At 40.9% G+C, this 57,647-nt stretch overlaps 5 protein-coding genes across 12 annotated transcripts; 3 read left to right on the top strand and 2 right to left on the bottom strand.

Annotated features, from left to right (window-relative positions):
- Window positions 1–3,656: 3,656 nt before the first annotated feature.
- Window positions 3,657–16,049, bottom strand: c1qtnf12 (C1q and TNF related 12). Of its 4 annotated transcripts, none has more exons than XM_085924082.1 (9): window positions 15,500–16,049; window positions 15,102–15,365; window positions 8,086–8,190; window positions 7,717–7,828; window positions 7,461–7,648; window positions 6,270–6,378; window positions 5,923–6,016; window positions 4,651–4,729; window positions 3,657–4,576 (listed from the first exon to the last, which is right to left on the bottom strand). In XM_085924082.1, the coding sequence occupies exons 2-9, from the start codon at window positions 15,276–15,278 to the stop codon at window positions 4,478–4,480; spliced, it is 963 nt and encodes a 320-aa protein (XP_085780208.1). In that variant the 5' UTR covers window positions 15,279–15,365; window positions 15,500–16,049; the 3' UTR covers window positions 3,657–4,477. The 4 variants fall into 4 exon arrangements, with proteins under 4 accessions (XP_085780208.1, XP_085780217.1, XP_085780224.1 ...); XM_085924091.1 differs by having other exon boundaries at window positions 15,940–16,041; XM_085924098.1 differs by lacking the exon at window positions 8,086–8,190.
- A 1,148-nt stretch (window positions 16,050–17,197) lies between these two features.
- On the top strand, window positions 17,198–20,822 carry sdf4 (stromal cell derived factor 4). 2 transcript variants are annotated; one of them, XM_085924174.1, is made up of 7 exons: window positions 17,198–17,494; window positions 17,959–18,266; window positions 18,452–18,588; window positions 18,809–18,922; window positions 19,239–19,397; window positions 19,599–19,774; window positions 20,045–20,822. In XM_085924174.1, the coding sequence occupies exons 2-7, from the start codon at window positions 17,965–17,967 to the stop codon at window positions 20,219–20,221; spliced, it is 1,065 nt and encodes a 354-aa protein (XP_085780300.1). In that variant the 5' UTR covers window positions 17,198–17,494; window positions 17,959–17,964; the 3' UTR covers window positions 20,222–20,822. The 2 variants fall into 2 exon arrangements, with proteins under 2 accessions (XP_085780300.1, XP_085780290.1); XM_085924164.1 differs by having other exon boundaries at window positions 17,199–17,569.
- Window positions 20,823–23,068: 2,246 nt separating this feature from the next.
- On the top strand, window positions 23,069–25,748 carry LOC147061744 (uncharacterized). Its single transcript, XM_085915905.1, has 2 exons — window positions 23,069–23,938; window positions 24,011–25,748. The coding sequence occupies exons 1-2, from the start codon at window positions 23,111–23,113 to the stop codon at window positions 25,055–25,057; spliced, it is 1,875 nt and encodes a 624-aa protein (XP_085772031.1). The 5' UTR covers window positions 23,069–23,110; the 3' UTR covers window positions 25,058–25,748.
- A 5,661-nt stretch (window positions 25,749–31,409) lies between these two features.
- Window positions 31,410–45,083, bottom strand: LOC147061743 (cryptochrome-1-like). Its single transcript, XM_085906086.1, has 15 exons — window positions 44,869–45,083; window positions 42,494–42,657; window positions 39,450–39,558; window positions 39,224–39,366; window positions 38,917–39,101; window positions 36,569–36,657; window positions 35,617–35,757; window positions 35,160–35,471; window positions 34,495–34,646; window positions 34,018–34,220; window positions 33,561–33,674; window positions 33,369–33,482; window positions 33,134–33,214; window positions 32,834–32,955; window positions 31,410–31,628 (listed from the first exon to the last, which is right to left on the bottom strand). Exons 2-15 carry the CDS (start codon window positions 42,649–42,651, stop codon window positions 31,620–31,622), a joined length of 1,932 nt encoding a protein of 643 aa, XP_085762212.1. The 5' UTR covers window positions 42,652–42,657; window positions 44,869–45,083; the 3' UTR covers window positions 31,410–31,619.
- Window positions 45,084–47,861: 2,778 nt separating this feature from the next.
- tmem81 (transmembrane protein 81) lies at window positions 47,862–50,740 on the top strand. Of its 4 annotated transcripts, none has more exons than XM_085928342.1 (8): window positions 47,862–47,948; window positions 48,076–48,143; window positions 48,490–48,827; window positions 49,017–49,254; window positions 49,325–49,470; window positions 49,754–49,869; window positions 49,945–50,138; window positions 50,535–50,740. In XM_085928342.1, the coding sequence occupies exons 4-8, from the start codon at window positions 49,033–49,035 to the stop codon at window positions 50,661–50,663; spliced, it is 807 nt and encodes a 268-aa protein (XP_085784468.1). In that variant the 5' UTR covers window positions 47,862–47,948; window positions 48,076–48,143; window positions 48,490–48,827; window positions 49,017–49,032; the 3' UTR covers window positions 50,664–50,740. The 4 variants fall into 4 exon arrangements, with proteins under 4 accessions (XP_085784468.1, XP_085784479.1, XP_085784458.1 ...); XM_085928353.1 differs by lacking the exon at window positions 47,862–47,948 and having other exon boundaries at window positions 47,968–48,143; window positions 48,490–48,614; window positions 48,752–48,827; XM_085928332.1 differs by lacking the exon at window positions 47,862–47,948 and having other exon boundaries at window positions 47,968–48,143; window positions 48,490–48,614; window positions 48,687–48,827.
- Window positions 50,741–57,647: the final 6,907 nt, after the last annotated feature.

The following is a 57,647-nucleotide window of genomic DNA, read 5'->3' as shown; positions in this document are numbered from 1 at the left end:
TATATATATATATATATATATATATATATATATATATATATATATACACACACCTTTTCAACACAAGTGTGTGTGTTTATTTCGAGGAGGCCCAGTTTGCTACCGCCCCCACTCCAATACTAGTTGATCACTTGGAGAAAAGATAATTGGGGATAGTTGCCCTTATTATTGTTAATAGTGCAATTTAAATTGTTATCATGGAGAGGACTGACCTGTCCCACACTTGATGTCAGACATCGTTTCAGACATCTTTTTTTTCTGATGCACTCAGTCTCCTGAGAATATTATTCAATGTAATATTTTGTGTCAACAGAATTCCTTGGGAGGTGAACAATCCCAGACACATTCATCGCCTTTAACGATGCACTTTTAAAAGTGGAATGTTAATGCTAAATAAAACATTTGACTTCTGCTTGCCGCATTCTACTTTTGGCAGGAGCCTTTTAGCCACCTAATGGGAACAATGTCACAACCGACATGTGTCTCTACTACATTACACTGACGGCTGAATGTCAATATTATACTGTATCATATTAATTGGTGAGAAATTATGATTGTGATGTCACACTTAGTAGTATTAGCATTTTCTAATTCGGTTAGCGTTCCAAACCCTAACCCTCGAATTTAATCTCACCCTCTAATCTAACCATTCACAATGAAGTAACATCTTCTCTTAACTGATCATAGGCACTAGTGGGCATTTTTACTTAGTACGTCCAGAGATATTGCTCAAATATGCTGGACATGTTCTTTTTGGAAGGAATTGCAATTTCTAGAATTTAGATGTTCTTGTTTCCATGAGAAAAATACGACAGCTGATAAAATAAATGGCTCTGAGTGTGCAATTGTCTTTAATTATGACAACAATTTAAGGGAGCTCTACATTCCAGGGCCTCTTATGATTTTGCTGTTATGTGTCTTGGAGCCTGCGGAGTCATTAACACGATACCAATCTCGACCAGTGGCTCCAGTCCGGGCCCCCCGCGGGCTCCTGAATGCAACCATCGGGACAAACAATCAATACCAGTGACAGATCCCCGTCAGAGAGAATGTAATTGCAGCGTTGTGAAGGATAGTGTGTCATTCTGTTAGAGATGCGCGTGGTAAAGGATCCAAAAACAGGGATGCAGCGAGACAAAGCAGGATTCCACTCAAAAACAAAACTACAATCAAACAAGGCACAAGGAATAAATACATAAATAAATAAATAAATAAATAAATAAATAAATAAATAAATAAATAAATCCAGATTCCCAAAACTTGGAATAGACTCAAAAACAGTAACATCAAACGATCAATGTGACAAAGATTTAAATGCTTGAATCTTAATATTTAATTACTTTAAATCTTGAATTGACCAATCCACAACAGATTGAAGTCCCCCCCCCTTGACATTGGACTTCCGAGGTTTGACTGAGTTAATCTTGTTGCTCTCTCTTTTTGTCTCCATCTCCTCGACCTGGAGGAAGAAAATGGTCTCCTAGCAACTGCTTTGTTTAGTCCCAGGTCTGTATCAGCAGGACTTGGACCGCCAAGGCTGTGTTTGGAGTAACTAACAGCAGCGGCGAAAAAATCCAAGGCATGCTAAAGACATAATATACAGGAGCCTGGCATCCTTTGCGCGCAGTCTGAGTGTCTGATCCTCTCTGCAGGTCGCCATGTTTGGAAGTGCTGACAAGCACAGAAGGAAGACAGAATGCCCAGTGGCTGGCTCGCTCTCATCCTCTTCACAGTCGGGCTCCTACTACGGTCTCTCATCCAAAGTGTGTTCTTGTGGTTTTGTGTTTGGAGTAAAGTGAAACAGTGAGTAATAATCCAAAGAGATATGGATTGATTTGATCATCTTGGTTTATTTGGATTCTGCTGGAATCAAGAACGGGAAAAATCGAGCACACTTTATTGGAGGGGAACTACTTTGTCCTGAGGGTTAATCAGAAGCTCAAATGTAAACTAATATTTGTTTCATGGTCGTATCTGTAAATTTACAAAGCGGGCAAAATACCTATTGCGCAATCTTTTTTCGGTAAAACTTAAAATTTCTTTTTTTTTAATAAGCGTCAAAAATATAATTAAGTAGTAAAATGTGGCGCACCCAACAGAAAAGAACGTAATGTTATAAAACTTTAAGATGTTCCGTTCTCATGCATCTCTTTCAAGTTGGTGTCACATGTTATCATGTTTTTTACACAATGCTAGATTATGGTAACCATTTCTTGGACTGGAGTGCTGAATGTTTGTGCGTCTTTGAGCCTCTGGGTTTGGCTGGGCCCATCATAAAATGATTTTAAACTGGACCAGCAAATTGATGTTATTAAATCCAACTTTTGATTATTTTTTTTGCCACTTGCTAAATAAAATAGCACTTAGAAATACATCTTGATTGGATGACTGTAATGCACTTCATTTTGGAGCCAGCCAGTCCTCATTTGACTTGCTCCAAAATGTTTCTACTCACCTCCAGTATCTCACAGGAAAGAGCGGGTAATTTCAAATTGTAATTCAATCTAAAATATTTAGGCCAACATGTAGACAGGTCTGGCACTGATTTGATTGACTAATTTGAGTACCTTCAGCAATCTTCTGTGACATGGGTGGAAACCAATCCTGGAACATTTAATGATCAATACTGTTGACACCCTCATATGTTTATCATTTCTGTCATAAACAATTTTGCATGCATGTTGTCTCCATGACAATCCTTTAATTTCGTAGTTGTGGCGTGGATTCTTCCCGAGGTGCGAGACGTACGCTCGACGCCGTCAGCCGGCAGGTCATCGAAGTAGAGGAATGTGCTAATCAAAGCTTTGTTAAGTCACAAACACACACACACACACACACACACACACTCGCAAACACACACACCCATTCGCAAACACACACACACACACACACACACACACACCTCACAGATTGACAATGGGGCCCATTCATGCAGAGAGACTTGACTCTGGAGGGAAGCACAAGCAAGAGTGTCTCTCAGCATTTGGACACATGTAATTGCCATCACTCAGTCTGTCTGATGCTGATAATGGCGCGATGGGAAATTCCTGTCAGAGCACTTTCGCAAGGATTTTTTTTTTCTTTTTTGGCAGGCTCCGTGTTCCACTGCGGGGCAGTCAAATGCGTTATGGCATGCACGCATAGCTGTCATTAAACACAATTTGGAAAAACACACACACACAGTATCAAGACAATTAAAACTTACAAGGCTGTGTGTGTGTGTGTGTGTGTGTGTGTGTGTGTGTGTGTGTGTGTGTGTGTGTGTGTGTGTGTGTGTGTGTGTGTGTGTGTGTCTATATGTTGTTCCCTGGCGTCTGAGCGGGGGCTTGTCTGTCAGTTGGACATGTTGACGGACAGTCTCCACCCTCGTCTTTATTTTTAGTGCACTTTGAAACGACATGAAACTGAAGAGGAGTAAAAACATGCAAAGTGGGTCTCGCCTGAGTTGGCGCGACCTTCATGCGGTTGGTGCTCAGGTCCAGAAAGTGTGCGCTTGGCGGACTGCTAGCATGCACTTTTTACTGCATTGATGCCAGGAAGGCTACAAATTCATTTTTAGAGGGGATAAAACACTCATATTAACCATCACTTTTGTATATTTGGAAGGAAGCAATGGGAAAAGAAGATTTGGAGTTTTAGTTGATGTATTCTATTTTTTTTTTTATTTTTTTATTTGACTGAGGCGCCCTGGGCTTGATGCTGCCAGCCCAAAAATATGCCAAACGTTCCTCCAACAACAAGGAACACCTAAATAATCTAATTGAATGCAATATAACAGTGAAATCAAATATCTCTGCCTTGCCATGCAGGGAAGTATCACCAAGGCCAGTTTAGTTCAATCCAAACATAATGGTGTTGTACAATAGAATAAAAAGATATCAATTTATTGTTGCAGGAATCAAACAGTCAAATAGCACAAGGATGATACAGTTTCTCAAACATAAATATTATAAAGTACAAACCTAAAGAATTTTACGCAGTTATGATAAATTACAAATATATGGCAGGAATATAATAGAACAATCGAGAATATACAGCATACCATCAAATCAATATTACTGGGACGTAAGATTTACTATGACAACCACACCCTTAATACACAATTAAATGTCGTGTTGTCGCCATTTCATCATCAATGATGGGACTAAATCGTTGAGAAATGAATTTAAGACTCAGTATGACTCATACATACACTACTTGACGTTTGTTGTATGTTCTATGTGGGGTTTAAAAAAAACCTTACAAGTATGACAATGACATGTTGCACGTTCAGGTCTTTTTACTGGTGAAGCAGCACGAGTTTATCCAAGACAGGAGGCAGTGAAATAGAAAACACTTAAGCTCCGCCCCTTCCACCCACATGGCGTCAGGTCAAAAGTCAACTTGGACTTGCTCGGGACATCGCCGTTCTCTGATGCAATGGCGCTCGTGAGCGGTTCATTTGAGGAGAGCGTTAGCAAATTGCTGCTACGTGACGCTACACGCCAAGGAGCACGCCCATGAAGTCGGAGCCATTCTGTATCGTAACCGAGGCCCCGGCGGCGTTGTCCACAAAGATGGAGGTGTACTGGCCGGCCTGAAAGAAGCCAACACATTTTGTATTCATTGAAGTAGAGGTCAGTTTAAAAGAGACCACAGGTTACTACTCACCTGGAGCTCCAGGAGGCCCTGAACGCTCACAGTGAAGATCCGACTGTTACTTTCCAAGCCGACAATCATCTCCAATGAGCTTGCAAGACAAAAAAATAGATATATTTTGAGAACCATAATTGCAATTGTAGAGACACAGTATCCTTCCTGCGCCTCAAAGAGAAAAAAAAAACACCTTTGTGAAGATAAACATACATATTTGGGCGTGAGAAGACAGAAGGCTTGAAAGAGGAATTAGGGAGGCCATCTATGTCAAGGTTGAGAAACTATCTCGAAACACAGGAGACTGTCTCCCACACATATTGCTTTTCTTTCATTCGTTCCCTGGAGATTCTATAATTTAGCCACTGACAAATAACAACAAACAAACACAGCCACTTCTGGCTATTATTACAACTGAATGGAATATTAACAAGGAGGATTTTACCCAAAGGCGGAGGCCTTACTTTTTTTCTGCCTGTAGACCTGCAGCCATGTAAAGGGGCACTATAGAAGTACACTGGAAATTAAGGGGCAATAATTTGTGATATATCCTACTTTTTATGTTTGTTAGTATTTTGTTTAGGTCAGTTTTCTACCTTCCCTTATGCTTGCTTTGCTTATAGGCTACAATTTATAATTCGGTTTTAACAAACATGAGATATAATTTTAAGATGATAAGATTGTGCATTGCAACAAGACTGATACGAGGTCAGTTATTAAGGCTACTTATTTCCCTTGGGTTAACGTTAGACCGTAGTTAGCTGACGGAATGTTCATATCTGAAGCTAGTTTCAGAGAGGATCACTTGCCATTTGCTAGTACAACTATATTTCATGACAACTGTATTTTGTGTCATAACCAAAAATGTACCAAGCATAGGATTCGAGCATGTTACCAAGGAGCTAATTGTTCATCCTTCCTTGAAAGACAGCTTCATGTCATTTATGACATTGATTACATTATTATTAGTTATTTATCATAGTTATTTGGAACATTATTATGATATTTACATTAATGACATTTAACATGTAAAGGCATGTCTCTTTAAATTTATAATTCATGGAGGGATGTTTTGTAAAAGAGTTGAATTACAATTGCAGGATCTCTTCTGAAATTTTGGCGCATATGTTATTAAAAAAAAATGTCTGTACAAAATAAAATGTGTTTTTGTTTTTTTTCAGGCTCAGAAATAGTCTCACCCAGGGAGTAATTAAGTGTAGCACCGCCACTGCATGCTGTTCCGACAAAAGAATATCATTATCATCGTTGATCCCCGAGTGGCCTACTTACGTGTATCTGTGGCAAAGTGACTCGATGCAGATTAATACACGGATATTGTCTCTGGCCTTCAGCTGAGTCTTGCTTCTCTTTACCTCACTGTGATCTGAAAAATAAAGTTGACATTTGCTGTAATATCGAGACATTGTAGCACTTAATAAGTCATTTGTGTTTTGGCATCTTTGTCATTAAGTTGGAGTTATTTAAGTGTCCTAAAAATTCAATACCATTACTACATAAAGCTCAGCAATTAGCAATAATTACAGTATATATAACACATGCATTTTGAATATTGTAGTTACGAGGCATCATGGGTGGCTACTAACTAGATCTAAAGTGATCTGTGCGTTTTGATTTACCTATGTGGACATTAGCGGAGAACTGGTAGATTCCTGCAATGGGGGCGGTGAATCTACCAGTAGTCTGGTCCATTCCTGAACCTCTCAAGAAGGCTCCCTTGGCTGGCGGCTGAAAACAGTAAGACCAGAGGCAGCCTTTCAGAAATAAACATTGCTTTGAAATAACATAACAGAGATTTTAAGAATAAGGACACACTCACAGTAGGCAATCGTATCATTCTTGGGCAAGTTTTACACCTAAAGTTTGGTTTGTTTGACGAGCGGGACTTTCAAAGCCCACGTTACCCTTGCTCATGCACAGGGACAGGTGAGTAATTCATATGACAGTTTTTCAAACAGGCAATTTATGATACAGTATCTTCCACAAACGGACTAAATTTGCAACCTTGTGTTTTCCGATTATCTGAGCATGTCCCAACGCCACACGGCTAGCCCCCCAGCCTGCCTACCTCCGCCTATAAAAGGTTCTGCTATGCTAGCCTCGTCAACAGGCGTCTTCCACTACAGCAAACTGTTTCTTACAGTGTCTATTTCTGTCCTCTCCAAACTTTATTCCAAGTCACACACAGAGTGGCTTTTGTGTGCTGTCCAGAGAGTGATGTGTGGAATTGAACTGATATTTTGGACTGCATGGTCTTTGGGTGGAACTTCTGGCTTTACCAGTGCCAGTTACCACTGAGGGGAGGATGCCTCACACAAACTAAACAATGTCTACCAAACACAAACCCCACCCCAACAGTTGCTGAGAAGCAAAAAAAAAAAACTGTTTGAAGAATAAGAAAAGAAAAAGGGCAAATCTTAAGGGAATCAAAAGAAAAAGGTGGCCCATCCAAACCTCACACCAAATACACAATTTATCTCATTGTATTTAAACAAATGGATTTGCTCGAATGGAAAGTGCCTTCTTATAAAACTTTTACGTTACTGCTGACCTTGAATTGTTGAACGTAGGTACCACGTGACCCACCTTTGAGTCTCCAAGCCAACACCTGAGAATCCCTGATTTAAAGTCCTCAGCTATTCCATGCATTCTGAATTTCAACTTAAGCATGGGAAGAACACAGATGGGCCTAAACTGAGATGTGAACCCAGAATATCAGAACTGGGAAGAAGCTCTCAAGATGTTAACGTGGATATAACTTGAGTCGCATGCAGTGAGCAAGTGTGTAAATGTGAACATTGGCAACATACTGTTTGAAAATTCTGGAGCTCCACCAAAGTCTTCTTGTCAACCACAATGGGCCCCTTAAGTTTGCAATGGAAAGCTTCGTCGATCCGCCGGTAGGAGGTCATGCCCTCCTGCAGCGTGAGGAGAGCTGCGGGAAGGTGGCTGGAAGTGGGTTGTCGATCCATAGCCACGGCCCGTCTCTCCGTAGCCTCTGTTAGAAAGGTCTAGTTAATACTTTCATAACCCAACGGCTTATATGCAAAATATCGGTTGGACAACCTTTTATCATTTCTTTGAACTCTTGGAGGAGAACTTCCTGGGTCACCTCAGCTCCAGGTAAGCCGGGTGGACCTTGTGGGCCAGGAGGACCTGGAGGACCAGGTGGGCCTGGCTAGTGAAGAACAAAGACCAAATGTTAGCAAAGAACCAAGTCATTAAAGTCACATGATGTTACTTGTGGGCTAGTGATAAGGAGAACAAGAGAAAAGCACAACAAATGGAAGACATGTTTCTTCTTGACAGGTGGCTCTTTATTACAAGAAGAACACAACTTTCGGAAGTCTTTTTTCATCTCCCAATTCAGTGTTATGGTATTGATCAGTAGTTTATAAGCATAATCTTTTTTTTTTTGCCATCTTCTGCCTTTACCAGAGGTCTTTTCCGTTTGCGGCATTTTGCCGGGAAGTTGCCAACCGGTCGTTTGACAAAGTCCATCCATGATCCCAATGGATCCACTCTCTGGTTGTCAGAAACCTGCAACGAGAGGGTAATATTACCTTGGGTTTGCAAAAAAAAAAGGAGGAACAGTGTAAAAAATAATTAAACTTTGTTTTGGAGGCAGAATTATTTATGTCAATGAATGCTACACATGTTTTTCCTTTACTCTTGTAGTGGAGACTTGCAAAAATCCTGCCCCCTATTGATTTGGAGTGTAAATTAGTTATTTGCCACTTCATTTCTAAAAACACTGTGGCCACATTAATCCACTCAAATTCATCACTCAATAAATCTGCCATAATAAATAATCGCCTTTGACAGATTCGGACAGATGTCACCCTTTAGTCTGTACATTCATAGTCCATTTTAAAAAACTATTTTAAACTAATTCAAATTTTAAAGATCCATTTATTAGATGAAGAAAATTGTTCTCCCTACCACAATTTACTTAAAAAAAATGAAATGCATTTTTCTTAATTTTCCATATTAAATTAGACCAACGCTCTTCTCAAAAGAATCACTTACTGTATTCCTAATTTCCTCCGTCCAGATATTTCACTCGGATGCCATGTCAAATCTTATTTTCCCAAACAGTCTCAGACAAAATGTAAACAAATTGAGTGATTTCTTAGCATGTGGAATGTTCCTTGAGCAAGACGGTTGAGAAAAAAAAACTTTGCAATGGATGTAAGTGCGGTGGACTGCCAACATTTGTTTATAATAACATAATAGTTTGTAGCGTGTACCCAGGCTTCACAAGATTTAATATTGTTAGTCTACTTTTCACTGTGTGTATAACTCACTTTTGATAAGTTACCGCAGGCCCTCCAAATGTTCCATGATATCTGGACACAATATTTTTCACGCATGCATTTTGATTTATGTCAAACGAAAGCTTGAATGAATTCCAATTGCATTCATCTTAAGCAGCCTTTCACCAAACGTCAAAGGTTTGCAGTCAAGATAGATGAGGAGATAAAGACGAGCCACGAAAGGTGAGTCGTCTGAAATGGAATTTGTTTAGGTTTGGCAGCAGGACGCAGATCACTTATCTGTAAAACCAACACTGTTTTTTTTTTTTTCACTGTACAAGACCTGCCTCTTGTTCCACTGCAATAAAAGAAGTGGTTTCTTGTTTGCCTTCAAAATGTGCTGGAATCAAAACACTTTTCCCTCCCTCCGTCCCTCCCTCCCTCAAATATTTGGAGTTTCTCTTCTGTCTGACAGCAGACTAAATAAACAAGTTAACATGTTGGATTTTCATGGTTTTTGTTGTGCTTCTCAGGCTGGGAAACACACAAAAGCAATGAAAAGGAGAAGTTATGAGACTTCTTTTCCAGCTTCCATAAAACCCAGCCTCGTGGAAATTTTCCACAGAGTTTTTAGGAATAAGTACAGTTTTAAAGGGATATTCTTTGTGTGTGTGTGTATGTGTGTGTGTGTGTGTGTGTGTGTGTGTGTGTGTGTGTGTGTGTGTGTGTGTGTGTGTGTGTGTGTGTGTGTGTGTGTGTGTGTGTGTGTGTGTGTGTGTGTGTGTGTGTGTTTCCAGCCATCTCTGTTAACATGAAAACGGTAAATTGAAAAAAATAAAAACGCAGAAGATGAACAAGCTTTGAATAATAATATTATAACTGGTCACCTTGGCAACCAAATAGTGACTGCGGACCAGGCTGCAGGAAGGCAGCAAACAACATTTCTCAAGCCAAGGTAAAGACTTTGGGTTGTTATTTTTAAGTGCCATAACAACGCCATTAATGACTTGTAAGAGGAAATACTGCAGTGGCTTTGTCCAAAGGGTGCTTCAAATTTTCTGAGATGGAGAGCAAGATTCCAATGAACGTTTAATGCTGTGAATTGGAAAGCAAACACGGTGAAATTAAAGCAATAACTCAATACTACATTACGATCATTTGTTTCTGTATCGAGGGGGAATTTAATCGAAAAGTATGTTTTCAATGTTGCAAAGGTTTACCATTTTGACAAATCCACAAAATAAAAAAGTTAATTAGTTGATATGAGTTGAGGGTACTGTGTATTAATATTTCTACTCTGAAGCAGCGATATGCGGCATTAGCAAAGATAAAGGCCACAAATTCCAAAATAAGTCAAAACTTCACATTAGTCATGCGTTTATGTCATAGAGCAGACATATGAGTCATTATAACACCGGTTTTGTGTGCATAATAAAGACGACATATCATTAACAGCTATTCACCCGTACGCTGAGCTTGTTATCCTTTTCAAACACACATACACACTTGCACACACAAATGTAATTAAACTATTCAAATTTTGCCCCTCGAGGATTTTATGTCCTCAAGGATAAATGTGAAGAGACAACGTAATCATTATCTTAATTTGTGGTCTGAACATTACAGTAATTATTATATAAATAATTTAATCCCCATTTGAAAGAATGATGCACTGTTTCAGCACAATGGAATGGCTTGATTGCATTCAAAGAAAGATACGTTCATTTCAAGAGAGCACTTGTCTTACAGGCTGTTTACATGGGAACGTTTGGAACTGAAACCTATTCAAAAAAAGTTTGTTTCAATTTGTTTGATAAAAATGCCGTCATGGTGAATGACTTACTAACAAAGCGTACGATAGATTACCAAATCATATACAATTTATTTGACATCATGCAATCCAAAACATTGTTTTGATTAAAACTTGGGACGACAAGCTAGTCGAGTGTTCTGTTTTGTACATGGTGACACTGTGACTCAACAGTACACCAGGAGTTAGTTGGTCAACAAAGTCTAGTCAAAGTTTCGATTGGTCACTTTTATGGAAAGGAGAAGGAAGCAGGTTCAGCGTTCTGTCGAGGAGGACATAAGTTGGAAAAGGGTAGGATGAGTTCAAGAGAATTTTGTTTGCCAACCTCTTTGTTCTTGAAACGTGCAAGTCTTGAAGAGTGGAAAGATGGGCAAGCATTCTTTTTTATACAAGTCTAACTGTATGTTGATTGGTCTGATATTTTCAAGTGGGGGCCCTGGTACAAGTCTGACAGCCGACAAAGAACACCGGGGCCCCATCTTTGATCACTACCGATGCAGGAGTGCCTGGAAGTGGCCTCATCAGTCAACAGCCCAAAGTGAGGGAACGTGTCAAGAAGTCTGTCTGAAGATGAGAGGCTTGAAATCAGCTCAGCGGCATTTAACCTCCTCAGTGCTGCTCCTGCCCATGCTACAGATACACTCATCCTGATTGGGGCTGTTCACAAAACAGCTGTTAAATGAAAAATATCTATCTATCTATCTATCTATCTATCTATCTATCTATCTATCTATCTATCTATCTATCTATCTATCTATCTATCTATCTATCTATCTATCTATCTATCTATCTATCTATCTATATCTATATCTATCTCTATCTCTCTCTATCTCTCTCTCTCTATCTCTCTCTATCTATCTCTCTCTATCTCTCTCTCTCTCTCTCTCTCTCTCTCTCTCTCTCTCTCTCTCTCTCTCTCTCTCTCTCTCTCTCTCTCTCTCTCTCTCTCTCTCTCTCTCTCTCTCTCTCTCTCTCTCTCTCTCTCTGTCTCTCTCTATCTATCTAATCATGTGACAATTGAAACTTGCCCAAGGTGGAATTGTATTTTTTTTTTATTCCAAGTTGCTGCATAATTATGCCTTTGGGACTAAAGTATAAATGGACGTGTGTTTACACACGTTATAGGTTATTTTGTTGATTCCTGCAGGGGCAAATGGTTAATTTTATATGAAGTCATAAACAGGAAAACATGGCTGAGTGCTAACAAAAATACTAACAGTACTCTGGGACTCCATCTCAAGCATCTGCTGTATTTTTCCATGAATTCTGCTCAACTTTACAAGTGCTCAAGCACAAGTTGGCGAACAGGGGCAGGGAGCTATGTTTTGTTGGTGATAAAAAAGAAAAAGAAAAAAAAAAGACCGTGTTGCACAGGCAGGCTTAAGACTGGACAGACAGGATGATGAAGAGCTTTATAATCCTCTTGTTATTTTTCCATGCCTGTGCTGCTCCCTGTGCAGTCATCCATGCATGGCTGGAAGGGGATCATTGCGCGCCCATCACAACCAAGAGGAAGGGATCCCGAGGCGATGTGGGATATGAGTATCTTGTTAACCTGAGCGTATTCAATTTGCTGACATGAGCCAAATTATACCTTTTGGAGAATACTTGTGAATATTTGTGACTATAAAAAAAAAATCAAATGAAGTCTCTGAAATTGATCCATTTCAAATTCCACCCATATTTTTCCCACCCGACCTCACTTTTGTTGAGCATTAACCAATCAGTAAGTATTGAACAAGAGGAGTGTCCCTGGTAGAGGTTGATCCCAAAATGTCACCAAGACTTCACCAGGAATGAGAGAGAGGAAACAAAAGCCTCACCTTAGGCTAAATCCAGCCATTTATCAACACGCCGGTGTGATGTTTGACTTGACTCCTTCCAATTACAGCCATTGCGGATTCCTTGGAGCTCTCAACAATGACAGATTGCTCTCATCTTTTGTTTGGAGAGCAATGAGGCTTATGTACGTTTTCTTCAGAGTTTAAATTGAAACAAGGACGTAGGGCTGGTAGCATTACATTTGGTTCAAAAGTATAACAAGGCTACATTTTACTAGCATTATTATTACAGTAGGGGCAAATGGAAAATGATCCGAGGTTTGCCCACTGCAAGCAGCCCACGCACGGGATTGGTCATCCTGAAAAACTGTTGGCATGAGAGGGGAAAAAAAAATGTAAATATGCAGTGTAAATGTTTGGCCCGTTTGACAACACACGTTTCATGCCAGGTCACCTCTAGCAGACATGTTGTTTTTCTTGCCATGTGTCGAGCGATAAACTTACTAAATAAGCAGTGTGAGGTGTTTCGGGCCACACTTTTGACTTTGAAAGCAGAAAAGTGTGGCTAGAGCAGCGATGAGGTAACATTTTGTAGTTTATGTCAAGCTGCAAATTCAGACTGTCATCAGAGGTGACAGCATGGAAAAAACACTCTTAAACTGTGTTTTGAAATGTTTCACAGACAATGTTCACAAGTTGTAGAAGCGATTGTGTCCCCAAAATATTTTTAGATTCTGTAAAGTCTGCTGTGATTGCGGCAAATGAAAACAATGTTAGTGGGGAAGTACAAGGGAGGATTTGAACAGGAGCTAATCCTTACCAAGGTGTTCTCTTTCAGTATCCCTTCTAACGGGTTTTGTGAAGAACTTACACAGCAGGTTGTCCCACTTTCCAAGGCCGCACCGCCCCCCGATTGGATGTCCCAGACACAGCGGAGTCAGACCGGGTCTTTGAATGACAGAATCAATTGACTGGGAAGAACACCGCCAAGGTTCTCAAAATATCCACCCACCTAACGTTCACGGGAATTACATCATGGCAAAGCGCCGACTTTGCTGGACCTCTAGAAGGGTAGGAGGGTGTCGGGAAGAAGTTTGTGAAAAAATACGAGACGCCCCCGCAGCCTGTGGGACGGGACAGAGGAGTGGAATCCGAGTGGGTTATAATCTCGTCAGACTTTAGAGTTGACACAAGGTCATTCTTCATTGGTTCTGCTTTTACAGGGCGGCCCAAGCCAAATAAACAGCAGCGGACCACAGCCACCTACACGGTGTTTTATAGATACAAAGGAGAACTCACTGCTTGTTTCCACGGGAGTAAGATTCCAAAGGTAGGGGTCGAAGGGAAAGAAAGACGGTATATCGGACTGTGTGCCTTGTATGCCAATATAATGGGTGGGCTGGAAGCAAACAATCGGGCCTGATGGAAAACTCTCACTAATATACATCACCCATAATAAACCAAAAAAAAACAAAACATTCATTCCCGATGTGCCCTTGAGCAAGGCAACCAATTCCCATAGGTGCTGGAAAGCTGATGACTGCTGTTTAATACTGGGTGGGTTCACGTGTGGAGGAACTTTATCGATCAGCTGCCGTTCATTTGACTGCAGCGACTTCCTGACCTTGCTCACCAGGCTTCCCGATGATGTTGAGGGAAGGTGTTCAAAAATGGATGATTCACACTCTTGATCAAGACTCAAGAGGCTCGTGGACTGAGCAGGTTGTCGATTTAACACAAGCCAGATAGGTTCACAATACACCACAAGCAAAACGTACCATCTTGCAAAGCACTCTAAGATTGGTAAACGTGCCAGCAATGTAGATAAGTGTCACCAGCGGCTGAGCATCTACGCCGTTGGCCGGAGCCTTTACCCTCTGGGAAATCTCTGATAACAGTGAGTCTGACCCGTTGGGGTAGTCGCACGGTGGTGCCGGAATGCTAAGCGCTGAAGAAAATGCAGTTATTGTGCTTTCCGAGATGAAGTTACCCCATCAACCTTTATAGCGCAGACCAGCTGGTGGAAGGAACACTGGTATGATGTTTTTGGGTCATCTCTGTCCGTTGGGCTGACAAGATTCTAGCCAAATGTTAAGACACAATCAGGAGAAAAGCCTCGGATTACACTAAAGTGTGCTTGTTTCTTTCTGGACATAGGTGAGATAGTGACCACTGATCTGAAAAAACAACCTTTATGACAGAAGCACAAATAACAACAAAAGAACTCATCACCTTTGTTCTGTAGCCAGTATTAGGAGAAGCGTGCAATTCCCACCTGATAATGAAACCCCGTATTTGTTTCGAGAATAGTTGGAGGACATTCACACTCGACTTCACACTAATTGATGCTCTGATCAGCCTTTAGCAGTGCACATTCCTGGCATACCCGTGGAAGTCATCCATTAAGAATTTCACACATTTCAATGCGGCCTGCTGAGGTTTGACCCAAGAGGTCACACCTGTCCCCCGCGATGGTTCAGCTTTTCCGCTCTGGGACGGCAAAATGGTGATAAACCTGTTCATGTCACTTATCACTATCTGCTTACACAAAGAAACACTCACATGGTAAAATTATACATTGTTTTAAAGAGTTTCAATCACTACCTTGGGAATTCCAGACTCTTCTTCACTGTTGGACAGAGTCACATTGTAGGTCTCGGTGTGTTGCAGTGGTGTCTCCTTGAGTTTCTTCCTCTCCTTCTTAGCTTCCACTCCATCCAAGACGTAGGAAGTCCAACAAATGCAAATTGCCACAACCAAGGGAGCAGTCCCACACCTCATCTCCACAAAATTTCACCAGGATCCTGATGGAGACGGAATACTCTTGAGGAAGCGTCTATTCAAGGATGCTCAGCGGCTCCAGACGTCCTGAATGATGGGAAGGAGCCAAAAAGAATAGAGTAACTCCAAGAGACAGTCACACTGACTACTGCAGCTGAGCCCCCCCCCCACCCCCCACCCAGCCCCCTTCACCCCACTTCGGCCACTTGCTGCAGACTTACTCAACTATGAAATGTTTCAAGCAGAATGCTCCGAGGGTATGACACATGGGCTCAGATCTGACAGCAAATAAACCCATTAGTGAGATTTTTCACGCTTTCTGCTCTGTTGGGGGGTGAGCTGAAAGATGGGAGGTAGGGGGCAAGGGAGTGTACGGGAAGAAGCAGCAGCAGCAGAGAGGAGGGGTGTCAAAAACTTGAGGCTTTGCAGCGGCTGCTTCTTCTCACTCTCACTGTGCGGTGGATCCGGCAAAGTGATGCTGTAATGGCTAAAAGTCGAAGGTCAGCCAAAGACGGGGGGGTTGTGAAAAAGATGTTGCTGCTGTCCACTCATGGGACAATTGGACACAATAGTGGGAGGTCCAGTCTTCCGAATCTCTTCCCAGTGGTTCCTTTTGAATATTCCTTAATCCTATCACAGGGTCGAGCTGTGATCTTCTTACCGCATGACACTCAGGTGCCGGCCGGGGTGGTTCCCTGAAGGTCGTCTCCCCCCCAGCAAACTCACATCTGTTTGACATCAGACGCCAGGAATGAGTTTTGTTGTTGCTCTCTGTATATCCATGTTCACTTTCTGAGCGTTCACAAGGGAGCTCGGTGGAGTTTATATCATGAGCTATCCTCCCACCCCTCTCCTTCTGCACTGTTGGCAAACACACAAGCTGGCCCAGGTCTGTTTTGTCTCACCTGAAGCACAAGAGCTTCTTTGGCAACAAATTGTTTATGCATGAAAATTGTTCAGACATCTCCAGAACACTACGCTGAGATCCAAGTTGCCTTGAGCACATTCATCAATCTTATTTTTAATAAACCTACTGGAGAGAAATAATGTGGAGCTACATAGCAATTTGGCAATTAAAAAATGCAAACCTTAACTAAGGCTTAATCTGGTATTAACTGCATTCAGCGCAAATCTGCGTATAATTAAACTGTAAAAACGGTATAGTGGTCTGAAAACCTGTTAAACTACACGATTCAGTTTAGTATGCAGTTATACCTTTTAGCGTTGCGCCATCTAGCGGCAGAAAGGTGAAGTATGCGCTGCGGCCATAGAAATGTACACGAAAACCATCAGAAACATGAACTTCTACGTTGACGGTGGCGCCATATTCTATGTGACAAAGTGATGTCATAATGTTGTTGTAACGTTCCCTATATTCCGCATTCAGTCTGGAATTTGTTTGGATCTAAACGGTGCAAAGGTAGAACGCGAGAATAAGAGCCCAGTTGTCAATCTTGCTCTTTTCATTATTGATTAAAAAAAATCACCTTGTACATGCAAGCCTTACTTTTTTTTTTTTTTTAGACTTATTGCAATTTAGTGCTGCTGTTATTTGGATACATTTTATTGTATTTTATTATGACACCTCTGCTGCATCCTTGAGATCCCTGCATCCCTGGTGATCGAGGGAAAAAAGTATTTCAGAAACATTTACTTTGACTACATCTATGAAGTTTTAATCTTGTTAATATTTTTTGTGGATGTATTTTTTTTGAAATTTTAAGAGAGAACTGGGGTAGAGCTGTCCTCAATTTCTGGAAATTTGCTTCGTGCTGTGCCATGCCGTGGATTTTTTCCTACTATGGTGAATATGTGCTTAGGCCTGAAAGATTGGGAAACGTTGCCTTAGAGTTCAAGTCCCACTTCCTAAAAAAAATAAATTAAAACAATGGTGCCTTCCAGTGCAAGTCCCACTTCCTAAAAAAACCCCAAATGGTCTCACTTCCTGCCGTCAGTTCCTTGGTACCTCGTCATCAGGACGTCAAAACAAACAGCGAGCATTTTGCCAGATCGCGTGACGTGTATTTTACGAGTGAACAAGAACTTTCCAGACGATTTTTTTGGGTCACTTTTGTTATCGAGCAGAGAGACATCCCACATTGGACGACGAATCGTGAAAGCCACGTCTACAGGAAGCGACATTCATCTTTGCTAGCCCCGCTGTGGGCAGAGACGCGTCGAACTAGTTTACCCTTTGCGGCTTGGCACCACCTCGGGTAACCGCTCGCTTGCCTGTCACCTACTTCCCACGTCATCGTTTGCAGAGGTGCCTTTGTAACGGTTCTTCACAGGTGTGTTCATAATTGAACTTGGATCAACGTTACTGCGATGCTAGCCTAGCGTAGCTACATTAGCCAGCTGTGCGTTAAGTACACAAGGCGTCATAAAGTTGTCCAGCGTGTTTAGCAGCCTCCCATTTTTCTTTGGCGACATTCTGAAACGCTTAACGTCCAATAATGTCAGAAAATTACGATCTGGTATCCATTGTAACTTCTGAAAATATCTACAATCCCCGTTGCTTGTAGTTTGAGACAGGAACTACTCGTAGACAAAACCTAAAGGGTTCTCACGGAGTCAAATGACCATTCATCCAAACTTGATCTAATGCCGTAAAATGGTTTACAGACTAGTGCTTTTGAAGTCTGACATGTAACCTGATGTGATTCTTGCCTCTCCACAGCAAATCATGGCAGTTCATAGAAGACAAAACATTCTGGCTGTGTCGCTGTCCTTGTGGATCTTACTGCTGGACACGAATGTAAGGGCTCGGCCGGCTAACATGTCCGCCCCGAAAGACAAGAGCTTAGCCAATAAGGACGACAATGAGATTCTTCCGCCAGACCACCTGAATGGCATGAAGATGGAGCTGGACGGCCACCTCAACAAGGACTTTCACCAGGAGGTCTTCTTGGGCAAAGACATGGAGGAGTTTGACGAGGACTCTGAGCCCAGGCGGAACAGGAAGAAGCTTATTGAAATCTTCTCTAAGTATGATCTTACCTTGAAGAAGACAAAGTGCCGATAATGCTGAATATTAAATACTGAGTTAGATTTTGCATTTCATATAAAACACTCTTCCAAAAAAAAAAAAAAAAAGCTTACGTAATGCAATGTAGAGACACTAGAGATTTTCGAGAAAGTTCAAATGTTTCTGTTTAACGCCTCTCTCCCAGAGTGGATTTCAACAAGGACCACAGTGTGAGCGCCAAGGAAATGCAGCGCTGGATTATGGAGAAGACAGAGGAACATTTTCAAGAGGCCATGGAAGAGAATAAGAACAGCTTCCATGCCGTCGATCCGGACGGCGACGGTAGGTCTGTGGGGGATTTTGAAACAAGTCAGGATTTGAGTTTGACTATTTAGGTCAGAACCTTTGGGTAAAAAAACAAGTACTGGAAAAAAAACAAGTACTGGATGAATTTGATTCTTTCTAACATTGAATACTTACTTAAATTCTGATTTACAGATTGTTTAGCCCAGTTCAGGTCATTCCATGATGGCATAATTTTGTCCTCTTAATGTCTTTACAGGTCACGTGACATGGGATGAATACAGAATCAGGTTTCTTACCAGCAAAGGTTTTACTGAAAAGGAACTTGCAGAGAAAATCAAGAATAATGAAGACCTTAAACTGGATGAAGAAAGTAAGCAGAGAACGCCATGGAATATTTCCTGCATTTGTGTTCCTTGTTTATAAGTTTGTGTGAAAAGAACATACTACGAGAAGAGGTTGATTAATACATAAGCTGGTTACAAAAACAAAGGCAAGGCGGCTTTGTTTATATAGTTTGTAACTCCACACCATTAACCTACCTAAGTAAATCTGCAGGTTCCAAACTGCACGCAAGAAGTTATCCACTGTACATGTTAACGTAGTGTTGTCATCTTCAGAAGTTCTCGATCACATCAGAAGTGAGAATTGTTTGATAAGGACATCTTTCTTTATGGTACTGCTTGCAGCTCAGGATGTTCTGGAGAGCCTGAAGGACCGCTGGTTTCAAGCTGACAACCCACCAGCAGACCAGCTGCTCAATGAGCAGGAGTTCCTTTCCTTCCTGCACCCGGAGCACAGCAGAGGCATGCTCAAATACATGGTCAAGGAGATCATGCGAGACTTAGGTGACTTCTCATTTCTAGTCTGCATTGCAGTCCTCGTGTCGTTTGATGGTCATTTACTGCCCTCTAAAACATTTTTTTTTGGATTGGACAGCAGTGGTAATCTGTTGGTGGCATAAACATGTGTTTAAATAGAAATGTATCCTTTTCCTTTCCAGTTTGGAATCCAAATGCAAACCGGATGTTTTTGTGCTTGTTTTGCAGACCAGGACGGCGACCAGAAGCTGACAGTGTCGGAGTTCATCTCTCTCCCTGTGGGTACTGTGGAGAACCAGCAAGCCCAGGAAATGGACGACGACTGGGTCCGCGAGCGGAGGAAAGAGTTTGAGGACGTCATGGACTCGGACCATAATGGAATCGTCACCATGGAAGAACTGGAGGTGGCCGCTTCCTTTGTTGCTATTTGCTGAATGACACCCTGGCCCTGCCAAGCACACAGATTTGGGGAATGAGTAATCATAATTGCATGTTAATCTTGATTTCAACTCAGTTTAGTAATGCCCTTGTAGACTGAAAACCAACATGTACCCAGAAAGGAAAAATCTTCACCTTTTGCTATAATGAAATGATTGTCAAAATGTTTTTTTTTCCCCTCATGGTTGGCAGCTAACACCCAAAGCCTAAATTTGTGGTGCTTTTCTTTTTGACAGGAGTACATGGACCCAATGAATGAGCACAACGCTCTGAACGAGGCCAAACAGATGATCGCGGTGGCCGACGAGAACCAGAACCACAATCTGGAGCTGGAAGAGATTCTCAAGTACAGCGAGTACTTCACTGGCAGCAAACTGATGGACTATGCCAGGAACGTTCACGAGGAGTTCTGAAGAGTTTTTTTTTTTTCACGTCGACTCGAGTTGGCTAGTCTCGTTGGGGTGCGGGCTACGTTCAGGCAAAGCGGCTGTACTCTTGAATGTGTCGCACCATGTTCACCGTCGATGAGTGCGCATTTGCAATATGTGTATATGAGATGTATCCCTGGATGAGACTGAAAGAGCAGTTTGTGAGTGTGTACAGTGTAAATATTCAATATCACTCGCATGCAGCAAATTAACCTTGCTCATTAAAGTGAGGTTCAGTGGTAATAGTTTATTAAATAAAAGACAAGTAATGTAACAGATTAATATATGATCACAAAAAGCTCAGGTGTCAGCAAAAAAAATATTTAGCTCAGCTGATATACTTGCCCAAATCTATATTTATATGCGCACCGCTGTCACATGCTTAATAGGCTCATTTTGGAATGATATTGTTTTTTTCTTTTAGCAGGTTTTAAATTGTACATAAGTGTGGTCCAGAAGTCTGTAGTTCTATTCCCTGTAGTGTTGGAATGCTGCTCAGCGATGTTTAAGAAAAAGGGCAACATTGACAAGCTGTGTCACACCTGTTGCAGAGGCACTGCGAAATAAATATTTCCTTACCAAATGATCATTTTTGGTGGTGTAAAATGATTTCCTTGCTGACACTAAAAATAATTCAGTCAGTTTTGCCAGGGACTATAACTGGAGTGTCCATATCGGGTCTTTGAGGGTAGCTATCTTATAGATGCTTTCCCTCCTCCATTCCACCTGATTCAAATGATCAGTTCATCAGCCGAATGTGCAGAACCCCGATAACGATGGTGAACATTCAAATTTGCTATATTGGAAGAGTATAGCGGCCTTCGAGGACTGAATTTGGATGTCCTTGATGGATAAATGTCAAGAGACTAAATTAAAGGTAATTCCAACAATTAATTCTGAAGTGTGTACCGAACACTTAGCCCACTTGTCTACCCAAGAAGTAAGCGCTCATTCCTGCTTGACACTTGATCTGCAGAACGGAAGCGAAAGACGTACGGACGTGTCCATGCGTACTAGTCGCGGTGCGTATCCGGAGATTTCAAGTCCTCCGGACACCGCATGCGTATTTCATGAAGCTGAAGAAAAATAGAACATAGTATTTTTTTTTTTTCATTTGATCATAAGAGCACTTTGTTGGGAGTATTTAAATTTTTAGAATCAGTGTCCATTATGGCCAGATGTCTAGTCATCAGTCACGTTTTGTTTAAACGGCCCAGTAAAAAGTTCACCCCTAAAAGTCAGGCCCTATGCAAACTTTCATTAAACAGTAGAGGCTCACTGGCAGGGGAATGTACTGCGTGGCAATTTAATGTAACCTTTGATACAAAGCTCAGTGACATCATCAAGCGCCCTGGTCCTGTTGTCATATAAAGACGGACTGAAGCTGCTCAGCAGGCTGCTCTGCGATCAACAACAATCAGGCAACAAGCTGCAGCGTCAGTCCGTCTCTAGCTTTCACCATGCAGGAGCAACAAGCGATGAGGGATTCCCAAGAAGTTCTTGCACACACCATGTCGCCTCATCAGGAGAAACTGGCAAGAAACACTGTGAGCACGCTGATAATGACGCTCGTCGAACGCTTCCCAAAGAAAGTCAGGAAGTCGACTGAACAATATGATTTGCAGCTGATAATCGAATGGGTCTACCATAAGGTTCGGAAGGAGGTCGACCTGGAGCCTCTGGCTGCTCTGAACATGGCCGCCTATAATAAATTTGTCAAGCTAATGATCGAGGACCTCTCTGATCAGTATGATTCGCAAAAGAAGCTGCTGGAGGCTCTAATCTCAGACAAGCCATCATTTGATGATGTTGTGTCAAAGCACTTGACCAAAAACCTCAAAACTTTTAACCAGATCATGGAGATGAGCCCAATGAAAAGGTTCTTCACAGCTTTGAGCAGAGCTTTACTCAGGTCTACCACTCCACCACTCGGACTGCAAACGGTCCTCTAAATGTTTCGGCCTTGGAAAGTTTCATCTACCTTCTGTGGTGACCTAAGAAATGTTTTTGAACTGCAGTACTGATTAAATTCTGTCATCTGTGATTCACTTTTTTGCTTTTCTTAGTATTTAGTATCATTACCGCACTTGTAAAAGGGGCATAAAACTTTTAAGGCACCCCCACATTGTCAAATTTGTTAGGGGAACTTGTTTGCTTGGCACACCGCTGCCTTGTGCTTAATGGGACGGTAAATACAAGAATAGAATCATTGGCGTTGTACAAAACCATCACTTCAGAAGATAAAAGAACAAATTGTCACGTTTGTTCACCCGTGAACACTGCATCATCAAAAACAGTGAGACATTTTTAACACTTAAAATGGATTATGGAAAAACAGACCATGTAATCTGAGCAATAGATTTATAAAAAAAACAAAATTACAGGCGGTGGTTTGCCAGACACCAGCAATATCATAAAAGGTTCTGTGAAACTACGACTGTCAGATAGCCACAATACAGCAGAAGCTAACTGCTGCAAGCAATCCAAGGATTTGATTGTATCCCGAAAAGAGCATGTGGAATACCTGACTCACATCCTAAGTCATTTGGAGACCAAAATCATGTTTCTGAAAAAAAAAGAGCAAAAACTCGGAATTAATAGGAGGGAGGGTAGCGCAAATGTCAAATAAATGCTTAACGCGAGTTATTAGTGTCTTTTTGCTACTACAGAAAGTAAAGTTATTTCCATGATCAGAGTCTACCTTTCAAGATCAAATGATGTCATCACTCTCATGTAAAGGGGGCTAAATCACATCACAAAGAAAATTTTGTTGTCATAGAGTCAGACAAATTTGCTTAGTAGCACGTGAGGCCTCAATCGAGTCACATTGTTAACAATCTGAAATTCAAGGTGGGACGCACTGGACCAAAAAACATGGAATCAGACTTTGCAGTGGATCCGGACAGCATTCTACCGATTGTGTCAAAACATTTTGACAACATTTCACCAGCCCAGTGGTGCTTGCTCTCGGAAGGGCATTTTGACTCCAATACAGGAGCCACCTTGGCGGAAATGTGCACAGAGATGACCCGAAAGCTGGCCACCGATACCTTGAGACTCATCATACCAGAGTTCTTACAACGGGTCGGTGAAGCCACGGTTGAGGATTTGACTCCCGTCTCGCAGGGTGCGACCAACAGCGCATTTGCTTCAGCGCTGGGCACCCCGTTACAGCAGTGCAACTCCGCCAGCAAGTTGGACTCACTGTTAACCGATGAGGTTTCTGAAAGGGTGAATCGCACTTTGACCTCAGCTACAGAAACGGACACTCGAGAGATCGTGCCGCTCATGTACATCCCCGGCACTTTTACCAATCTCAACGTGCTCTACCAGATGGTACGTCTCGCTTGCAGTGCGTTGCGGACTTATCTATGTCACGTCGAGTCAAAAACTCGATGTTTCGGAGCGTGCTGGCATCAGCCGTCGAACTACAAGCATCTTGAACACACCCAGTTGATAGAGGTTGAGAAACAACAAAGTCTGGCGTCATCCTACACCTCCAAATCGAATATCAATGCTGATGAGACAACCGAAGCGGTAACTAAAATCCTCCGTAAATGGTCAGATGGCAGTCACACTGGATCTGAAGATTCACAACTTGAAACCTCTACAGATGTTCAAGGCACAGCGACTGACATTGTCACAACGATTGTCGAAGATCTTCAGTACACCTCAGATACGGACATTGACGGCAGCAACCCAGTAAGGCCTCATTTCGATCTGAGGTTGATTGAGAAAACGTTGACCAACTTTTTTTCTTTACATGCACAAAAGAACTCACGCAAACAAAAGTTTGTTGAGTTCTCAAGAAACAGGTTTGACAAAATGATGGCTGACGTGATCCATCAAGGTCTGTGGAAAGAATCCGAGTACTTGGTGGCTTTCCCCAGCGCCTCTGCTGATGTATGGGATCCCGAGGTGTCCCGACCCGCCTCCGACCCTCCTCCTTTCAGTTTTCAGGCAATCCAGAACGATGTCGAAGAGTTGTACAACCAATTTGCAACGGAAGAAACAAAGGTCATGAAAACCGATGAAAGACTCAATGATGAGATGACCATGTTTTCAAAAAAGCTGAGGGATCAAATCTATGATCATGTCCAGGCAAACCAGTCGTCCAGCCCCTCCGAGGATGTAGACAAGCAAACGGACGGGCAGAGGAAATATATCAAACAACACTCGGATGTTCTGTTTAACGTTGTGGAGGATTCCGTCGGTACGTTCTTGCAGCAGATGCTCCTTTGGATGGAGATGGAGTCCAAAAAGAAGAGAGCAAGTACAAATGCAGTGTGCGGTGCCTTAAATGATATCGACATGCTCATGTCTTCAATTATGACTCCAAGACAAGAGAAATCCAGTTGGGAGCCAGAAGACTCATTGTCTTCTGAAATGCAGTCTCACACATCCTCAGTTGTCATCACAACAGCAATCCTGGAGAAGCTCGCTATGAGTCTGGTAAGCATGCTAATCATGACGCTCGTGAAACAGTTCCCAAAGAAAGTGAAGAAGTCAATGGGACAGTGGGAAGTGCAGATGATCATCACTAAGGTTTATCGGGAAGTTTTGAATAAAGTCAACTTGGAATCCTTCGCCACTATGGACATGGTCACCTTCAGTAAATTTGTCAAGTTGGTGATCAAGGACCTCTTGCATCAGTACCGCTCTAAGACCAAGCTCTTGGAAACGTTCGAGTCCAATTCCGATTCGTTTCGAGATGCCGTTTTGAAACATCTCCTAAACAATCTCAAATATCACGGAGACGCCGTCGGCAGGAGCAAAATTAAAAGATTATTTTCTGTTTTATTCAACCCATCCACATTTTAACGTCTGGATGACAATGATCAGAGTTGTTTCAGAAACAAGATTTTTATTAGAAACGTTTTTTAACCTAAATCCAGTTCATGTTTGAACCCCTGGAAGATTTGTCCAGTACCTATGGGTACTGCAAATGCTCACCTCCCAATGGGAGTCTGTGGTCAGTTTGACCAATCCATGGTTGTTGTGCAACAGGTGTGTCATTGGCACCGGCGGATGCTCGACCATTTGCAGCAAGATTGTTGTGTTTGAAACACACACAACTACAACTTCTGACTGTACATCAAGTTTAATTGAAGGTTCCAAAGGCTCTCACTATCATGGATACAGAAGTAGCCTTATTAGAGAGTTCCTGGGTTCGAGGTCAAAAGACTTGAGTTTTGCAACATGATTTCTTGTTTGTATTTCTGTTGTTGTGTCAGAGCAAGTCGTCCATTCCAAAGTGCACAACTCATACGCGTTTATTCTCCGCTCATTAATGCATCGTCTAGGGATTCCACAGATTCAACTCTTTCTGTGAGTCTTCTATTACGCCAGTATTGCTAAATGGCAACACTATAATTTTTAAGTATATTTCAGATTGGAGATTATACAAGGTAACACTTGTAGATTTTTACCTGTTCTATCAGATACTTTGCATCTACAACTCTTAGCAGCCTGTAACTATGGTAATAAAAAATATATCACATGAGCTACCCATTGGTTCAACCTTGTGTTGGTTTTTTTTTTGTGTGTCTGCTGCTGATCTTAGTGTTTCTTGTCAGATCGGAGTGCAAGTGGTTACTGACACTTCCCATTACATCACAGCGCCAAGATGCATGAGCAAAAGTCAAAACGAGTCAATAAGATCAAACCGTTCAAGTTCCTTTGTGCATGCATTCAGCTCAAAAGGATTTTTCTAAGCCCCTCACACTTTTCCAGGCCTTTGAGGTTACATGACATACCAACTCACGAGACAGAAACTTCAATTCCTTTCTTTGTCGTAATGCACTAGAATGTCTTAAAAACGATTTTTCTCGCCCGTTCCATTCCGCATCGGAAATTCCCTGTTGATGATTCACCACCAGCCTATTGCGTAACGATGGTTGAAACCGGGATATTTTGGACCATTTTACGTACAATCAAAACATGCATACCGTAGCAAAGTGAGTCAAATCACAATGCGTGGAAGAAAAAGGGACGTGTCCTAGAGTAGAGCAAGGGAGGCCCTCTGCCCCATGTGAAGCTCATTCCTTTTGCGCAGTAACACAAGTGCATCCCACGGCCAGCTCGTAAGGACACTTGCACCAGATATCGTGTGGCTTGTTGCGTATTCTCTTGTAGATCGGAATCTGGATGTAGATGGGCTTGGCAACCATGTGCGCCACAGTGCAATTCTTGCAGACAGCATGCTCGATGATCTCGGGCTCCCTACCTTCACTAAAATTCCACCTGCAATGAAATAGAACTTTATGAGGACAACTTTTTAGACCCCTGAGCAATTTTCGGAAAACTGTTGATGGGTTGTAATTGCAACAACTATTTGTTTGCCGTTAGAAACAAAAACTCCAACTTACGTCAGTTCCCAGGGAGCAACTGAAGATCCTCCCAAATCCGACACGTGTTGGAAGTGCGTGCGCTGAAATTTTGGTGAAGAAGTGCACTTATTTGGACACAGAGGTTTGCTGCACACTATCCCCAGTAAGACCAGTAAGAGCTGGAAACCCTAATAAAGAAAACAGAAATGAAAGCCCAAGACTTGTCAGTACGATCTCTTGAGTGTTAGCATGTAACATCACAGAGTGTTAACATACGCAAAACCACAAAAGTGGAGAGGAGCTCGCCTTCTCCTCTCCGGTCCAGTGTCCAGTTTTAAAACTCCCTTTGTGCTCAGACGGCATCAGAGCCCAACAACGAAGTGACTGCCTGATTATTTCATAGTTTAATTTAATGCTCTGGCTAAACAATTCCATATAAGCACTTCTGAGCGTTGCTTTTGAAACATGTTCATAAAGATTTTGCAGTGGCAGCTTTGGCTAAAAACAAAACAGACTTCAATGATAATGCAGACAATGTTTGCATGTTATCAATATTTGCCTAAAGTTGGCAAAGGCCAGTGGATGTATGTTGCCCTTCCGCATTTCTTGCCGTCTCGCCACTAAGAGCACTTTGCAAGGTGTATTTTCTAATCCTCACATATTTGAAGGGTGTTGAACCCAAAGTAAACCACCTACAAAAAAGGAATGGTCAGGATCAACCTAAAATGCACAATAACCTTTCCAGGTGAACTAAATGTAACCCTCTTTAGACCTTAATGTACCTTTTCATGTTGTAATTCTTTTTAGAGTAGGAAAACAAAACGTTCTGTACTCACCAGAGTTTTGCTGGCAGTCATGTTGATGTGGGAATAGTACATTTGAAAAAGTTGTGAGCCGTCCAAACTGAATGCGTGTATGTCCAGGCAGTTCTGTTTTTATACAACCTGCCATGCCCGTGACGCCAACATGCATTTGCATGGTGCGCTGGCCACAGGAGAGTTGCTGAGGTTTCATAATCCAAAGCACGATTGAAAACAGCAATTTAGTCATTGTTTTTATTACAGATTGGGAAGGATTTGCTGTGCCATTGAGTATCACTGTTACTCGTGTGTATGTGTTTCTATTGCGTTTGTGTGCCAATAGCAATTTCACTCCAGGAGTTGGTGCTAATTTACTGATAGGCATGCCAATAGAAATTTACATTGACATTAACATTAGTGTTAATATTGTTTGAAAATTGAATCGTATTTCACTTTTTGTGCATTGAAATATTACACTAAACTCCAACTAGGCTGTCTTTAAAATGCTTCAAGAACAATGGAGTTATATATGCAATAGTTACAACATGGTTTATTCAACTTACTTTCACAATGTCATGAATTTGCAAATGAAACTCAGCATTCTGCATACCAATCTTTTTTTCCCCCCTATTATAATATTTTAAACATCAGGAGGAGACAAAATAGAAATCATGATTAGATTTCAATTTAATATCAAGCCCCACTCGGCGTAACCAACGAAGCTAACATCCATGTTTTTAAAATACGGGAGGTAGCCGTGTAAACTGTTGTTTACAAACTCCACAGGGCTGAAACTAATAAAGTTAAATTATTTTGTTGATTAAGAAATTATTTACATTTTTCACATGCTCACTGTTTTCTTGTTTTTTGTTGTTGCTTTAGGTCCTTCAATATTTTATTTAATCAGTGCGGCTGCCATTTTAAAATTCATGTGGTCCCACTGTCATGATTCAGGTGTGTGCTATGAGTCAGACCTAGCAACACTCTTGTTTGGAGGCAAACTGCAGAAGCCTGATTTCCATGTGTAAACGTTGGTGTGTGTATGTATGAGAGTGTGTGCCTGGGATTCCAGGTAATAATGAGGGAGTCACCGGTCTTCCCTCAGGAATTCACAACACGTGAAAAATGGGAAGCCTGTTGTCTGACCCACTGAGGTGCAATGAGAAAAGATGTGACCTCACCGACTGAGTAACTTTAAAAGTGGATGATGGTCAACAACATAAAAAAAAAAGATTTAAAATCAATGAGACATTTTGACATGACATAGTGCAAACATTCCTAAAACAAAATCAAATCAAAGCATGTCAAGTTGAAACCGTTTTTATTTTGCTGTCATGACGACGATCAATCACAAACAAGGCCTTTCACATCACGATGGAGGACAAAAAAATAAGCACCAGTTTACAGACACTCGATGGCGTCGGTGGAGGAATTTCACACCTTGTGCCAGCTCATTTCAGGTGAGACCCTGAGGCCACAGGTGAAATGAAATGGATAAAAATGGCATTCGTCCACCGTTGTGCGATACTGGGCAGCATAACTCAAAGAAAAACATTTACTTTCTCATTGGATGTGATCATAGCTACATAAACTGTTTAAATCCTCAAGAGAAACACAGAATTATGATACAGATACACAATTAAGGAGATTGTGTCGCCACCTAAAAAAAAATAAAAAAATCCAACAACAAAATAGTCTGGGAGTCGCCACATGATCTGCTGCCTCAATCTGCGTTTTGGGAATAAAATTGAAACAAAAGAGCTGGCGGAAAGGGGCAGTGGATATTTGCATTGCTAACGATACAATAAATGTAGCATCATTCTAAAAAAAAAAAAAAAAAAAAAAAAAAAACTATTTCAACACTAAAACTCCAATGAGAAAACACTGACTTTGAAGAAAGTCACTTTTGGATCACGTTAGCCTCTGAATTACTGTCGGACACACTGAATCGACAAATCGAATTACGACCTGTTCGACACACAAAATCATATTGTAGGCTTTGTCCTATGAATCCAATAATGCCCCCCCGCCCTGTCTGACTGCAGACTGGGGCTCAGAGTTGACATGTTGAATCATCATGTCGAATTTCTTTATGCAGTATAAACATCAGCTTGCATCCTACAAGGGGAAATGTGTACATTCTATGATTCGACTCCGAACCACAGCAGCCGACTTTACCACTTATTCGCAGCCCATCGGGGTACCCGATGTCAGCCATGTTTGTTATGAATTGGATTCAGGCATCATTCAAACAGCGACAGTTTACAACACACTCTGGACGTCAATTGTCACACACGCCGGTGCTGTTGACGTCCTTCAACGGGAGGTCGGACTTGGTTGTGAGGAATGTTTGTTTCAAACACAACTTCTCTTTATTTTTCTCTCTTTTTTTTGGTTATTTTATATGAAACAGTAGAAAAAAGGGGACCTTGGAGATGATCCTCATCCTTAAAATCACCTTAGGACTGCGAACCATTTTGCGTCGTTGAAAATGTCTCACAGGCTTCAAGTGCTCTGAAGAACGTTCGAGCGACAACCACTGAGTTGGAAATGTGACATGGCAAAGATGAACAGAACTGTGATGCTCTTTCAAAAATGACATCCCCAGGAGTCGGCAAAAGCTATTGATTACTTTTTGTTTGTTTGAGGAACTATATACAGTGTTGTGTGTCAATCAATACCTGGCATGTCTCATTTTTCATTTCAGATTAGATGAACCAAAATACAGAGACACATTGTCCTTTATAACCCAATGTTGCTTTTAGCTGCCATACAATTGTCTGTAGCAGGGGTATCAAACTTGTTTTTTTTGGTCACGGGTCACATCATGGTATGGTTTCCCTTGAACGGAAATTGTGACTATGAACCCGTATAATGTATGATTACCTCATATTATCACAATTACACAACAAATCTATCAGTTCTTCTCCAATTTATTTTAAACGTGGAACTGCTTAAAAAAAAAAGGGAAGACAATTACCGTATTTTCCGCACTATTAGGCGCACTAGAAAACTTAAAACTTACTCAAGAAACCACGGTGCGCCTTATAATGCAGAGTGCCTTATATATGGATCAATTGATGAATTTATTGATTCATACTGGTTGCACACAGTGCTTTGCCAAAATGTTTCAGTACATTTTAGTACGACTAATAAATTACAAGGTTGCATCGCTTTCCAGCATTACGGCAACCGTGGTCAGGGGGCTTGGCACTTTGCTGAGGCTCATGGGAGTCTGTGAGCTGAGGCTCATGGGAGTTTGCGGGTGGCTAATGCTATGAGGCTCTTTCATTTCAAAATAGGCTGCTTCGTTAATGTTTCGGGTAAATTTACGGATCGATATGGAAGAGAAACATAAGTAAGCAGTACTAATGTGTTAGATCGAACTTCAGTCGGTTCTGATCACTTTTATACGAGATAGTTTGAGAAACGCAATTATTGACTGAGGGCTCATTGGTTATTGTGCAATTTTTGTATAGAAAGTTTGACTGAATACCTTATTGACTGGTTTATTGCGATACAAATTAAATTAAGGAAAGTTTATGACCATAAAAAAATGAGTGGGGTTGCTGGACCAAGAAGCCAAAGCGTATCACTTTCATACAGAAAGAGAGTTGGACTTTACCTCATTGACTGGGTTGACATTCCCTTTAGCACAGCACCATCTAGTGGATGCAGTATAGCTTCTATTTTACACGCCTTTTAATCCGGTGCGCCCTATATTTGAAATAATTTCTAAAATAAGAAATTCAATGAGGGGGCACCCTATAATCCAGTGCGCCTTATAGTGCAAAAAATACGGTAGGCCTTGAGTTTGACACCTGTGTACGCAACATGTTAGTTTAATGCTGAACTGTTATTTTTCATTCAGATGCAACTGGGAGAAATTATGTGTGAATTATCAATGGAAAAACTATTTTATATACATAAATATTGAGAAGTGGCAGCAAAAAGTATTGTGTAATGCTCCCACAAATTAAGGTTTTTACGGGCACACCAGGTTTGACTTTTTCTTTTTTGTCTTTCTCTTTTTTTATTTTAAAAAAAAAACAAATAAATACTTAGTTGCGATTACTTTCTGCTTTTTTTTTTTTTTTTTGCAAGTCTGCAAGCTAGGTCAGCGGTTGCCAGACTTGTCTCGGAAAATCTGAGCCTTGAATCACATTTTCATCTCAGTGTTCACAATGGGAGTTTCTGACTGAGAGGGTGTGTGTCACAGAAGACCAAAGTGGGTATCTTCTTTTGTGATGAACTTTAGGTGGTCTGCGGGACACAAAGCATGACAAGCAAAAATCAGACGACACAACATAAAACACAAAAACATACTGGTGTGTATTGATCTCTAACTGATGCAACAGGGAAAAATAAAGTGGGTGTGGGGGCGATAAAATAACGTAAAGTAGAACTGTAAATGAAAAGTGTTGGCTGCAAATCAGCTTTCATTTTTTTGGTAAAAGGAAATTCCTATTTCTTTCCTATTCTACCCTTGATATGGTTTTGGTCTTTAGTTGACAATTCAAACTTGAATATTGTGGTTGTATTTTGCTGATTTTGTCATCTTTCTATTTTGTAGATAAGACTAGCTTCCTAGGATACAGGTAGCTTAAATAAAGCCGATGCAAACTTAAAAAAATCTCATACAGGTTGCATATTGTTCTCTCTAGTTCATGTTTTATCCCAGTTTCGCAAAATCTAAAATGAGTACAAATGAATCGCTACGTGTAACGAGAACAAGATGTGTGTTCACTTTTAGACCAACAACTTGTGCATACAGTAAGCATTGTAAGAGAAATGCAAACCTTTTAAAGCTAAAAATGAGTGATGCCTGCTTTCCTTTTCGATACTGCTGGTTTCCATGAGTGAACACCACCACGGTTTTGCATAGTTAGTGTTCTGGATCTTTCATTGTGATCACAGCAACAGCATGTTTGAATAAAAGTCCTATCAAGCATGGCGGCCTGGCCATAAATCTTTGTTGGCACAGCAACAACCTCCGCCCTTAACAAATAAAATACGCTTTCATACAACAATCAAGGTGTGTTGTCTTGTTGTTTTGTTTAATTGTTAAAGATAATGACCATATCGCTAAATTGTCAATATCAACAACCTTTGGAAACTCTGTTTACAGACATGTTGTGCATGCTTTGAACTATGGAAGCTACAAAAAGTCTCTCTATAAATGCTCACATGTTGGTAAAGTAGCAGTAGATTAATCACCCAGTCCTAGTGCAACTTAAAATCTACTGAACATTGCTCACACACACTCAACTGTCATGTGATCATGTTTTCATTTGTTGTTTGTCCAGACACTATTCGATTACATTCAGAAAATGTATGGATCTGGAGGAAATTTAAGTTTGAAATCTCTTTTTTTAGCTACTCTACATGGCGATCAATTTACACTCACTGCTGTCACATGTGACAAATGTTTAAAAGCTTTCGCGCAGGCTTAAACTCTCCCAACTGACCTCTGTACTCTGCCTCTGCATCTTGTGACCCGAGCAGGACGACGGGTCTTCCTCCCCCGAACCCTCGCGTTCTATTTCCCGTTCGCGTTTTCCTGTCATGCCACCTCTGATGTGTGCAAGTCCTGAAGATAAAAAAAATGGGGAGGGATAGGGTTACAGATGATAAAAAGGAGCAAAAGGTGATCTTGAGTTCTTATACAGTGAAATTGTAAATGGAAGGCAAAAACATGCAAGACTAATTTTGCCACTACAGAAATGATGACCGGTGATGGCTAAATGAAACAGTTAAAAAAAATGTACCTGGGTGCTGAGGCACGGCAAACTCATGGTAAAGTTTGCCACTGGTGACCGCCGTGTTGTTTTCGGGCACTGTATGGTTACCTGCAAGAGACAACGCTTACATACTCGCTTTCTATACAACCCATTCAAATGTTCACACTATTTGGAACTCAACAGTTGTGTCATTCAATTTGTATCAGAAGGCGAATTTTTCACCCATGGTTAATCTAGAAACTCTGCGTATCATGTGACTTACCGTGCTGCGCCGCCATTTGTCGTCGCTGGCCCGGCTGTTCCTCCCTGTCAAAGTTAAGGAGGATGCTCCCGCTGCCGTTGCCTGTGACGACAGAGCTGCCCGACACGCCGGCCACTAGAACGACAGCGCAAAGTCAAATTGAAGCAGGACGGCGGACGGCAAGCGCGGCCACAAAAACCTCTGTGCACTTACTGTGAGGGGTGTTGTTGTTGCTTCGGTTGGTCCCCTGCTGTTGATCTCCAGGCGAGTAGGCCATCATTCCTCCATTTCCGTTGCCATTTGTGGATGGAACGGATGCCAGCAGACCTGAAAGACAGGAATATTTAGACCTGAAGTATCAGAGTGGCTATCAAAAATCCAGACTGAGATAATCGGTATTGCACATCAGAAGTTCTTGGTTTGGAGGGACAGGAGTTATAAATGGTGAGATGACCGTTCACGTATGGTCAAATATACTCTTTTGGTCATAATAATAAGTACCTTAAGTGTCCATTGTTTACAAGGTCTATCGGGACGACATTTGGTGTGGATTCATAAAGATGTATGAATTTCTCAAATTTTCAGCGTATAAATGAGTAAATGATTGTTTAGCCTTTCTTTATAGTGATCAACATCATCACCCACATAATCAATAAAAATGTGTCCTCACCTAGTCCTCTGTATCGGCTCAGTTGCTGGTAGATTTGCTTCATCCTCTCGATGTTGAGTCGACTGGCCTCGGCGTGGTGCACCATTGGTTTTGGGTAGTTCACGCCAATGACACACTTGGCGGCCGCTTGTACCGACTCGGGCGCGTTCCAAGGGTCGTATATGAACTTGGCAGGAAAAGCTCTTAAGACAGGTAAGTAACGTCTGCAAGCACAGGGAGACATTAAATACGCTGACTCGATAACTACACTCACAGGTGTGTGTGCGTTTATGTGGGAATGATATCGGGAAATGGTATAAATATTTTTATATGCCCGTTTCAATTTCTGCATTTTAATCATGTTTAATGAACAAACAAATAAACAAACACATTTTCTAATATGGCATCTTAAATCAATTAAAAGCAAGAAATAGTGCATAGCAACTTCAGGAGAATTTGAATTCTCTTTTCAAATTCTGTGCAGGGAGAGCTACCCACCTGATGAAGTCACCATTGGGGTCGATGCGCCGACCGAAGCCCACAGGGCAGTAGCAGTGGAAAAACTGCTGGAAAAAGGAACTACAGGACAGCCACATCCAACTGCCAGCATTCACACTCCAGTCGGAGTCGAGAAGCAGCTCCTCGAAAACCTGTGGCATCACAAACCTAAGTGAGTAGAAACTTATGTGCTGGGGTGAATGTAAGATGTTGAAATGCACAAAGTACATTTATGAGAAACTACAAGCAGATCTGCACCAGCAGTTGGTCTAAAGTTGGCCAGGGAGATCACAGATCTGTGAAGTGGGCACTTGGATTCCACCTTTCACTCAAATTGTTTGTCTTCCCCTCTGGACCAATCAAATCCACCAAAATTGCATGATACTACCTGTGCCAACTTTTAGATGTGGTTCTAGCTGGCATCAGGTTTAGTTGACTTTCAGCCAGCAAATTGTCACAGTATAACAGTCTGAAAATTTGCACCAGCACAAAACTTATCATGCGCCAAATGTCAGGCCTGAGCGCAGCTGTGCCATCTATAGAGAACCACTAACTACACTTGGTCAAATTCTATCCATCTAAAACTAACTACTAGAAATTATGATCACTTTTTATGGAACATACAGGTTGTTAATAGAGGTGGCTAAAATCCAATGATAGCTTGCCTTCATCCCTTCTTCCCAGCTGATCCACAAGTCGCCTCTGGTGAGGAAGCATGCCACAGCATGGCGAGCCAGGGGATGAATCCAGCCCTCTTGCCTCAGCTGAGTCATGATAGCGTCTATCCAGGGGAAGCCGGTCTTGGCTTCAGCCCACTTGGCGAGCGCCTCGGGGTTTTTGTCCCAGAGAATGCGAACACAGATGGGGTTCCCCTCCATCTTGTCAAAGCGCGGATTGTTGGTGGCCGCTGTGTAGAAGAATTCGCGCCACAGTAACTGTCCATATTGTGAGAGAGGAGGGGAACTGTTCTTTTCCACCTGAGAAGAAAATATTGGAAGAAGCGTTTTAATCGGACAACTCATAACAGATACAACTGCGAAATTTCAATGACTAACTTTTGAAACTACTAACTGTCTAGCGGGTTATTGAAAATCAATCCATATCTCTGTGATGACTGCCCACCTTGCGATAGAGATCCGTGAGCTTGAAGTAGAAAAGGCGACAGGAGAGACAGCCGAAACGTAGGTAAGGGCTGACGCCCGTTGGGCTGGCCAGTAGCGAGTTGGCGTTCATCCTTGGACGCTCAAAGTTTGCCACCCATGCCTGCAAGGTGCACAAGGAAAGGGAGGGGAGGTGCAGAGCATCCCACAGCAACCAACAGTAAGGCAATGTCTACATGGGCACGTGTATTTTGAATTTTTTTTTTTTTAGCTTCCTCACTCTGTGGTTTGAAAAAAAATTTCATATCCAATTGTGAACGTATTGCAAAGCAATAGTTGAAGGCGCATTAACAACGATAGAAAAAGAGGACTGACAACTGTCATTAGATGAGTTGTGGCTGAGTTATTAAAACAACAGCAACAAAGGATTTTTTTCCCTGTGTCGCTCCCTAAGGAGACTTGTTTAGAAAAAAAATTGACCAGAGTATCCTAAAATGTTGTCATTCAGTGCCCTCAAATTTCAATGTGGATAAAAATGCTCAGGAAATTTGGTCTTCTTTTAAAAATACCCGTGTCTGCGGACATGGCATGGCACGGCATTCCGGAAAAAGGGTAGTACAAGGTTTAACCTCCAATTTGGAAACATGCAATAGAACATCAAATTGTCATAACAACTTGTCAAAATGTAGATTGGACTGGTCTGACCCATAAATAACATAAATCTGCATACAATTGATGCCTGTTGAAAATATAATTAGGAAACTAACACAATTGATTTTTTTTACATTTTTTTCTAAAACATGAATAAACATTCAATTTACAAAAAAGGTAGGCGTAAATGTTGGTACATTTGCCTTGAACACATTGAGGTCAAACCTCGACTTGACAGTTTTCTGGAATGCAGTGTCTCTGTGGATGCTCAAGGAAGTCTGTCTCATCACAAATACAAACAAAACATAAAAGACAATGCTCACTTTTCTTTCTAAATGGCGCTCTAATCTGGTTAGAGCTTCAGTCTCTCCTCCTGGCCACACAGCTGTCGGCAGGCCCTCGGTGTCAAAGCCTAAAACACAGATAATGACTAATTCAGCTTTTTAATACCAACTAAAAAGGAATATTCGATATCATTTAACACGGTGCAACTTTTAAGGTGGAACACGATCCACTCACGAAGACAGGGTGGACCTCAGATTTGGTTCCCTTTATACTTTTGTTGTTCACCATTGGTCATCTGCTGCTTATTGAAGTGAGTTAAAATGTATTCATTCATGCTTGTATCTCAAGTTTGTGCACAAATTCAGCCAATGGCACTATTTGTGACCCCATTCTTTTTTTTTTTTTTGCTCTGGAGAGGTACGATTCCGAAGGAAGAAAATATATAGAATCGGATAAATTCATCAGAATAAGACCTCTTGCAAATGTGGATAAAAATCAGATACATATTGGACATTTGCAAATTAGGTCGACCCCGTCCTTCAATGCAAGTAATTCCCTACCCCTCAAAAGTTTGGACATGGTTTCATTCATTAAAATGTGTGTCCACACTATCGACTGGTGGTGCGCATAAATAAACACAATCCCACGTGATGATCTTGGTATAAGCACATGCAGCACACAGTTTGCACCTCATTCAGGTGGAGGCAGCAGATGGCTGCCTCGTGTCAGTGTGGCCTGACAGCGGCGTACAGCGCGACTAATGTTCGAGGCTAATTTAGGAGACCAACAGCACGACCAAAGCTGCGTACAGCGCGACTAATGTTCGAGGCTAATTCAGGAGACCAACAGCTCAACCTTAGCTGGCGTAGCTTTAGAAACTTTAAATAAACTGTGTGAAAGACAGGCCCGTGTGACAGCAGCAGGCGGCCGGCCGGCTGGCCGGCCGCAGGTAAGTCTTTGCTCTCAATCGAGCCAAGCCATCTGTGAATGGAAAGCAGACATCTGGATGGAAGCTCAAAAGGAAGATGAGCTGCCATACAATTAATCCAATAGTCAGATTTAGACCAATGGGTTCTTGAAATACAAAAAGGGGAGTGACAGATAAACTGGATTCAACCACGGAGAACATCCTTTTTCTACTGCTTCTCCTGTTCAGGGTCACATGCTAACTGACTTTCAGTGTTTTGTTATGTCTCTCTGTGAAAAGCAGTTGCAAAACTGTTTTTTCACAGCTGCCAAAATGTACCCTACTTACAATTTTTTTTAAATGGTGACATTTAGAACCAGTTCCCTTCAATAATTTGTATATGGAAAATATATTCAGATTCATTATAGGTGTTGCAATTTTTTTATACTGTACAATGTTTTTGTGACTCGTTTTTCTTGCTTCCTCATTTTCTGCATTTTAATTTTTGTGATCATTTTAAAAGTGCACTTAATGCTTTTTCCTTGTGCGAGTGTGTAATACTTCGTCGTTAGCTAATTTACAATCAAGGGCAATCTGACAGTTGGATAATAATATAGCTGACCTGGACATTGCCTATGTTATGGAAACAATTTTGTTATTCTGTTATTGAAATTTTTCTGAAAATAAATATAATGTTGTTGAAAATATAATATATGTAGATAGTAGTTTGACGACAAAGTGAAGATTTTTTATGGGGCGTGGCTTAGCTGGAGGCATAGAAATTTTGAACAGTGTTTACGTTGTAATGGACGCAAAAAACGGTCATTTGAGTGAATATGTGAATAAACTCACTCTGCATGACTGATAAACTGGAGGCTATAAATCATTACCTACGTCTTGAATTGACAAGTTTAAATTTACAATATACGTCAGCAACGACTCTTGTGTTAAACGGTCACAAATGCTGCCAAGTCAACGACAGGGACAGAAGACGTGGCTGGGCGATTATCAATTTCAACATTTCATGAAAGTACATTTGCTGTGACATCTTACCTGATGTGACGTGTGCACTGCAAACACGAGGGTTGTTTGTTGATACCCTCATTCCAATCCTTTCACCTAATCACGTTCAACCACAGCCATCTGCGATTTCTCTCACAGGCAGAGGCTAGTATGTGATAGAATTTCAAATTTGTGCTTTTACGCTTTTCGGAACCAAAAACACAACAAGACGACATTTCTCTTCATGAAGCTAGTGGTTGTTTACTTCTGGCTTCCGTTTGGTTGCCTCCATTGTCAGTTTCTTTTGCCTCCAGCTAACACTGTGACATCATTGTGACGTCCGCCATGAAGCGTCTATTTCCCTGCCCGATACGTCTTACGTGAATTAAACAATCTCATCATTGTGAACCGTGTTTTTACCATCAATATGAAAAGAAAACGGAAAAACTGAGATGAACGACAGCAGCGATTTCTCACCAAGCTCCTCCAAGGATGGAACCCCATACTTGTCTCCGTGGTCCTCCAAGATGGGGGTGATGCAGTTGGCCATCAGGGTGTCTGACAACGTCTCCACAGGCATCTCAGGAGGATCTAAGCGACTGATCAGTGTCTGGAAACGCTTGTACGTAAGCGGTGGTTGGCCACTGTTCAGTTCGATAATTCTGGTGGGTAAAGGAAGAGTTAGAGACCATCACTCAGTTCAATTCCACATGGCCACATAAGATGCTACTGACAACAATAATGAAGTTTTCAGTGTCCGTCTGGTGTCAGGTTTAAAACGTACTTGTCCAGGTCATACAGCGTGTGTGAGTTCTTAACGATGACTTCCACTCCTGCCTCCATGGCCAGCTTCTTGATAGCAGCATCTCTCTCCTTTCCAAAAGGCTCTGAGTCATACTCAAAGGTCAACCGAGAGATCTTCCACTCCTGATGCAGACACGTCAAGCACTTAAGGGTGTTCGAATGAAATCACAAAACGTCCAAGAGGGACATTTACAGGAGAAACTGACCTTAAAGAGCCGTGGGAACACATTGGCTGGTTGGCCCCTTATGACAAAAAGGCGGGAGTTTAGCTTCCGGAGCTTGGCGTCCAGATCCTCCAAACATTGGAGAAGAAACCTGATGGACAAGGAGAAAATTAAACAAGTTGAATTGCGACCCAGCATACAATCAAGCACTTTACTACTACTACTACTCCTGATTATTCTCATTATCAATATTCATAACAATTATGATTAAGAAGTCCCCTGCAACAGAAAAATGCACGAGACTTACATAACTCAACCAAATAAAAGCAAAGATGAGTCACTGTTAAAGGTATAAATGTATTACATTTTAAAATGTGTGTTGCAATTTTTTCTTCTTGTTCAATTTGAATGTGATTAAATAAAATGTGTAATTCAATTAATAAGAGGGGCAAGGTAGCTTTGCTGTTGATAAATCAAACCACAATCAAGGTAATCTTTATAGGTTATCTTTGTCTGTTCTTTATACTTTGTTCATGGCAGCGTATGTGGTGATAAGATATCATAGTTAGATAGCGTTCATTATGATTAAAATTGGTCCCTGTTACCTGTGAACACACATCCGATATTCAAATGCAAGTCATGTCGAGGACGACACGTTTTGACAACGGAGAGAAGTTTGTATTTTGAAGTAATCACTTCAGGCTCAAGAAAATAACGGCGTAGACAAAATGTGATTTAATGTTAAAGGGCATCGTGCGGAAATCATGTTTAGTAACTTCGCTCTGTGTGTTGTTAATGCAGAGTAGACAATGTTTTGCTGAAATATAAACAGCTCACTCTTTTTTTTTTTTGCACGAATTAAGTACTTGCTATTTACATTGATGACGCTGTTATCACCATCTTCGCCCACACACAACACCTTGACAACTATGACTGTTGTACAACATGTCTTGAGCAGTCTTGATGACAATTTCTGCCCCTTAGTTGAATTGGTCTCGGTGCGCAGTCACATTTGCCGGTTTGACCTACAAACCACAACCACTGGGCACCACCAGTCTAGACTATGTCTAATCTGCATGAGGATCAAGCATGAGCCAAGCAGAACATTCAGTCCATGTCAGTCAGACTGTCGCTGAGGAGAAACGTTCAGAGCTCTTTAACAACTAATAAAGATACAGGGAGGTAGCACAGTTCAACGAATGGGTGGATGGTTACATTTACGGTTCAGATCAGGCAAGAAGGCCTCTCCTCCCAGCTCGGTGTAAAAGGCTGTGATTGTTGCAACACCTATAAAATTAACAATAACAGGCCAACGTGGGTAATTTATACCACACCAAGTAAACAGATTATTTTATAGTTTGTGAGTGGTGAAGCATAAAATAAGAATGAGATCAAATTACATTTAAATATCCCTGGGTTCACAATCTCTTGCATGTAGGAGTCACCACAAGTTTCTCCTATGTACTGTACCTAACAAGCCATTTCCTGCAAGCAAGTGTGTGTGTGTGTGTGTGTTAACCACATCATGAAACCTCAGACCTTATATAACTGTTCTGTTCTACATTTGTTGGTGCAAATACACAGTTTCCATGGAACCACAATTAAATCCCTTAGCCTAGTAACCTCATTCCTGGTGCACACGTGCAAACACTCTTTCCTCTCTGTGCCTCTTTGTGTCACAAAAATATTGACAAGTCAATATTGCTTATAAAAACTGATGGAGGTCATATAACAAGCTAGCATATAACAGTTGTATCTGAATGGCTATATTTAACTATCCATCCATCCATTTTCTATACCGCTTAGTCCCCACGGGGGTCGCGGGCGTGCTGGAGCCTATCCCAGCCGTCATCGGGCAGCAGGCGGGGGACACCCTGAACCGGTTGCCAGCCAATCGCAGGGCACACAGAGACGAACAACCATCCGCACTCGCACTCACACCTAGGGGCAATTTGGAGTGCTCAATCGGCCTACCAAGCATGTTTTGGGGATGCGGGAGGAAACCGGAGTGCCCGGAGAAAATTGAGGAATACATATCTTGTTTCAAGTGTTTGAAGCCCCAGATATAAATTGTTAATAATTTTAACTTGAAAGTCCATCTACTGAATTATAGATATTAAAATGCAACTTCATTTTCACTGCATTACAATCAATGTTAATGGATTAAACAATTAGTTTGAATGGAAAATTGTACCGCTTACTATCATAACTACTGCCCTAAGACTAGCAATAGCTAGTACTACTACTACTACTACTACTACTACTACTACTTCAACAAAAGAAAAATGCAGTTCCTCCAATATGTCAAAAGCACTGCTGTCAGTCACTTTCACTCACAAACATTCTTTTGAATGCAGATGCGATAATGTGCAGACTCGGGCTGATTCTATGCTGTTGCATATTTTGGCAGATGGCAGCACGACGGCTGTGTTGAGCGAGCGCACTTCCTTTGGCCGACATGTTTGCCTGCAGCCTTTTTTCAAGGAGCGCTTCTGCCGGCATGGAGAGTGCCTCGCCACAAGTAGGTCACGCTCACATAACCACTCACAAGTTGAATGTCGCTGCCTGGCACACTAACCTACATTTGCCTCTTCACTTATTCAACAGTGAGGAAAAACTATTATTGAGGTATATGTGTAAACATGGACTTCTGCCATTTTCTTGCGTCATTACCAGGCTATTTAAAAAAAAAAAAAAAAAAAAAAGATTAAATTTGTTTTCAGCCCATACTGTTGCCGTAAGTGCGTGATGGCGCACTGGTTAGCATGTCCACCTCACAGTCAGGCAATGTTTGACTCAGGTAAAAATTTCCTTTTGTAATGCAAGCTTAACAATTATTTCACCCCAGAATTTGAAAATGACTTGCAAATGTTTAAGTGAACTCCAAAAGATGTATGCAAAGCAAATGTACAGGGAATGTTTGAATTGTTTACTAAACCTGACATCTGCTTTTCAAATTCAGTTTGTGTATGTAATGGAAAGTAAATAATTAACTTTTCACGCCAAGCCAGACCAACTAAATTGACTGTTGGTAAGGCTTATAAGGCCCAGGTGTCAAACTCACTTTTTGTACTTTTTTCACTTACCGCCACCTGTTGACCCCAACATTGGAGGAGCCTGCGAACCAAGGGTCCAAAATGTAAACGCAGCGCACTGTGCCTGCCCCCTGAACTGCCTCCTTAAGAGCTGGGTTGTCATGAAGACGGAGGCCCTTGCGGAACCAATGGATGGAATTGGGGGCCATGTTTGTCTGAGGAAGGGACGACACAAAAGATGAGTGTTGGATCAGTGTCAAATCACATCAATGCACAGCCATCTTCACACGAGTCTCAAAACTTATGGTTCTACGGCGCTTGAGTTAAAAGAATACATTTCTAAATAAGAGTTTGTATGTAAGAATGAAAAAGAACAACAATCCCAAAGGCTGCGTATGTACCCCCGGCAGGCCTATTCCAGCCCACTGACTGTACGTTTAACACCCTTGGTCTAGGTCATCCTAAAGGTGTTTATAGCAGGCTTAGCCCACTCCAATCTAATCCAAGCCTGTGTTTATGGACCTTGGTCTGTGCAGTCAGAACAGAAAATAGATTGAAAACAAACTGTTCCCACAGAGTTGCTAGCATGCTCTTTGCCTGATTGTTTTTGCTGCAATGAGAGAGACACCAGCCTGAGCAGGTGTGAAAAGGCTCATCACTAAATCTGTTAACCACGCATACAGGCAAGACGCAAGAACAGACAATTCCAAAAACGGCTCTGCGTGAATTTCAAAGATTCCGTCCTTGAACTGACCACTTCCCGTTTGTGGACGACTGCTTTTTATGAATGTCCTTTTTGTTGAACAACTATAATGATTGTCATCTTTGATGACGTATGAGTTGGATGAGTACGACCTGAGTGAATGCCCGTATTGCATGTATACATATTACTACATATATCAGTTTTACAGTATATCCACATACAAAAGAGGCTAAGGGTAAAGTTTAAAAAAGAAAGAAAAGAAAATCAGTATTGCATTGTTCACATTGACAAGAAAGAAAACACATTATTGTAAAAAAAAATAAAAGCATGTCATTATTAATGTATGTAATAAGGTCATATAAGTTTTGTAATGCCGACAATTTGACCCTGGAGCAGTGTGTGCTATACCATTATCTGGAGTTACTGTTTGGCCCTGGGAGAAGTCTTTTGTGTTAGAACCTTCCCAGAGACATGCAGTTAGAAAACAACATTTCTAAGAACTCATCGGGTCAAAGTACAAGAATGACTTCAGACCGCTTGCCTGACTTAAATACATGCCCTCCTCATTTTGCAACAACAGCAGATGGATTTATGGGTGGATGGCTTGATGAATGGATTGACAGAGATGCTTTATTCATCTTGTGATCCTTTAATAATCTGAGAATGGAAAATAAATATAAAAAAAAGGTTAACACTTCCTTTGCCATAATGTTGATTTTTTATAGGCTGACATCTCAGGGAGGCTAACACTTGACAGATTTATCAAGGAAACGTTTGTCATGAATGATGTCACTTGTTACCCATTCGCTGATATGAAATCTGCGACAGCAACAGTCTGGACGGAAAGAGTGCTGCTACTGGCGCCAATAACCTGACAGCTTCATTTGAATATAGTCTATTTTGCATGTATGCTGACATGCAGCATTTCAATGACTGAAGCCGAAAATTGGGCACAATCTGTTACAGGACACAGGTCAACCTCTCGTTTTTTCAGATTTATTAACTACAGTCATAATAAAGTGTATTTGTGAACATAATAATAATAATAATAATAATAATAATAATAATATATAGTAATGCGTCATGGTGCTAACCAGTGCGCCACCGAGACGCCTTGACTTAATAAATATTGAAAATATCTTAAAAAGTTTTTTTTTTTTTAATTCTGTGTCAAAGATATGCTTAGGGGCTGGGGGGGGTGGATTTGTAACTCAAAATTGGAGAGCTATTTTCATCATCATAAATAATGATTGAACAGTTCCTGAATGTTTCAAGTAATGTTTTAACAATACTGACCTAAAAATGACCAGAGTAAATAATGACATCTTTAAACAGCAACAATAATAAACCTTGACTTATTTTTGCTTTTCACATTTTCGCAATGATATAGTGTACATACTGTCCTGCCCATGCATAACATCTCTGGTGGTGCAGTGAACTTCCTTCAGATGGAAACTAGGTCATGAGTCTGTGCTCCATTGGAACCTAGCGTAAACTCCATTCACAATTTCAATCTGACACTCAGATCAGGCCAAAAATAATGACCCTTTGTTAAAATTCAATGATTACAACTAAATAAAAGCAAGACTTTGTCATTGAAGTTATCGTGCACGACCGGACACAAACACAAGAAACCGGGTCAGGAGAGAACGCCTTATGTAACCGGTAAAATCTATTCTCCGCTTAAAACAAAATACCTTCGCCCGCAGAACAACTGCCTTACCTTGCGGAAGCACCCCGGAGAAGATATTTAAGTCAAGCCCAAAGAAATGGACATTCTTCCCTCTTGTGTGTTAAAGTGCCGTCAGCGACTTGGATGCGTGAATGCATAAGGCAGGATCGCTGGCCTCAATCTCGAGAGTCCAAAACTGCTTGTGGACGGATCCCTTGGTTTCATAACACTTGGCTCAAACGCGCATGCGCTAAATCCATGGAGCCTCTTTTCCCGAGTCCCGCAGTGGCCAAATTGTCCGACCAGATGGCACAAAAATATCGCTTTCAAAACAATGATTATCATATGACCTTCAAGATTAAAATAAAAAATGGTACATAATTAAAATAATTAGGCATAAAGTATGTATACACAATGTATTTACTAAAAAAGTTTCCAGTTAAAAGATCTCAATGTAAATTGCGTTCAGAGTGTGGTTGCTTAATTTTCCACAACCGTGAATGCAGCACAAAGCTTTCACCAACGTGAGGGCAGCGATGCTTCAATTTCTGCCTTTCTATTGGTCGGCATGCCGGCCTTCATCACGTTTTGAGCGGCATGGGAATCCGGAAGTTGACGATTGATTCGTTTATGACGCTTTTTAATAATAATAATAATAATAATAATAATAATAATAATAATAATAATAATAATAATAATGATATAATCATCATCATCATCATCATTATCATCATCATAATCATAATCACAATCATAATAATAAATTTTGTGTAATCATGCACTTTACATTGGAAATTAATGAAGACCAAAGGTACTGATCTGTATGATACTCTATGCATGTCTTCAAGCAGAACCCCCTTTTATTGAGTAGAATATGATCTGATTTCTGTCATTTTATTTCCTTGTTTTATTTAAAAATATTTATAGGGGTATATCGTATTATACATGTTCATTATCTGTTATTTTTTTTAATTATCATCAAAATAAATAAATAAAGACAAATAAATAAATAAATAAATGTTTGTTGCATTTATTTAAACTGATGATGTTTCCGAAGAAATCGTAAAATTCCTAATACAAGTATTAGTAATACGATTCACCAGTTCATGACGCATTTTAGTAAATGAGAGAAAACCTATAATTGCAGAGCGCCTAAAATACTCCTCAAGTATTGCTGGGATGAATTAAATGTATGTACGCCTGTTGGCATCATTATCTGTGTTTGTTTTGCTGTTCAACTAGTTACACTATGTTCAATATGGCATCTGCTGGGTATAATTATTTTGGGGATGTAATTGGCTTTTAATGATTCTAATTAGCAATTACTGATTGCTCATGTAACTATAGTGAGCAGTAAAACAGTTGTGATGCCCCCACTGAGCTGACGGCTTGCGAGATTTGCTGACATGATACTTTGAACTCTCAAATTTTATTTTAGATGTATTTTCTGGAAGTTTTTCCTTCATTTTAAATTTGACAACTATAGGAGTCACATTGAAGGTTTGACAATTACTAACTTAAAGGAAAAAATATCACAATAGGATCAACCAGTTACCCAATACTGAATGTGTTTGTTGTGAAGTGGTTGGATTTTGTGGTGGTTCACTTTCATATACTAGAATTTCTTTTATTCCATGCACGCTATACGTACATGAATAAAAAAGAATCCAGGAGAGCTCTTTCTGAGACTTTGTTGACTATATGCACAAACACTGCAAGTGGCAGCATTTCTAAGTGGGCATTGTGTAGATTATACACAAGACAAATAAGTAATGTACATAAACCAATGAATGCTAACATTGGATTTCACAATGTACACAATGTTAATGTTAGCATGGTTTAAAAACATTCGCCAAATCAAAGAAATAAGATCCATCCTACCCACATGAATAAGTGAGAATGCATTGAGAATGCAGCCATTATTTGCGCTCATGTTGACCAATAACAGGCTTTCAGTTGAGGTTATTCTCGAAAGCCACCTGCATATCCACGTGCCTCCATCTGTTACAGATTGTGAACACGCGAATACAACATGCCTGAGTGACACAGACTGTTGGTGAAGCTGAGTGGGCTACAAGCAACATGCTGCATGCCACGTTCTGATGCCTCTCTTTATAGAAACACATGTGCCCCTTTTCTTTCAGCCTGATTCATCTGCCTTGCTCTGCCACCAGCGAGTTGTGGATAATTCAACAATTCCGTGGACTCAGTCACCTTGTTGGCCAGCAGGATGCGGAGGATGGACTGTTGTCTTGTTTTTCTTGCGTTTCCATTGGTGACAGTGGGGGAGGACGGTAGGGGGGCGGCTAACGTCAGATATCACTAAACAGTTCATTGCACCTCCATTTTACAAGTTAACTGGCTCAATCTATTGAATGAATCTAGTGTGAATGAGTCGGGCTATACCTTGAAATGGTTTGAAGACAAGAGCTGGATTTTTTTTAATGAAAAGGAATGAATAATACTTTGAAATGAAATACTTTCAAATTTGCCTGTGTTACATAGAAGCCTTTACTGGTTACTGTAGTCGTATAAATTAACACATATCAGCATCACCACCACAAACACAGATGGACACTTTATTCCATGACCTTCTGCCAGTAACTGTCGCTAAAGACAATTTATTAAAGATACAAAGACAGCATCACACCACAAGCTGGTCTGCTGGGTGAGAGAGAGGCCTTGTACTGAGATCAGCCACAATATGTTCCTAATTTCTGACAGTACACTTTGTCTTCGTGTATAAAACCGTCTCCAGTGTTTGTCTGACATCTGCTGGACAGTCAAAAAAGTGCAAGTGGATGAAATAACGATAGTGTAAAACCATCATATGAAAAGATAATAAACAAAGCAAAGCAGTTGTTACAGTTATAGTGAGCAAGCAATATGTCGGAGGTTTCAAATATGGACAAGTTGTAACAAATTGTATTCTGTGTGAGTAGGACATTTGCCTTTAATATATAAATCTGACGATGGTGTTGAAGCACAGTAATTGACGCCTGGTTTTCATGCAAACGTAAATTTGAGCGTCACATACGCAATCAATTGATGGCGTGAACGACTTTGGATAGTCTTTGTATAACACTAAGTGCATGAGCGTTATTTCACATCATGGGGTGTCGTGAGCAGTGGTGCGTATGGTAACGAAGTACTGTATTATGTGCTCACGTATTTTTTTTTTACTTTACACATGTATATTGTTTCCTAAGCTTTTGTTTTAACTTTCTGCATTTTAAAACAGTCATCTATACTTTCTAGTTCCTACTTGCAAGAGGGAATAGTTCAGCCTCCGCCGATGACGTAGAATACGCGTAGGACCATAAAACGTATGTATGTATGTATGTATGTATGTATGTATGTATGTATGTATGTATGTATGTATGTATGTATGTATGTATGTATGTATGTATGTATGTATGTATGTATGTATGTGTATGTGTATGTGTATGTGTGTATGTGTGTGTGTGTGTGTGTGTGTGTGTATGTATGTGTGTATGTGTGTGTGTGTATGTGTGTATGTGTGTGTGTATGTGTGTGTGTGTATGTGTGTGTGTGTGTGTGTTTGTTTGTTTATTTGTTTGTTTGATTGTGTGTTTGTTTGTGTGTTTGTTTGTTTGTTTATTTAACTTAATGCCTTCCGAAACAGTCATCTATACTTTCTTGTACTTGTAGGTCGACTGAGTACTCCAGTCTCCTCCGATGGCGTAGAATACCCATAGGACCCTAAATCATGAGATAAAAGCAGGAACAACAGTGACATGGATAAATGACAACCAGGGAGCCTTTCTAAATAAAAGGTTTGGAGACGCCAGATATTCCCCATCTATTAGCGCATTTATAACCATTTTGGGGATGTTATTGACTTCCAGACAGCCCAGAAAGATCACCCAAGACCTACAATTTAGATCATCACCAGTCTGATTTCTTATTGTAGGAGCACAAGCCGCTGACCTGAACATTTTGGTGCACAATTGGAAAATTTAGGGGTGGACACAAAGTCAATTTTCAAAGTAAATATTGACTCATTTCCACGATATTGCTGATAAATGTGCTTTAGTGTGGAGATGTTTATGAGCAGCAAAACATATTAAAGTATTATTTTAAACATGATGCAAGCCAATTTGGATTAACCCTCTGAGCTTCCTTCAGCAGTTAAATACTAAGTTGTACAATTTACATGTATTGTCATTCAATTCCAGGACATTCCTCACTGCAATGGATAGAAAGCTAGTCCTCCTTTTAATCCTCCAGTTAGCTCATCAGCTTAGCGCTGATGAAGATAGCTCCAATAAGGAGTTGCAGTTGCGGGTGGTCACCAACAGCACGTCCTGCAGTGTTACATGTGGCATTGGCTTCAAAATACAAACGGTTTGCTCGTACAAACATAGCAGTGAGATGTTGGAGAAGAAAACACAAGAGATTTCCGAAGAAGACCAGGTAATATAGCACACGGCCAATCAAGTGACAAGGATTCTGCATGGAATATTATGGTGTGCTTCGATTGCAGAAGATGGAAAAATGTCACGATGAGCAAGTCAGGTGTCAAGCGTTTAAGAAGTGTGGAATCAAGACTGCCACTAAGACAGTGGGAGAAATGCTGGAGCTGGATTGTCTGTTGGAGAAAACAATACTGGTGAATAGACTCTCATGGAGGTAAGCGGTGATTCCCATTGGTAAGTTGTGAGAGGAGATCTGATATGCCACAGGAAGTGATCCAAAATATATTCATTTGCTCCGAACAATGTATCTTTTGTAAGTACCTTAGCTTCATGAAACTGGTGAGCCGTGATTGGTTGTGACATGAAACCTGACAACTGTGATGTCATTTTCAGTCAGCAGCAAGTGGCAAAATGGCCGAGATTATTTTTCAGGTTATCAATCATGCCACATCACTTGATGTTGTGTTCTTTAGGCTTCTGTGTTCTCTTCACTCTAGGGTCAATTGGTACTACGCCCCAGGGATAATCAGCTCTGACGACAAGCTTTTCATGCGCTTTGCATCTCCACGATTAGATGTGCTCATTCTGGACCCAATCAAGGAGGAAAACGCAGGTGAACGTGTTAATCAGGGCAAGCCTCTTGTGGTGACATCGGAAAGTACTCACAAGTTTCCGTTGTGTCCATCAGGAACATACCGCTGTGACATCCTTGATGTCAATTACAAAATGTTGAAATCTGTTTACTGGGGTATCAGAGTGCTCCCAAAAGGGTACGTGAATCTGGACTACGACCACGCTCAGAGTATGTGGAACACACCTTGGAACGAGAAGACGGACATTGTGTCCAATCGCGACGGTTCCCCGAGCGTCTGGGTTTACATAGTAAGGTCCACTTCGGCAACTAAGAGTTTGGGGGTCAGGACATATGGCGGTGATGTTTTGATATGATTAATATTGCTTTTTAAAATGTTGGCTAAGTTTTAAATGTGTCTTACATTGAACTAAAAGGAGGAACCCAGCCTAGTTACTGCTATTTTTCTGCATTGATCATGGGTGACGTTTCAGTCCATTTGTACCATGTGAATAAGTAGTGGCTGACTGAAAATTGTAGCATTCTCAATTAGCATGTGTGCAGAAATATGAAGCTGTTACAAGCTGTCCTACATTCCTTTCTAATGACATCAACATATCTTTATTATGCAAAGAATGTACATACATACATAGCTTTCAGTATTTTGTTGGATTTATTCCATGTTGCTTATATGTGTGAACCCACAGATGTTTGGCTTTCTGAGCCTTCTCAACATTGTAGCGGTGCTCGTCCTGGTCCTGAAAATCTGGGCGAAAAGAGGCTCATATAAAATCCCTGAGGATGAAAACAACGCTGAAGCTATGACTGAGCTTTGATAGCTCCTGCCAGTTAATGGAGACGATGCATGTCATCACACAAAGCATTTCCTGAATAAATATTAGTCGGCGTGCCATTTTCTTGTTTTCATTCGTTTCAAGCTACTTGTGAAGCCATTTGACGGAAAAAGGACCATTTTTAAACGTGTGTTAATATGGGGTTAGATCATTAGTGTACTGTATTCAATAGTTTGGTGCTGGTACTTCTCAAGATGAAAATGTCATTTTATTTTAAGATAGCCCTTGCAAGCTCCACACAGGAAAGCTGGAGCTCGGATTTGAAACCACAACCTCTGAACTGTGAGGTCGTCCATGCCCTGGTGAAAGCGTCATTCTTGTATTTTTTATTTGCCTATTTGCTAATATTCACGCTCGGTTTTTCATGCACAAATATTCAGATAACATTATAGGTGTTCGTCAGAAACATGTTTTGGACATATAACTTCATTTTTACAATATCACCGAGATGCCCCCAAGGACCACATGAGTAGCCCTCAGGCGTGTTGTAAAAACTGATAAGGGGTGATACCAGAAATGATATTTGATGATGATGATGTATAACACCGCGTTATCCATTCTACGTTGTCTCCAAGTAGCAGCATGAGCACGAGAAGAAGCCAATAGATGGCAGTGCTTGCACACTTTTAAGTCAGCTCCCTCACTATTCATTTATTGCCCACGCTTTTCAAAATCAAACAAGTCAACTCATGGATTCCTTTGTAAATCTCTCAAGGGTAGCAGTCATTCCTATTACACACTACCTACCATAGGCCAGTGGTATATACTGAACTGAGCTCAGCACCACACTTGTCATATCTGAGCACATGTTTGAAAAGCGTTAAGACCCCAAAATGTGGATACAATCGTCCACATGTGGAGAAGGTTTAGTGTTGGGGCAGGCATGCGGTATACTGCAGGTAAACAAGATCAGTGTAATTATCATGACATGCTGACTCTAATGCCTTCATTTCCTGGTGGTACATGGAACAAGACGGTCATTTCCATTTGTGAGCTTGACAAGACACAGCCATGTGCAAAATGACTCATGTAATGACTATTGCATAGTAGCACGAGGGACCTCAGGCGTGAAAGTAACGACCATCGTCAACCATCCCAATACACTAATACAAGGTTGTAAAAATTAATAGAAAACTGACAATAAAAATTGTGCAAAACCAAGGATAGCAAGACCAAGCAAGTAAAATAAAGGATTCAAGGAACACTGGTCAACAAATGTTCATTTTTTGAGATGAAACGTTTCAAGATTTTTTTTTTTTTTTCTCAAACGCTATTTGTACATTAAGAAATATTATCCTAACCCCAATTCATAATTGTGTATTAAGAAATATTCTTTTTCTAGTTTGACTAGTTGAGTCTTACACAATACATTACAGTTGACGGGTTTAAAGTCGCATTCCGTGTGCTAGTGAAAGGCGGGGCGAGAAGCTCAAGACAAAAGCAAGTGATGCAATTGGCCCAACTTTATGTTTGCATAGATATTCTAATTATGTACATTCTTTGAAGGTTTTAGAAATCTAATTCCAAGAGCATCTCAATCCGGAGCATGTAAACATGTAATATTTGGAGAAAAAGTCCTTGGCCTTTAAAGGACTGTAGTCATCTGCTGAGATATTTGTTCAGCTTCTTATTAAAGGCTTGACTACCCATTGGTGTAATGTCAACGGTAGGGGGAAGGCTGTTCAACATCATAATTGCAGAATAGAGAAAGCTGCTGTCGAGGGGTTTGACTTGGGGCTCTCCGAGGCGTGGCTTAGTAGTATCCTGCGGGTAATGCGACAATCACTCTTCGATGACTGATCTGCTGTAAGGCAATGTCTTCAATCATCCCGGAGATTTTAAGGCCTTTTTCTAGATGGTATGGAGCTGCCTGAGAATGCATCTGAGGGGGATTTTTTTCTGCTAGTCTCACACAAAAACTATTCGAATAAATACTTGTATGAAGCGCTTTTCATGGCACCTGAAGTCGCTCTACAGATTGAGCTTCAGTTCCTAGTGCTGATTGGAGCAATTATTGAATGTTCAATTGTAAAAAAAAACAGGAGATAAGCCAGAGGAGGAGACCATGTCGGCGTTCCACTTTATGCACAAACACACTGCTCGGTGGATGACCTTTTCGGAAAGTGCCGGTCTGTAATTGGACACGTTCGCAGTGGGGGGGTTTGGTATATGCGTGCAAGGGTCCTGCAGTGATGACAGAGCACATTAAATCAGTTACATTTGAAGTGTGACATTTTCGTATGGCACTGACAGGTGAGAGCGCACGAGTGGCCGGACAAGCATTATGTGACGTGACTGCTTCTGACAGGTAACTATTGTTTCTCAGCGTGGCCTTCACCAATAGTATTTTTAGGTTCTTCTTTCTCCATAAGCCACAATATGACTTCCAACCTTTTTTTGCTCTTTGATATGTACCGGCAAAATGGTAGCCTCTTTAACATATACCATAAACATAAACCCTATCTATGGTGGCTGTAGGCCATCCGGCGATCGAAGTGGCTCTGATTGTCCACCATTGAAGTATCGAGACACTGAAACTTAATTAATTTGCTCCAAGTGGGCCTGGCAGTGCCTTGTATAAATTACTGCATGAATGAGTCAATCAAGAGATAATCATCAGTTTTGGCTGTTTGAAACTGAATCGAAGAGAAAAACTTTGCAATCCTAGATTACCTCGAAAGTTTCTTTTTCCTTATAGCATGGTGAGCAAGTAGAAAGCTCATCCATCTCAGTTCTTTAGGTTGAACCCCAGCTTTGGCCTTCCTGAATGTGTTTTGCATATTCTCCCTGTGCGTGCACGGCTTTTCTCCACGTCTGCATATCAGTTACAAAAACAACAAAGACAAAACTCACCTCTGGCTTATAAAAATGACCCAACATCAGGCTGTCTTTTTAACATGCTTCATTTATTCACAGAGCAGAATTGTTTGTACCCAGTTTTTTTTTTTCATCTGTCGCATGCCAATTATGACTTGTATAGACAAGGACATTGTGCTCCTGTGGTATATTAGCATAATTTATTTAAAAGGACTGTGTCTTTTGTCCATTTTAATCATATCTGGATGTGCATTTCACAAGCATGTACTTAACAAGCAAACAAAAGTACATTAACGCCATTATTCCAATTAGGTTCACACATTAGGTGCATACAACCATCAAGTGGGTGTTGACCTCTAAGCCAGGTCAAACGTTTTCATAGTACGCTCATCTATTTAAGAATTTCATTAAACATACAGCTGTTTTTAAATCCACAGTAATAAAAACCAAAATGCCGGCCTCCACAAATTGCTCTCAAGAGCACAGCGATGTCTCATTCAGGAGGTCACGATGGAACCCAGGACAACATTGAAAGAACTGCAGGCCTTAACTCGATCAAAAGGAAGACACTGCCATCTTTGACAAAGTTCCAAGCTGTTTCAAGACCTGGATAACTTGCTGCCATTGATGGAACCATCAATTCTCTCTTTACCTAAGGAAGGTTTGACCATTTGTTTGTGACCTCACAATGAACGGGACTTGGGTTCTGCAGCAGGACAATGATCGGAAGGAGGTCAATGTATGGCTTAAAAATTTGGCTTGGGTAAAGTACGGGTATGAATTTTTGCCTTTAATGTTGGGAAATTATGTCCAAAAATAAGAGCTTCATTATAATCAATGTATGTACACAATATTCTATGTGTAATAACATCTTGTCTTGTTTCTAATGTGTTTGCAAAAGCAAAATGTTGAACAGGAGCTTGAGCACCCATGCTTGCTTCACTGCAACATGAGCGATGTTCTGGCTGGTCCAGCAATAATAATTGCAAAATTGATATGTCACCATGGCGATAACAATTCTCCTAAAAACAAGACAAAGCAACATCTACATGATTCTGAAGATGTTTCTTTGAAGCAATTGTTGCTCTAACAGCTTGGAGATTTGTGGAGTATGGTTTCAACCGCCGCTACACAATTGGAGATGACAGAGTGGAGTGGTCCATCGTCAGAAGGACTTGTTTACCCATAATGAGATACAGCTGCATAATAGTATCCATTATCCAAAACAACGGGCGACATTCAGATGTGACTACTAAGACCCTCACAAGGAACCTGAGATTCGGACCATATTAGCCAGTTTGCTGGAACACCGATTAATTTAAGTATAAACTATTCAATTAGTTACCAAAGCAACCAGCATAACACATCACATATATTTCATTCAAAAGTTAGAAATACTGGAATGTTTTAGACTCATCTGTTAAAAATGACAAATGACTTTTTATCATTTCTACCATTTGCCACTTATTACAATTGTTGTACTTCTCTCTGCTTGGTATGCTAGCTTAATGGCTGTTGATTTTAGCCAAATTAATTAAACAACATTGAAAACATTTATACATCTTTCAAGTCCAGATAGACTGGAAGTCGGAAAAGAAATACATCAGCTAACTGCATTCCAGCAACTCTTACTTTTCAAATTGAGCAATACATATATTTTGAGTAGCCTATGAACCAACTGCGTGTCATTTGGGGTAAGGTCGGATAGACTTCCTTGAAAGCAACACGCATGTTTCTGGAATGTGGAACAAAGCAAGAGTCCCCAGAGAAAACAAGTAGCCTATGGTATTTACTCTGCACAGGTAGGCTTGAAGTGAGATTCCAACTTAGGCCTCCCGACTGTGAGCCAGCTTTCTAACCACCTGTAGTGTGTCTCTTGTAGATTAAGTGTGTACGCAACAGCATACTTGAAGGGCCTCAGGGGTCGCCCAAGAGATTCTCCTAATCTCTGATGAGTGTTGGTGTGGTTGCACTGTAGAGCTGCCTCCTCTTCAGTGTTTTTTTTTTTTTTTCTTCGCAGGGTGACGATGTGCAATGACAACAGCCTGGAATTGCTACTTCTTATATCTGTGTTTAGCATATCGCAGCACTTTTAAAAAGTTAACGATTTTTTTCAGGGTTAATGTAAACTTTTGTGTGTACTTACTTATTCCGTAACAAAATACAGACAATATGTAACAGTTTTGAGCTCAAGGACATGCACCTCTTTAATTTTGGGGGTGCTTGAGCATTTCCCAGAGTGGCCTCGAAAAATCGATGACAAATACATTATTGTCCTTGTTCGGCGGCGTAGTGAATTGAAGGCTCTTTAATGATGCTTGTTTCACTGTCTTATGTTTTGATGTTCATAGATCATCAAAGCAGATGGCATATTTGTATGACATTTGTTTTTGTTTCTTCCATATGCTCTGGTGGACCGTGAATGTATTTTCGTCGAAGGTAGAGCACACCCGTCGGTGTGTGGCTTTGTCTTCTTGACTTGAAAAGAAATTGTCCTCCAAATGTCCTTCAACCATGTTATGAAAGTCTTCTGTGATATTTCTCATTTAAAGTATATAAAATGTAAGTCAAATCAGGTTGTCTGCACGTTAATGAAATTGTTGATAAATTGAACATGGTAAGAATATAGTGTTTCGTTGCTTTTGAAGTCGGCTTTCAATTGGTTTATTACAATCGTTTCTATGCAAATATATCAACTGTTGATTGATCCGATCAAATCTCATCACACAACGAGAATAATGTACCAAAAGTTAGGATAGGATTAAAATGTAGTCCAATATTTCCTTTTCAAAAATCAATCATAATGAATATCCTACTGCACTTCTTTTTTGGCTCATTATCGTGTTCAAATGAAGTGCAGGCTGAAATGAACAGAAACTGAGCAGCTTGTGCATCTGTGGCTCCAATGATCCAATGGGGCATTACCAACTTCCAATGAAACAGAATCACTGATGACTCTTATAATTAATCCCTCAATGAGCGCTAGATTGTTCAACTCAAGTGTCACATTGGAGACAGTGCTTGTCTAAAACACCATACACAGCAGCTCTGAAGGCTGCGTGCGAGTGGGTGGAGAGGCATCAACCGAGTTCTTTTTAATATTCATGCCTCAACGTTCCAGAGGTGGACCGGAGCCAGGTCACCCCTGGGATGAAGCTTCTATATTGATCAAAGGATAACAACGTGTGCACCTTACACCTTAATCATTCTTTCACGAGGGTTGATGATCTTCCACCTCAGACAGATGCTTCTCGGTTTTCATGTACGCAATTTCTTTTAGATGCTAATTAGCTTTGGAGAGGTTCTCTCCAGCTGCCAACACTTGAGCTCATAGATGGATGCTGTTAGAAAACTACCGAGCCACTCTATGTATTCTCGATGCATTGTTTGTTTATAACACATTGATTGGAAGCATTAGTATTCATAAACCGATTCAGTATTTACAGCTGCAAACCTATTAGCGTAGCATCTACTTTTGGTTCTCCTATTATCACTCCTACTGCTTTTTCTTCTTTGTATTCTCCAACAGCCGAGATACAGCCTCTCACAACACTCACCGCAAACATGACATGAAAACTAACCGGCTTGTGTTGTCAGTAATGGTGGTGCACACACCATCCCTTATTGCTGTTGTAATCTGTCGCTCCCTTGTTGTTAAATAGCAGGGTAACATGGAAGGCAAACCATCAAGGGGTCCTCTACAATTGATGTGGCAGGACAGCCAATAAACACCGACCTCTTTCGAACGTAATAACATGTTCTTTTTTTTTCGTCGAGTCGTTGTTTGGTCATGGTTAACAACAGAGGATTAAAACAACTGATAATACCTACATTGATGTTTTCGCCTTACCGTCCATCCGTCCGTCCGTCCGTCCGTCCGTCCGTCCGTCCGTCCGTCCATCCATCCATCCATCCATCCATCCATCCATCCATCCATCCATCCATCCATCCATCCATCCAGCATTTGAGTGCCAAATCCTTTGAATCATTGTAGAAATCAAGTCATGGGATGCATTCTTCTTCTTATAATTATTATTATTAGCATCCTTATTGAATTTTTAAAATTCCCTCTATCAGGGTGGAAGAAGATTTCCAAGTACCCACTTCTCAGCAGGGAGAGGAGAAAATTCACTCCCACACCACAGGATA

Source organism: Syngnathus leptorhynchus, chromosome 1 (assembly GCF_054491065.1).
Source record: "Syngnathus leptorhynchus isolate UIUO chromosome 1, UIUO_Slep, whole genome shotgun sequence".
Taxonomy (NCBI): domain Eukaryota; kingdom Metazoa; phylum Chordata; class Actinopteri; order Syngnathiformes; family Syngnathidae; genus Syngnathus; species Syngnathus leptorhynchus.
The sequence above is the reverse complement of the archived record's forward strand: the minus strand, read 5'-3'. Positions and strand labels throughout refer to the sequence as shown.

Bases quoted from the DNA above. Each gene is read 5' to 3' on its own strand.
- c1qtnf12 (XM_085924082.1), bottom strand. From the start codon at position 15,278: ATGAGGTGTGGGACTGCTCCCTTGGTTGTGGCAATTTGCATTTGTTGG. The intron at 7,829-8,085 runs GTAAAGGCAGAA...GTTCTTCACTAG, and splicing joins GCAAACGGAAAAGACCTCTG to CCAGGCCCACCTGGTCCTCC. The intron at 4,577-4,650 runs GTGAGTAGTAAC...GGCTTCTTTCAG, and splicing joins AGGGCCTCCTGGAGCTCCAG to GCCGGCCAGTACACCTCCAT.
- sdf4 (XM_085924174.1), top strand. From the start codon at position 17,965: ATGGCAGTTCATAGAAGACAAAACATTCTGGCTGTGTCGCTGTCCTTG. The intron at 18,267-18,451 runs GTATGATCTTAC...CCTCTCTCCCAG, and splicing joins CTTATTGAAATCTTCTCTAA to AGTGGATTTCAACAAGGACC. The intron at 18,923-19,238 runs GTAAGCAGAGAA...TACTGCTTGCAG, and splicing joins CCTTAAACTGGATGAAGAAA to CTCAGGATGTTCTGGAGAGC.
- LOC147061744 (XM_085915905.1), top strand. From the start codon at position 23,111: ATGGAATCAGACTTTGCAGTGGATCCGGACAGCATTCTACCGATTGTG. The intron at 23,939-24,010 runs GTAAGGCCTCAT...CATGCACAAAAG, and splicing joins ACATTGACGGCAGCAACCCA to AACTCACGCAAACAAAAGTT.
- LOC147061743 (XM_085906086.1), bottom strand. From the start codon at position 42,651: ATGGCCCCCAATTCCATCCATTGGTTCCGCAAGGGCCTCCGTCTTCAT. The intron at 35,472-35,616 runs GTGGGCAGTCAT...TTTTCTTCTCAG, and splicing joins TCACGGATCTCTATCGCAAG to GTGGAAAAGAACAGTTCCCC. The intron at 33,215-33,368 runs GTAAGTCACATG...TGTCTCTTGCAG, and splicing joins ACAAATGGCGGCGCAGCACG to GTAACCATACAGTGCCCGAA.
- tmem81 (XM_085928342.1), top strand. From the start codon at position 49,033: ATGGATAGAAAGCTAGTCCTCCTTTTAATCCTCCAGTTAGCTCATCAG. The intron at 49,471-49,753 runs GTAAGCGGTGAT...TCTTCACTCTAG, and splicing joins GTGAATAGACTCTCATGGAG to GGTCAATTGGTACTACGCCC. The intron at 50,139-50,534 runs GTAAGGTCCACT...GTGAACCCACAG, and splicing joins CGAGCGTCTGGGTTTACATA to ATGTTTGGCTTTCTGAGCCT.